The sequence below is a fragment of the Stegodyphus dumicola genome, chromosome 4 (genome assembly GCF_044657685.1).
Source record: "Stegodyphus dumicola isolate Sdum_Otavi_A_Nest chromosome 4, ASM4465768v1".
Taxonomy (NCBI): Eukaryota; Metazoa; Arthropoda; class Arachnida; order Araneae; family Eresidae; genus Stegodyphus; species Stegodyphus dumicola.
Window position 1 is genome coordinate 256,696,641 of NC_140771.1, and position 72,089 is coordinate 256,768,729.

Here is a 72,089-nt window from a genome sequence, read left to right on the forward strand (position 1 = left end):
AGAACAGCTAAATCTTCGCTAATTCATTTAGTAGATTGGGATCTATGCTTATTTGTTCTTGTTCCATCAGTACTTTAAAGGTGCTAGCTTAGTTAATAATAAGCACTTACACAATTTTATTTGCAGACTCGGTAAAGGCCATTGAAAAGTCTAATGAAGTATTGTTTAATCAGGGGTTATCTGACAGTTATGGATTCACTGATAGAACTAATCTAATGAGAGAGTAGAAGTATCACTTGCGTCCCTCTTTAGAACCATCATCGTGCAAATTTCTTGCAATGATCACATGATAAATTCACTCACTTGATTGGGCTGTAGATTCAGAAAAGTGTATAGATGAGTTTTGCTTTTGGAAGTGGATTAGCTAATAGAAATAAATGAAACCTTTTCCAATTAATCCTTTGACTCTTTCGGTTTAACCATTTAAACTAACATGATCTGCTTTGTATGACGCATAAAAGTTTCTATCCCTTTAATATTATAGCTTAGTCATAATATTGAATGTGACTTTCAAGTTTAATATAAAGTTTTTACCATATTATTTTGAGTTTATATTGATTAGGAACACCTTTAACCCATTAGCTCACCTTCGAAAGTTTTGGTCTCATTCTTTTACCTTCTGTCTTGAAATCGGGTATCCGAGTCCATTACGGGATTTGCCCCAATAAAATGGAAAGCCTAAGAAATTAAATAATGACCTCCCATCTTTATTATGATTAAAGTTTAGAATTTTTGTCTTCTCTGCATTCAACTGCAATTTGAATCTAGACAGACGTTTGGCCAAAGCTGACCTAATCCATCTGGAATCATTTTCATATTGGCAACATATGTCATCTCCATAACGTAATAATATTACCTCGCTTTTGCAATAAATTTTAACAACTACATAATGTGCAAAAATATTCGCAATGATAGTGCTGCAGCAACTACCTTGTTCTACTCCTGTTTCATGAACACCGATTTCCCCATTTGATAATGTACCTGATTTCAACATTCTGATAATATATCGTATAAGAAGACTGTCTTTGATTTTTATCTGTAATACTTTAAGCAGTGTTTCTTGATTTATGTTTCCGAAAAAGTTTTCCAAGTCGACATCAATGACAGCTTGTACAGGTCTGGAATATAAATGATTGCATAGTTCCTTAATTGCTAAATGACAGCTCCTTGGAGGTCTGAATCCAAATGAACAAAACTGTCGACCATTCCTAATTTGATTTTAACGAAGCTCTATCCCTTCAACCTTGTGGCTTACAGCCTATTTTATACACTTAACTATATTTGTTACCAATTATAGCCCAAGATTCTATAACAGTATAGTGGGTCAAAGACTCAACAGATTTACTACCATAGTCATTTAAGATACTCTAGATTTATGCCTTCTTTTAGATTTTCTATGTAGTATGTTGGGTTACCTTTTTTATCAAATCAAAGGTTATATAAGAAAGAAAGCATGTAAATCTGTATATAAGAAAGAAAGTAGTAAATCTGCCGAGTCTTTTTAGTAAATCTGCCGAGTCTTCAAAAGACTCGGCAGATTTACTACTTTTTATTACTCGTAGATTTACTACATAAAAAGACTCGACAGATTTACTAGCAGAACCACACAAGATACTGGACATGCGGGTATTAACCTTCATTTCAAATGCCTTATCGAGCATAGTTTGCCCCTTCATTAGCTAAAAATTTTTCAAAAATAAGACTTTTTTTTTTTTTTCTCTCCTTCCCTTTTGTTTGTTATTTCCACTTATTGAACTAAAATTTAGGTCAGTTTTTATCAAATTCACTAGATATGCTAGAAACTACTACTAGAAAATGCTTTTTCTACAAAATATTTTCTAATTTGATTGTTTTTTTTTTTTTTTTTTTTTTTTTTTTTATGGGGCCTTTCTGTAATAAACAGTTATCTAGCTTTTATATTCTTAAGAGCAACCGATCCTGAAACATATTCCTCTTCTTTTTGATAAGGATTTATATTATAAATATAAATCCCTTTACCAATACTTTGTTTTAAATTGCTTTGGACTTGACTATCTATTGTATTATCTTCATTATCAAAAGAATCGATAGAGTAAGCATAATATTTTTGACTACAAAATCTAACGGCTAACACTACCCAATGTCCATTATTTACCTCACTATGAAGATTAATAATGGACTTCATCATCGGTCAGCATTTTCTCCTCAATTTCCATGTTTGTAATACCTCTCTGAATTTTTCCAGTTTAATAAATAACATTAAAACAATCTCCTTCTTCTCACCTCTATATCACCCATATTTAGAGCTTGTAATATCAATAATATCCTGTTGCGTTAATTCCTTTTTAGAGCTCTCAGTTCTTTTAAGTGCCGAATCTTCTATACTTCCTTGCTCTATACGCTCAGTAAAAATTTCAGTGGTATCATTTATAGGAGTGTTATAGGAATTATTATATGTATATGAATTTAACCTGCTTATTTAGATATGTCCGTTGTAGAATTCTCCAGAGCTACATGAGACTCATCTTCTGGATCAATAAAAATACCCGAATCATCTTTGCTTATTTCATCTCAAGCTTTTCTTTGCTTCTTTCACCTTCAAAATCTCTATTACCCATTTCTAACATGGGCATTACTTTAGAATAGAGTTGAGAAAGCTGTTCTGTTGGAGTAGTTTCGTGAAAGGAATACTAATTTTTTGTTGATCAAACTCTACCAGTATACTATTAATATCTCGAGCAATGCTCACAAACCACAGTTATATCCATCAGATTGCTGTTGCTTAAATTCTCTAAAATCAATTTTTTTTTTAATTTTCTAAATCTTATTTAATAGTAGATGGAATTTCCCAATTGTAAGAATCCACATAGAACCCATAGTATTGATCATTGCGACCCACTACTACAAGTGTAGTAGTGGATGAATTAGAAATTACCTGTATTAATAAAAAATGTCCTTGAGGATAATTCAGAAAAGTTAAAAAAAAAAAAAATCAATGAATTGTTCTAATTGACTATTTAATTCATTGCCTAATGAATAGGACTTTTTTCATAATCATCATGAATGGCTTGGATACGCGTATATGGCATATAACTTTGAACAACATCCCTTATATCTTGATCTTCAAGCCAATATTCATAATTACTATCATTAGTTTTATAGACTAGATTATTAGTATGAATACGATAAGGAATATTGGAATTATTATTTAAAGTTGAAGGTATGACCTCTCCACTAGTATTACTCAAATACTGATTGGTATAATCAATAAAGGAATTTGTTTTCTTCTTTTACATCAGATTGATTATAAGTACTTATAAAATCAATATTCTGAAGTTATTTTTGAAATAAATAAGCCAAACTCTTTTACTAAAAAGTATTCAGAAATCGCCCATTCTACCTGGCTCTGGCGTGGCAGAGCGTTTTCTCGTTTATCCCCGGCCGCCACAAATTTGTGCCAGTGTCTTAAAACATTTTAAAAACTATAACTTTTGGCACAAGATGGCATTGTATGTCCATATGGTTTCAGATACATGCAGATTTTACCTTTTACTCAAAATGACAGTAGCATACACGTGGTTTTTTATAATATAAACATAAGGGCAAAGGAATGTTTCCGAATAGCATGCTTTATGACGGCTCTTTAAGCTATCATACATGTTAAAATTAGCATTTAAGTATCTTTTTCCTTTACATGAAAATATATAAAAAAGAAATTTAGAAATAATTTTTGGAAGCGATATTTAAATTATTCCAAAATTTTAACTGATAAAATACATTACTGAACTTTTAAATTTATAAAAAAATACAAGAAAATCAATATTTTTATTTTCTAAATCTTATTTAATAATAGATGGAATTTCCCCATTGTAAGAATCCACATCCCCCATAGCACAAAACATCTTCAGGATGTCCTATTTAAGTCGCAATATCCCGGGACATACTTAGGATGTCCTAAGGATGTTGATTCTCAGATGTCCTGAGGAGATCGTAATTTAACATCCTGAGGATGTCTTATTTAAGTCGCTATGTCCCGGGATATGACAGGATGTCCTGAAGATGTTGATTCTCAGATGTCCTGAGGATTTCACCAATTTCACATCCTGAGGACATTCATTCTGCATTGTCCGGAGGACTTTCGTTGTCAAACATTTTGAGGATATTTGTTCTCAAATTTACCAGTTTTAATTTTTTGACATTGCACATCTGAAACTTGCATATTATTTTATTTTTATATGTATTTTACTAAGTTGTTTCTAAATGCTGTACATTAAAAATATTGATATGATTGATGATTTATTCTTGTTATTTTGTTATTAATTTTAACTGCTATTTTTTCTGACGTTTTTAAAAATTTATTTAGTCATGGAAAAGATTTTTTTTCAATGGATTAGCATTTTCTAGAATATTTGCAAAATTCTAAATAACATATATTTTTTTTATAAAAATATAATTACTTACAGATTACAAACCCTACTAATATAGGTAAAATTAGATATAGATATATTTAATTACGGAAACGAATTTTTTTTTAAATTTGGGTATAGAGACATTAGGTATTTTTTTGGAAGCAGGAAACATGAAAAATTAGCAACTGCCTTCGCCGGGAATCGAAGGACGGACCTCTGGAATACCGGCCCAGTGTGCAGAACCACTACACCACGAAGACACGCTAGGTGTGGTGGTGGTGTATTTAATTATGGCAAAGCACACTAGGGCTATCTGCCTAAGGGAAGGGATGTCTTCGTGGAGGACTTTCTAAGGGAAACTGGCTCGTATACACGTTACACGTGGGGAAAACCACGAAAACACCCATGCAGCCAGCCCGTTCGCGGGATTCGAACCTCGGATCGCACTACCAGGGTTCAGCGACTTTACCGCTCGGCCGCTGGTGGGCCGAAGACACGCTAGGAAAGCGGGAGAAATACCTTATATTACTTCTCTTTTTAAAGGCCGACTTTCTTTCAAGGGGATCCAATCACTAAATCCTGGGTGTGGATATACCTCATCCAACACCTTTTTAGTTCGGGCGCCACTGTAGAGACATTAGGATTTTTTTGGGAAGCCGTAGAGATGAAAAATTAGCAACCGCCTTCGCCGTGAATCGAACCACGGACCTCTGAAATACCGGCCCAGCGTGCAGAACTATTACGCCACGAAGGCACGCTAGGAAAGCGGGAGAAATACCTCATAAAGAAAATTTTTTTCTCTAATTACAGGACAGAAAATGTTTTTCAATCGCGCGATCTGTTATTGATATTGAATTACAGTCGTGCGATAATTTCGCAGTAAAGATACATCTCTGATGACTATCCAAGATTCTAGAAACTTTGGTCTTATATAGAGATGGTCGTCTTATAGAAATAATGTTTAATATCAATATTTATTTATAATCTTAGAACTATTGGTCACTTTCAGAAGTGGTCGTTTGAGAGGCGATATTCTATATATTTATTTACTGATACTCTCAGATTCCAAAATTTGTTTATATTCTCAGAAACATTGGATGGAAGGTGGTCGTCTCATACATACAAAATTTTACATTTCATTAAAAATGAATTCGGCGTTATTTAACTATTTCCCTATTAATTAATTAATTAGATAAAGAAAAAATTAGGAAATAGTACTGTTTAGTACGGAATAATGTAGGAAGTTCTACAGAACTATATTCTTTCGCGTCATTTCACATTGTATCCGGCAAACTACTAGTTCCTCGTATTCTTCCGCAAATCCGTAAACATCTGTCTGATTTGAAACTACAATCTCAAATCCAAACCAGATCCTTTTGATCTTTGCCGCCTGGTAAAGTCCACTTGAAACAGCGGGTGTGGAAGGTTGATCGTGGCGAGGGGGAACCGGTAGAGGGTGTGGTATTCATTCTTGCTCTTGACTGTTGCGGTGTGCGTTTCAAAAGTAAAGCGCTTTTGCTCTGCTTATTTTTGTAGCTCTTATTTAATATTTTACAATATTCTTTTAGCTGTTATTTAAAATTTTACACTTTTCTTTTCAGAGTTTATCAGTTATTTTTTTCAGGTTTGACAAGTAAATTTTTTTTCAGGTTTTCCTTTCAGATTTTGCGGTGTGCGCTTCAAGTAAAGCATTTTTTCTCTTATTTTTGTAGCTCTTATTTAATATTTTACAATATTCTTTTCAGAATTTACGAGTTATTTTTTTTCAGGTTTGACAAGTTAATTTTTTTTTTCAGGTTTTCCTTTCAGATTTTGCGGTGTGCGCTTCAAGTAAAGCATTTTTTCTCTGCTTATTTTTGTAGCTCTTATTTAATATTTTACAATATTTTTTTAGCTGTTATTTAAAATTTTACAATATTCTTTTCAGAGTTTACGAGTTATTTTTTTCAGGTTTGACAAGTAAATTTTTTTTCAGGTTTTCCTTTCAGATTTTAAAAGCTATTATTTTTTTCAAATTTACAAGTTATTTACTATATCTTTTGCTTATCTGTGAGCTAATTTAAGATTTTACAATATTCTTTTCAGGTTTTACAAGTAAATTTTTTCAGGTTTTCCTTTCAGATTTTTCAAGTTAATTTTCTGTTTATTATCGTGCTTAACTTGATTATTATTTCAGAAGTAATAAGGCATATATATTCAGCACTGTTTTTATCCTTAATTAATAACTGGGCGTTATTAAAGTTTGATTTTTTACTTTTTGGGTAACAAACATTTCCATTAATTACCTTTTTTTCTATGTAAAAACTCTGGTTTGGGAATACTTACTTCGAGTACCAATTTTTATTTTTCATTGGTACAGAAGAAACTGTAAAGTATTTTTTTTTTTTTTTTCCCAAAACTGTTTCTTATGCTTGGTTGATTATAAATACAGCGTTATTGATATATATTTCCGTACAATAATTTTGGTTTTTTGTTATGAATATTATGCGCTAAGTTATACAGCTGCTATTTACAGCATATTTATATATATACACACCATGATAATGACTCTGTGTATTGATGCAATTTAAAAATCATCTAAATATTACTGTTTTTTCAAGTGTTCCTATTTAGATTGCCATTTGTATTTTTCTGATAACTACAGAGTTCTTATGTTGTTAAACTAATAACACTAAGAATATTTTATATACTAATATGTCATCGATAAGTTCCAGGTTTTGTTGTGCTTCTTGTGACTGCTCATTTTCTGTTAAAAGTAATTTATATAGACACATAAGAAATTTTCATTCTGAACATAAGTTGGAAACTTATAATGAAAGAGATTGTACTCTGTGTAATGAAAGGTTTACTTCTATGAAAGAGTTGCATGACCACATAGATTCTGTCCATACAGATATAAGGTTAAATTTTCAGGAACTTATTTTTCATTCTAAATCTGAATTCGAAAATTGGAAAGAAGATGTTGAAAAAAGTAGTCAGTCCTTTTTTACCAAACGAATGACTAAACCTTTGGCAGATGGGACAATTCGTAGTTATTTCTTATGTAATAGAAGTGGTTCATGTAAAATAAAAACTGACAGAATACGTCACATGAAATGTGGAGGTTCAATTAAAATAGGGAAAACATGTCCTGCTGAAATAAAAGTGTCAGAGAAAGAGATCGGGGATATTTTTGAAATTAAAGTTAGTTACCAATCGGTGCATGTTGGTCATAGGCATGAAGTTGGGAAATTGCCGCTCTCAAAAACTGAAAAATCTAAATTAGCAGGTATGATGCAGCAAGGTATTCCAAAAGAAAAGATTTTAATGTCCATTCAAAGTAGTTATTCACCAACAAAAAGAATTGGTGTTACTCACTTAAAAGATTTACAAAATATTTCTAGAGGTATTCAGGTAAATAATGAAATTGTTTTTGACACTAATGATGCAGTATCAGTGGACTTAAAAGTCCAGAAAATGAAAGCTGAATCTGGTTGTCCAATTTTGTTGTACAAGAAAGTTGGTGACGAACTGCCAGGTTTTCAAGGTGTATCAAGGGATGATTTCCTTTTAGGGGTTATGAATGGTGCCCAACTTAGGTTGCTGGAATTAAACATCAGCTGTGTTATGATAGACTCTACTCATGGTATGAATCAGTATGGATTTCAATTAACTTCTGTACTTGTCAATGATGATAATCATGAAGGTTTTCCTGTTGCTATTTTGTATTCATCAAAAATAACAGCACAAACTTTTATACCATTTTTTTCAGCTATTAAAGATAGAGTTCCTAATCTTAAACCTAAGGTTTTCATGTCAGACGATGCTCCGGCATTTTATAATGCATGGTGTCAGGTTTTTGGTGAAGTTGATAAGTGTCTTTTGTGTAGCTGGCATGTTCGCAGAGCATGGAATAAAAACTTATCTAAAATAAAAAACAGTGACTTAAGGTTAAAAATTGCAAATGAGTTAGTGCAAATAATGCACGAAATTGACATAGTGTCTTTCAAAAGAATTTCGGATATCTTTGTCACCAGCTGTTTGTCTAATGAAGAAACAAAAGCTTTTGGAGAATATTTCTACAAAAATTATATGTCTCAGCCTGAGAAATGGGCCTATTGCTATCGAATTGGATTAGGGGTAAATACAAACATGAAAGTTGAAAGGTGGCACAAGCAGCTTAAGTATGAACATGGTAATGCAAAGGTGATAAAGAGACTAGATTATTCTTTATCTTTGGTGTTAAATGCTATTGCAAGGAAACTGATGAATCATGTAATATCTTTAGAACGTCATAAATTGACAACTAGGGTCACAGAAATTCGTAAACGACACAGACAGAGTATGAGTATGCCTGAATATCAGGTAATTGAAATCGAGCCTAAGGAACAGTGGTCAGTTTCGAAGGCTGTTAGTTCAAGAGAAATTACATTTTATGATGTTCGGTTTCATGATCCTTGTGCATGTAGCATAAGGTGTGATGACTGTAATATTTGTATTCATGCATTCTCCTGTACTTGTATTGATTATAGTATCCGTTTCAGTATTTGTAAGCATATTCATCACGTATGTCAAAACCAGGTAACTGAAGTTCAGAGATCTGGTGTGTCAGAAAATGATGAGTTTCATTCAGATAATTTGGTAATTGATGTGACTCAGAGGGATTCCAGGCATGCCGAAGAACGTTCGGCGATAATTAATGAAATAACGAGTGAACAAAATGCTGAAAGTTGCGAAAGTATTAGACAGGAAACAATGAAATTGTTTGAGAATTTATCAAAGAATGTTGCAACTATTGAAGGTCTTAGAGCATTAAGGGGTGATGTGTTGTCGTTATATGCTAAATATCAGTCAAATTACTTTATTCCTGTATCCTCTACTAATAATCGAAATATAAACCCACAAGGGAGATTTTAGAAGATATGTGTGTTTTACGTTAAATAACTTCTGTATTTTATGTAATATGTATTACTTTTTCCTAGGTTACGAGTATACAAATTTCTGTGTTTGATGTTGTATGTGTTACTTTCTCCTAGGCTATGAGTATATTATTATGGTATTTTTTTCTTGTTTGTAATATATAGAAATATAGCATATTTTCCAGTATAAAATTTCAGTTAACTTTTACTTAATAGTATGGGAAAGCAGATTTGTTTCATGCGTGATTCTTATAATACTTGAAAATGAATGAATTTTAATCTGTAAACAATTTTTTTTTTTTTTTTTTTGTTAATATTGAAATATACCTTTGTTTTTCTTTTAGATACACTTTTAGGCACATGTGTGATCATATCAGACGACATGCAGTAGAAAAAAGTATGCATAAATTTTCCCATAATATTATTCCATATTGCTTTATTTGAAGTACTGGGTCATTGTGCTGCTTCAGTGAACCTTCATAAATATGCGTTTGAAATCAGCATTACAAACATTTCTTTAACTACAATATTAGAGCAAAGAGTATTATAATAGTATTATGAATTAAATAATTATAAAGCATACCAATTATATTTTTTATAAATTGCATCAATAATAGTCAAGATGTCTGAACTAGACTGGAAAATTGAATATAGTTCACTGCCGTGCAAAAGATTATTCCGAATGAAAGTGTGTTAAAGTGTGCTAGAAATATTTTTGGTTAATTAAAGTAATCATGTAAATGTTTGCAGAAATTAATAGTTAAATTTAAAAAAAGGTTAGCATGAAATCTATTATAACAACATTACTATGCGTTTGGAACACTGACGTATGAATTGTAAAAAAAATTTAAATTATTATGCTAAGAAGTTTTTTCTAAAATTTATCTAGAAGGAAAGAATTAAGATAACAGTACTGCAAACTAATGTAATTAATCAGGCCTCTCAGTAAATAAAAGCTTATTTTTTTAACCAAAAACTCAAAATTGGGATGCAAAAGTTTGTGTAATATACTTGGAAATATCTGAACATATAATTAATTAGAAACGTACAATTAAATTAATAACAAGCTAATTAACAGTAACATTAAGCTTAATTTCATTCTATCTGAAACAAGCAATCGATCAGGAGCACCGCATAACTGAAGTTTTATTGCTATTTTACGTAGATTTGCGTAGAAAATAAATATCTGCACTTGTGAAACAAGTGAATAATATACTGATGGTCAACAGGAATTAAAATACAGTGGTTAAAAATATAACTCCTTGTCAGAAGGTATGCAAAGTTACCATAGCTACAGAAATTGAATGATTATGGAAAACTCATAAAGTTAAGCGCTACAGTGTGGAAAGAATATTCTGGAATAAACATGTTAAGAAAATTAGATGGAGAAATAATCCTTAATTTATTGATATCCATATAAACTCTATGCTTGTAGAGACATTAGGATTTTTTTGGAGCAGGAAAGATGAAAAATAAGCAACGCCTTTGCCGGGAATCGAACCACGGATCTTTGAAATACCGGCTCAGTGTGCTGAGCACTACACCACGAAGGCACGTTAGGAAAGCGGGATAAATACCTTATATCAACCCCTTTTTAAAGGGCGACTGGGGTTTTTAAGGGGACCCAATCGCGAAATCCTGGGTGTGTAGAATCCTTTTAGTTCGGGCGCCACTGTAGAGACATTAGAATTAATTGAAAGCAGGCAAGATGAAGCAAACCCTTCGCCGGGAATTGAACCACGGAGGTCTGAAATAAGGCTCAGTGTGCTGACCACTACACCACGAAGGCACGCTAGGAAAGCGGGAGAAATACCTTATATGCTTTTGGAAAAGGTTACAATAAATTTGGACCGAGGTATCAATCATCGAATATGAGTTACTTTCTTTCGTTATTTTTTCTTATTAAAGGGATTTGTAAAAAGATATGCTAAGGTAAAGGTGAAAAATTTTCCAATATTTTTAAAGAATAAATTAAAAATATATTTTTGCTTCATGAATTGAAACTTTTACGATGCATTTTTACACAGTAAATGAGTGTGAAAAAAGAAAGAGCTGGGGGAATTTCTTGGATTAGAAACTCGGGTCGAACTACCAATGTTTAGTGACTTTTCCGATTGATCAAAAGATAATTTGAAATTAGAGTTTTTTTTTTTTTTTTTTTTTTTTTTTTTTTTTTTGTGTGTGTGTGTATGCAAGTAAAGGAAATTCGCTGAACACTGGTAGTTCGGTCCGAGGTTCAAATCCCGCGAACGGGCTGGCTGCATGGGCGTTTTCGTGGTTTTCCCCATGCGTAACGTGTATACGAGCCAGTTTCCCTTAGAAAGTCCTCCACGAAGGCATCCCTTCCCTTAGGCAGATAGCCCTCGTGTGCTTTGCCATAATTAAATACATCATATTAAATACACCTTTTAATCGTTAAGAAAGCATTGCAAATTATGTTTTAAGTTGGGAAAATACAGCGAGCAGCCCAGCTGTAAAAACCGCTGCAAACTGGTAACTCGTTCCAGATTCGAGCACCTCGAACGTATTGGCTACGGATTATTTTCGTAGTTTTCCCATCTGTAACGTGGATACTAGCCAGTTTCCTTTAGAATGTACCTCACGGGCATTAATCCTTGCCTTGAAGTACCTAACGACGGAGCACGAAATGAGTAATTAAATAAAAAATAAATAATCTGCAAAACAACTTTAAAAATTTGATCTGTCTGTGATGAAAGTTCATGCCCCTGTTCTTTTATTTTATTTTTTTTTTAGTCCAAAGGAGTAATTTGCCCACAAGGACTATTAAATTCGTTTTGGGATTTTGCGTCGAAAATTTTGAAAGGCTATATCACTTTTTAAATCGTTGCCACCACATATTATTTCCCTGTATTATATTTAAAGAAATTAAATAATGAAGAATCTGCATAAAGGTATGTATGTTTTTCGCATTGTGATAAAACAACGGTACCTAGAGCCATAAAAATTTCAATAACGTAATCTTCCGTAAAATATGGGCATGTGGACGCCCTAATTTGAATTTGAAATTTGTTCTTTTATCGATTTCATATTTTGCAACACTTCAACGAATTTTTGATTAAAAAAACTAAACGATTTAAAAGCTAGCAATAGTAACACTCTAAGAAGGATTTAAGGGAAAAAAAAAACTTTTTGTTTCCAGAGCGCGAGACTGTGTATCGAAAGGACCTTATTTCTCAAACACTGTTATTAATAACGTAATAACACAATAATTAATAATGCAATTAAGACCGAAAATTTTCTTCACAATAAATTTTACGAAATAATTATAGATGCTTCTTTATATGTATTTTCACTCATACAAGGCAATCCACATTATCTGGGCTAATCGGGATTTTACACTTTTCGGACTAATCGGGAATGAAAACGTGATTAATCAAAACTTAATTGTTACAAAACGTGTATAAAATATTTATCTGGGCAGACAATAACGCGAGTTAATTAATTCAGATTTAAATAATTTTGTCGCTTATGATAATTTCCCCTTTGCAATACATAATTTAGCATGCTTTTAAGTTATTCACCCAAGGTCAATATTTCTTTCGGATCAAGACTGTTTCGGTCCTGTTCTTATGGCGGAAGTATTTAAATTATTTTCATACGTCTGCTCTAAGAATCAAAATATTTTCAAAATAAGTACAATGCATAATCAAGAAATGATTTTTTTTTTCTATATCTCAATAGAAATATTAAAAAAAATCTAATCTATATTTGCCATTTGCACAACCTATTGGATATTTGTATTAAATATGCACACAAAAAATATTAGATTAAAAATTGGTTGCCATTTTAATTAGCAAAATTTAAGTTATAATACGTTAATTCTAAAATTTAGTGTGAGATTTGGCCCTGTTTGAGACAGATCAATTTCGTTACGTCTGGTCTTAGTTCGATTAGTTTTAACCATAAATTAGGATCCAATTTTAATTTTGTTCTGTATTTATTTTTCAAGTACAACATGGAAGAAATGGTCTAGTGGTTAGCGTCGCTGACTGCCGAATGTCCCGGGTTCTAATCCCGGAGATTGGAAAGCATGGCAGTTTGTAAATGTATAGTGTCGGTGCGGCATGGCGGCAGTCTAATTATGCGGCGAGCCGAAAGTCCTCTCGTGTAGTTTGGTGGAAAGGGAGAGGGTAGGAGACCCTCGGACCCGTTCCCCCGGTGTGCTCTCCATCAAAATTTGGGGCGGACCGTTCCTTGCCACGAGGTATTTCGTGCGCTTGGGTTGATGTTACGGCAACTGAGCATAAGTAACAACAACAGGAGTTAAGCTATAGTAACAACAACAGGAGTTAAGCATAAGTAACAACAACAGGAGCTTTCAAGTGATACCTGGGAACAGACCGCCCTCTTAGCATGCTTTTGTGGTGTAGTGGTCATCACGCAACCGAATCCAGCTCTTATATGCCTTCCAGTAATTACGAGAAGTGGAAGGTACTAGAGATTTCTCAGTGACCGGCGTAAAACTATCGAGAACAGAGAGAGCGTCATTTTCTCAATTTTAGTCTAGAGCTGAATTCGGAGTATTTAGACATTTGACAGAGATTCGCCTTTTTGATACGCTTTGCATGGCGTTAACTTTCTTAGTAGTTTGAAATTTTAACTACTGATTGCGCTGTGTGATACTGAGAAAAGCTGTACGAGTATGTTTGTGGAAAGTTCCAGAACCGTAAGGTCTTTAGCCCTTTTTTGCTTCAGGTTAGTATAACTGACTGCCACATTAGTTGTTTTATTGACACTGAGAAAAAGTTGTTATATTTCATTAAATTTAAATCATGACGTCATGCGTGTTAACTTGTTGAAGTGTCAAAAGTTTTTTTTCCTGGTTTGGCAACAATAAATTAGTTACGAATTGATTGCTGCTTGAAAATAATAAGTGTACAGATGTGAAACATAATTATAAATTTTGTTTCGGCCGCAGCCCGTTAGTATAGCAATAAAATTTGAATATTGTCTATCTCTTCAATTCTTAACAATTTGTCGAATAATTGAATCGCCATGTTGATGTTAAAAAATGCATAATAAAAATATCTATCTTTACAGTTTGGCCGCGGAATTAATAATAGTTCAAGGTCAGTTTCGTAGCAAGAACTCTCGGTCCCCTGTGCAAAAAGATTTCCTGTCCCCCCCCCCCCTCCCCAATAAATTTACTGTGTTTAAAAAAAGGGGGGGGAGAAAGTTTAGATTTGCAGAGATTTTTAAATAAAATCCAGTAGGTTTTACATGCAAGTATATTTCCAATTTCTATATAAAACCTGCGCCAATCCAACATACAATTTTTTTAGAAAATATGTATGGTAAAGTTTTGTCCCCCTTCTTTGAAGAAAGAGCGGTAAAGTCGCTGAACACTGGTAGTTCAGTCCGAGGTTCAAATCCCGGGAACGGGCTGGCTGCATGGGCGTTTTCGTGGTTTTCCCCATATGTAACGTGTATACGAGCCACTTTCCCTTAGAAAGCCCTCCACGAAGGCATCCCTCCCTTTAGGCAGATAGCCCTCGAGAATTTCCTATAATCACATACACACACACACTTTTAAGAAAACTTTTTGGTATACTAAACTACTCGAATACATCATTTTTATACGTGTTTCAAGTTTAAATATGTAAATGTAGTTCAGCAGGGCATTCATGGGCCCCCTATGCGACTGCATTCCTTGCATACCCTTATTTACGCCACTGTTCAAGGTCAAAGGGCTTCTAATATAATAAAAGACTATAGTGCATTGTTTGTTATCGTTTTAAAATAAGTTTCAGCTGTATGTGCATTTCGTTTAGAAAATAAAAACATATCACTATTTTAGAAAAATAAAGCGTTCAGAAAGAACGAGGAATGTTTTGTATACGGAGATGTTTAACCGATTTACGAAAACATTATTTATAATGTATTTTGTCAGGTAAGGATGAAAGAAAGGAATAATTAATTACAATAGAAATATTAAATTAATTTTTAATATATTTCCTAGAAATCGAGCAAAATAAAGACTGAAATTTTCCAGAAAATCGTGTTTGTCTTGGAGACCATTTGGCATATCTTCTGCCAGAGATGCACGGGTCATGATAGAACCCTCGCCCTCCTTGCTGTGCCACTGCCCATGTGGAGAACTTTCTAAGGGTAACATGCTTGTATTCATGTTACATATGCGGAAAGCCAACCCATTAGCATGGGAACAAACTTCCATTATTCAGCAATCATATTCACCCAACCACTGCTGTGTTTCCTGCTTGCAAGAAACTGCATATTGACATCTTGGAATGATTTATGAGACATTTGATTGAACAAAATAAAAAAATAAATGTCAGAATAAAAATTGAAGCGTTTCTTGAAAGTGTGCAGGATGATTTTAGATGTAAAGCCTATTTTTGATTTCTCTGGTGGGATCATTAGCAACTTTCTTCAGTTTTTTTTTCTTTTTTCTTTTTGTGAGATATTTATACGTGTACTGCCAAGTACACGTATAAATTTATACGTGTACTTGGCAGTACACGTATAAATATAGATAGGCAAAGGTGAGTAAGTAATAAAGTATTTGACTGATGTGAATTCATCAATCAAATCTTTAAAAGTGTTCAAATAATAAAAAAAAATGATACTGCATGCTTTTACCATTCTGACATTTTGTATGCTCATATGAGGCAATTCTTCTTGCTATGGAATAATTTAAACCGAACTGCTGTATTATTTTAAAATTCTTTCCATTTTAATTCAACGTGAATATTTTTACTCCGACTAATCTCATCTCTCTCTTTTTCTTTTATATTACTTATAATTGTCTACTGTAGACATATGATTCGTTTTGAGTTGATTTATGTGTTAAAATAACTAAATAGCAATGCAAATTTAATTTTAGGATGTGGACACAGTTGATGTTATTTCATTTAAAAGGTGGAATAACATTATGGTTTTCTAACTTTTAAAATTATTTTCGATCTTCTAATTTTAAAATCTTTTAATAGTAGCGTTTTCATTGAGGTATTATGCTATAAGTTTTCAGACAACAATTTTTTTTTTTACATTATTTTTGAGACTTAAAAAATTAATATTGATTCAGATAATGTGAAGAACATTACATATAGGTGTGATGTGTTTAAATTAGTCCTCAGTGTTTTCTACTATATACTATTAACACTTTATCTACATGTATCCCATGTTTCATCATGAAAGCATTCTCTTTTCACACTTGTATTCAATTCCTATATCGCTTTCCTTTAAATAACCATGATCCTGAATTTTACTAGAGCTATTCGGTCTGCCAAAGTCTCGCAGCATTCATTATAATTCAAAACATATTTTAGCTTTCCAATATCAGCAAATTTTTTCTTCAATAAAATCGACTAATTAGATTAATGCTTTAAAAGTTACAACAATTTATTGTTATAGGAAATTATTCTGAAAATGGTCATTACATTCGGTTTTAGGCAACACATGCATTCTATCAGAAAATGCTACAGTTTGAGCAGCATTGTGACAAGAAAGTACTTGTTACAATGTTAGTAGCGTATATGTATGTAAGAAAAATCAAGAATATGTAAAAGATTAAATTAGCAGCAAAAATTAATTCCCTTCTGTATTATAAAAATAGTAACCTGTATTTGCACTGCGTCATTTCGAGAAAAATATATGTCATTTGACTCTTACATAATTCTGGTGATATAAATGGAATTAAAACTCTGCAGCTGATAATAATTTTACAGAAGTATTAACTATTCAATCAAAATGCATTGAGAACCAAAACTAATTCAGTCATACACAGTTTGAATTAAGATGTCAACCTGAACATAACGCACTTGCTTTAACCTTCCAACACGCGCGCTATGCACAAAGTTTACGACAAATTCGGTTTTTAATGCACACTTCTCGCATATCACAGCTGAGGCGTCTGAATGCCATTTCTATTCCTCCTCTCAACCCTTCCCCACATCATGTAATCTGCCAACAGGAAGTTATATGAGTTTTTTTTTAACTGGGCTTTAGCGCTACGTGGCAGCTTCTTCGTAAAAGTTACGACACGCGCATGGTCGTAGGTGAAAATTCGGAAAGTATTTTTTTTCAAATATTTTGTAATTTTGTTCTATTAATTGATGTGTATTATTTAAATTTGTATAAATTTGACTCTATAATTTTTATATCAGTTTTTCACGGCAAAAAAATATGTGCAACCAGCTGATTTTGCTCGCATTCTTCAAGAATTATTTGATGAAGAAAAAGAAGACAAGGAAACCTTTGGATGCCAGAATAATAGCGATCTGTGTGAGGAAAATATCGAGATAAATAATATCAGCAGTAAATCTGAACATTATATTTCAGATGATGATAGTAATAATGATATAGAAAAATGGAAGGATGATGATATATTCTATGTTAGTAAAGATAAATCTTCTAAGTGGCAAAATCAGAAGTATACAAACTGCTCAAAGACGAATATTGTGAGCATTAACCTGGCCTACAACACCATGCTAAGGATATAAAGGATGAAATAGGAACATTTTTGAAAATAGTTGATATAAATATGCTTGATGAAATTTTGGAATGTCAAATAAATATACAAGTTTACTAAAAGGTAAAATACTGAAGAGATAGAGACTGCACTGAGTGGAAATGATGGCCTACTTTAGATTGTTATATACCATAGGAATAAAAAAAAGGACACCATGCAAATGCGAAAGAATTGTTCTCAAGTGATGGCACTGGAATTGAAATAACGAGAGCTGTGATGAGCTACAAGAGATTTTAATTTCTGACAAGTTATCTTCGATTCGATGATAAATCAACAGGACAGATGAACATTGAAACTAACTTGGATTTTAAAATATAGTTATTAAATAATAAAGTTTTAAATTTCTATAATAAAATACATCATTTCTTTTCCACCTAACTAATATAAGCATTTAAAAATAATTTACTATCATTTAAATGTGACATCATTTGTAGTTTACAATAATAAGGTTAATATATTATGTTTTAACAAATTTATTACCAACATTCACTCATTTCTGTCATTTTTCGTGCCAAAAATGGTATAGTAACAGTTGTCGTGAAAAATACGACGTGCGCATGCTCGTGTAAAATTGTCAAGCGCGCGAGCTGGGAGGTTAAACGCTTTGGCCTAGCTAGACTGCCGCTTCCTTCTTGGTGCAAAGTTATCGAAAATATAAGCTTTTTGGAGTAGGCACAATTAATGTGCCAACTTGTTTGTGGCCTCAACATGTTTGCTGAAGTAACTGTACAAAATATGTAAATGTAGCATTTCTCTTTTAGTATTTGTGCATAGTTTCCTTCAAATGAACCTTAATAAGTATTTTTTTCACAAAAATTTAAAAGTATTAAAATGGCCTCTAATTAAGGTGTAACTGGAATTATAATTAATTCATAATTGTGATTAGATTATATCATTGCAATTAGATTATGCACTTATAGCATAATCACATAAAGTAATGAAATTAAGAGTTCACAAATACAATATAATTACAATGCAATTACAATAACCTATTACAATAACCATAATACAATTACAATGTAATTTAAATTGGGTACTAGAATTGCATACCCTCCACTCAAAAGGAGGTACTGATAAGCCTGGAAGTCATTATCAACAAAAAGCCTGTTCAGGACAGTTTGCTGACAATTTCCACCGGGCGGAAAGTACGTTCTTCAGCCCGGGCAAATCATGACAATAAAAATCATTTAGTCTCATGATTCACTACATTTTAACATACTTTTATTAGAAGAATAATTAGAACCGACATGACAAATATCTTCGAAAAATAACTGTCAAATATCTGTATCCATTAATTGATCGAGTTAAACACTTTTAAGTATATCAGAATAACAGTTCTGTATACCTTAAATACACAAATTATGGCAAAAGTTAAAGTAATATTCTTAGAAGAAGCATATGATATTACTCACCAGATGCAAAATTATAGTACATTTTTTGCCATAAATACAGGTTAATTACACAGTAGTAAAATGTGTAAAAATTAATGATAAGTTTATCAGAAGTGAATTAATTTTGCAAAAAAACTTTCAACACTTGAAACTTTTCTACACCTGGAGGGGGGAGAGGTCTAGTAAAATTAGATTTGTTATAACTTGATCTAACACCTTCTATATATGGATCACTAAAGAAATAATTACCATGCTTAAAAAACAGATGCACATACCAGTTTTTCCCCCTTGTTACGTTTTACATTGAGAAATAACAAACAGTACAATGGTGAAAAATACTATTTTTTAAGTTTTGTTAAAATGAAGGAATGCACATACCATCTTTCATTCAAGCATTACACTGAGATATAACATGCAGTATAACAATGAAAAATTTAGATAAATTGAAGTAACACATACCATCTTTTATTCATGCACTACTAAAATGAATAAAACTATTATGCTTAAAAAACAGATACAAATAATAACTTATTTTGTTCGTTACCCTTTACACTGAGATATAACATGTAGTATGACAATGAAAATTACTATCCTGAAGTTTTTTTGAAATGAAGGAACATGATTTTTTAAAGTATAACTCCAATTCCCGCACTGAATAGTCAAATTTCAAACGCATATTTATGAAGGTTCACTGAAGCAGCACAATGACCCAGTACTTCAAATAAAGCAATATGGAATAATATTATGGGAAAATTTATGCATACTTTTTTCTACTGCATGTCGTCTGATATGATCACACATGTGCCTAAAAGTGTATCTAAAAGAAAAACAAAGGTATATTTCAATATTAACAAAAAAAAAAAAAATTGTTTACAGATTAAAATTCATTCATTTTCAAGTATTATAAGAATCACGCATGAAACAAATCTGCTTTCCCATACTATTAAGTAAAAGTTAACTGAAATTTTATACTGGAAAATATGCTATATTTCTATATATTACAAACAAGAAAAAAATACCATAATAATATACTCATAGCCTAGGAGAAAGTAACACATACAACATCAAACACAGAAATTTGTATACTCGTAACCTAGGAAAAAGTAATACATATTACATAAAATACAGAAGTTATTTAACGTAAAACACACATATCTTCTAAAATCTCCCTTGTGGGTTTATATTTCGATTATTAGTAGAGGATACAGGAATAAAGTAATTTGACTGATATTTAGCATATAACGACAACACATCACCCCTTAATGCTCTAAGACCTTCAATAGTTGCAACATTCTTTGATAAATTCTCAAACAATTTCATTGTTTCCTGTCTAATACTTTCGCAACTTTCAGCATTTTGTTCACTCGTTATTTCATTAATTATCGCCGAACGTTCTTCGGCATGCCTGGAATCCCTCTGAGTCACATCAATTACCAAATTATCTGAATGAAACTCATCATTTTCTGACACACCAGATCTCTGAACTTCAGTTACCTGGTTTTGACATACGTGATGAATATGCTTACAAATACTGAAACGGATACTATAATCAATACAAGTACAGGAGAATGCATGAATACAAATATTACAGTCATCACACCTTATGCTACATGCACAAGGATCATGAAACCGAACATCATAAAATGTAATTTCTCTTGAACTAACAGCCTTCGAAACTGACCACTGTTCCTTAGGCTCGATTTCAATTACCTGATATTCAGGCATACTCATACTCTGTCTGTGTCGTTTACGAATTTCTGTGACCCTAGTTGTCAATTTATGACGTTCTAAAGATATTACATGATTCATCAGTTTCCTTGCAATAGCATTTAACACCAAAGATAAAGAATAATCTAGTCTCTTTATCACCTTTGCATTACCATGTTCATACTTAAGCTGCTTGTGCCACCTTTCAACTTTCATGTTTGTATTTACCCCTAATCCAATTCGATAGCAATAGGCCCATTTCTCAGGCTGAGACATATAATTTTTGTAGAAATATTCTCCAAAAGCTTTTGTTTCTTCATTAGACAAACAGCTGGTGACAAAGATATCCGAAATTCTTTTGAAAGACACTATGTCAATTTCGTGCATTATTTGCACTAACTCATTTGCAATTTTTAACCTTAAGTCACTGTTTTTTATTTTAGATAAGTTTTTATTCCATGCTCTGCGAACATGCCAGCTACACAAAAGACACTTATCAACTTCACCAAAAACCTGACACCATGCATTATAAAATGCCGGAGCATCGTCTGACATGAAAACCTTAGGTTTAAGATTAGGAACTCTATCTTTAATAGCTGAAAAAAATGGTATAAAAGTTTGTGCTGTTATTTTTGATGAATACAAAATAGCAACAGGAAAACCTTCATGATTATCATCATTGACAAGTACAGAAGTTAATTGAAATCCATACTGATTCATACCATGAGTAGAGTCTATCATAACACAGCTGCTGTTTAATTCCAGCAACCTAAGTTGGGCACCATTCATAACCCCTAAAAGGAAATCATCCCTTGATACACCTTGAAAACCTGGCAGTTCGTCACCAACTTTCTTGTACAACAAAATTGGACAACCAGATTCAGCTTTCATTTTCTGGACTTTTAAGTCCACTGATACTGCATCATTAGTGTCAAAAACAATTTCATTATTTACCTGAATACCTCTAGAAATATTTTGTAAATCTTTTAAGTGAGTAACACCAATTCTTTTTGTTGGTGAATAACTACTTTGAATGGACATTAAAATCTTTTCTTTTGGAATACCTTGCTGCATCATACCTGCTAATTTAGATTTTTCAGTTTTTGAGAGCGGCAATTTCCCAACTTCATGCCTATGACCAACATGCACCGATTGGTAACTAACTTTAATTTCAAAAATATCCCCGATCTCTTTCTCTGACACTTTTATTTCAGCAGGACATGTTTTCCCTATTTTAATTGAACCTCCACATTTCATGTGACGTATTCTGTCAGTTTTTATTTTACATGAACCACTTCTATTACATAAGAAATAACTACGAATTGTCCCATCTGCCAAAGGTTTAGTCATTCGTTTGGTAAAAAAGGACTGACTACTTTTTTCAACATCTTCTTTCCAATTTTCGAATTCAGATTTAGAATGAAAAATAAGTTCCTGAAAATTTAACCTTATATCTGTATGGACAGAATCTATGTGGTCATGCAACTCTTTCATAGAAGTAAACCTTTCATTACACAGAGTACAATCTCTTTCATTATAAGTTTCCAACTTATGTTCAGAATGAAAATTTCTTATGTGTCTATATAAATTACTTTTAACAGAAAATGAGCAGTCACAAGAAGCACAACAAAACCTGGAACTTATCGATGACATATTAGTATATAAAATATTCTTAGTGTTATTAGTTTAACAACATAAGAACTCTGTAGTTATCAGAAAAATACAAATGGCAATCTAAATAGGAACACTTGAAAAAACAGTAATATTTAGATGATTTTTAAATTGCATCAATACACAGAGTCATTATCATGGTGTGTGTATATATAAATATGCTGTAAATAGCAGCTGTATAACTTAGCGCATAATATTCATAACAAAAAACCAAAATTATTGTACGGAAATATATATCAATAACGCTGTATTTATAATCAACCAAGCATAAGAAACAGTTTTGGGAAAAAAAAAAAAAAAATACTTTTCAGTTTCTTCTGTACCAATGAAAAATAAAAATTGGTACTCGAAGTAAGTATTCCCAAACCAGAGTTTTTACATAGAAAAAAAGGTAATTAATGGAAATGTTTGTTACCCAAAAAGTAAAAAATCAAACTTTAATAACGCCCAGTTATTAATTAAGGATAAAAACAGTGCTGAATATATATGCCTTATTACTTCTGAAATAATAATCAAGTTAAGCACGATAATAAACAGAAAATTAACTTGAAAAATCTGAAAGGAAAACCTGAAAAAATTTACTTGTAAAACCTGAAAAGAATATTGTAAAATCTTAAATTAGCTCACAGATAAGCAAAAGATATAGTAAATAACTTGTAAATTTGAAAAAAATAATAGCTTTTAAAATCTGAAAGGAAAACCTGAAAAAAAATTTACTTGTCAAACCTGAAAAAAATAACTCGTAAACTCTGAAAAGAATATTGTAAAATTTTAAATAACAGCTAAAAAAATATTGTAAAATATTAAATAAGAGCTACAAAAATAAGCAGAGAAAAAATGCTTTACTTGAAGCGCACACCGCAAAATCTGAAAGGAAAACCTGAAAAAAAAAATTAACTTGTCAAACCTGAAAAAAAATAACTCGTAAATTCTGAAAAGAATATTGTAAAATATTAAATAAGAGCTACAAAAATAAGAGAAAAAATGCTTTACTTGAAGCGCACACCGCAAAATCTGAAAGGAAAACCTGAAAAAAAATTTACTTGTCAAACCTGAAAAAAATAACTGATAAACTCTGAAAAGAAAAGTGTAAAATTTTAAATAACAGCTAAAAGAATATTGTAAAATATTAAATAAGAGCTACAAAAATAAGCAGAGCAAAAGCGCTTTACTTTTGAAACGCACACCGCAACAGTCAAGAGCAAGAATGAATACCACACTCTCTGCGGGTTCCCCCTCGCCACGATCAACCTTCCACACCCGCGCTGTTTCAAGTGGACTTTACCAGGCGGCAAAGATCAAAAGGATCTGGTTGGGATTTGAGATTGTAGTTTCAAATCAGACAGATGTTTACGGATTTGCGGAAGAATACGAAGAACTAGTAAGTTTGCCGGATACAATGTGAAATGACGCGAAAGAATATAGTTCTGTAGAACTTCCTACATTATTCCGTACTAAACAGTACTATTTCCTAATTTTTTCGTTATCTAATTAATTAATTAATAGGGAAATAGTTAAATAACGCCGAATTCATTTTTAATGAAATGTAAAATTTTGTATGTATGAGACCATCCAATGTTTCTGAGAATATAAACAAATTTTGGAATCTGAGAGTATCAGTAAATAAATATATAGAATATCGCCTCTCAAACGACAACTTCTGAAAGTGACCAATAGTTCTGAGATTATAAATAAATATTGATATTAAGCATTATTTCTATAAGACGACCATCTCTATATAAGACCAAAGTTTCTAGAATCTTGGATAGTCATCACAGATGTATCTTTACTGCGAAATTATCGCACGACTGTAATTCAATATCAATAACAGATCGCGCGATTGAAAAACATTTTCTGTCCTGTAATTAGAGGAAAAAAATTTTCCTTATGAGGTATTTCTCCCGCTTTCCTAGCGTGCCTTCGTGGTGTAATAGTTCTGCACGCTAGGCCGGTATTTCAGAGGTCCATGGTTCGATTCACGGCGAAGGCGGTTGCTAATTTTTCATCTCTACGGCTTCCCAAAAAAATCCTAATGTCTCTACAGTGGCACCCGAACTAAAAAGGTGTTGGATGAGGTATATCCACACCCAGGATTTAGTGATTGGATCCCCTTAAAAAAAAGTCGGCCTTTAAAAAGAGAAGTAATATAAGGTATTTCTCCCGCTTTCCTAGCGTGTCTTCGGCCCACCAGCGGCCGAGCGGTAAAGTCGCTGAACCCTGGTAGTGCGATCCGAGGTTCGAATCCCGCGAATGGGCTGGCTGCATGGGTGTTTTCGTGGTTTTCCCCACGTGTAACGTGTATACGAGCCACTTTGCCTTAGAAAGTCTTCCACGAAGACATCCCTCCCCTTAGGCAGATAGCCCTAGTGTGCTTTGCCATAATTAAATACACCACCACCACATCTAGTTGTCTTCGTGGTGTAGTGGTTCTGCACACTGGGCCGGTATTCCAGAGGTCCGTCCTTCGATTCCCGGCGAAGGCAGTTGCTAATTTTTCACGTTTCCTGCTTCCAAAAAAATACCTAATGTCTCTATACCCAAATTTAAAAAAAAAAAAATCGTTTCCGTAATTATATATATATATATATCTAATTTTACCTATATTTGTAGTAGGGTTTGTAATCTGTAAGTAATTATACATGTAATTTATACATTTTTTATAAAAAAAATATGTTATTTAGAATTTTGCAAATATTCTAGAAAATGCTAATCCATTGAAAAAAATCTTTTCCATAACTAAATAAATTTTTAAAAACGTCAGAAAAAATAGCAGTTAAAATTAATAACAAAATAACAAGAATAAATCATCAATCATATCAATATTTTTAATGTACAGCATTTAAAAACAACTTAGTAAAATACATATGAAAAATAAAATAATGTGCAAGCTTCAGATGTGTAATGTCAAAAAATTAAAACTGGTAAATTTGAGAACAAATATCCTCAAAATGTTTGACAACGAAAGTCCTCCGGACAATGCAAAATGAATGTCCTCAGGATGTGAAATTGGTGAACTCCTCAGGACATCTGAGAATCAACATCTTCAGGACATCCTGTCATATCCCGGGACATAGCGACTTAAATAAGACATCCTCAGGATGTTAAATTACGATCTCCTCAGGACATCTGAGAATCAACCTCCTTAGGACATCCTAAGTATGTCCCGGGATATTGCGACTTAAATAGGACATCCTGAGGATGTTTTGTGCTATGGGGGTAATAATGCATGTAGATATCAGCCAGGATGGGACTTAGGGGTCTTTCCATGGTTAATCCCTCGGTTTGCTCGTGATATTTATTTTGGAAAACAAAAATGTGTTTGTTTCAAACAGAGTTGAGTGAGAGAAATTAGCTCATCAATTTCGATGCAAGAGAAAAGAAATTCGCGAAGTCTGGTTTCTAGACATCTTAATGCACCCTCCACTGGAACATTGGTGAATAATGATTTTACATCAAAAGAAACCATGAGTAAATTTCTAGGATAAATGTTTTTAACCTTTTTTACAAACTCTATTGAATTTTTTTAACTTATATTTAACCCTTTATGGCAGAGTGTGTTTGGTTTGGACACACCTAAACATTTCCTTCTGTACGCACAGAAAAATTGAATGAAAAAGGATTTAGAAGTTACTATAGGTTACTCTGAACCTTCTTTATTTGTAGTAGATGGCAGCTCAACACAAACCAGTCGATATATCTTAGCCATGTTTAGTTGTTACAACCCTCATTTTTTAAAGAAATCTTCCTGATTTTTTAAAGGTATAAAAAGAATTGTTTGAAAAGAAATTTCTATGTTATTATACGCTAATCTCCTTATTCTATATTATTATTATTATCTCCTTATTCTTATTCTTCTCCTATTCTATATTTGTTTAAAATTTTTACCTTGAAATCTTGCATAAAATCAAACGGCGAACCCTAGGTGTGCCCAGACCGGGCTTAATATAATACTAATTATTATGAAAAGGATTTGTGACAATATTAGGATTTTAACGGTTTTGAATCCAATGTTAGGTTATTTTGATTGTCATTAAAACCGAACGTGAGTAACGCCTCTGGAAATTGGCAAACTGTGATATTAAACTAATTGAGACATTTGAAGTTATGAATTTGATTACTTATATGACTTGGCATTAATATCGTTGTGGAATATTTTATTTCCGTAATTACGTTCTCCTTTTACTACTGCTTGTATACTGATCGCCTGAAGAATCAGCAAACTTCCAGAATTAAATCAATGCACACATTAACTACGGACACGCTGATTAAAACAAATTTTATTTAAGGAAAAAATATCCAGTAGGAAAATGCTGATCAATTTTTTCACGCTCAGTTTTCCGTACCCAGTTGAGACACGTAAAATATAACAGACTTTTTTATACACGTTAATTATATCAGACTTGTATAGAAAAATAATAAAAATGATTAAAATTGAAACTTGATCACGCAATAAATTTCAATGTTGCGTTTCTGTTCTAAACAAGAGCATGGTATTCTTTTTCATTACTGTCGATAAATATTAGGATTTATCTCCTGATCGCGTTTTAACAAAATCTGTGAAAACACGTTACTATTAAATAAATGTATGCAGGTTATAGAGATTGAACTATTAAATACTTAGGAGAATTCGTTCCTCAAATTTCATTTCTTCATGAAATACATGTGACATGGAAACAGGTTTCGATTCGATTTTGCCAAGGATTATTAAAATTATATTTCCAGTTGCAGATTATAATTATAATGAAAAAAAAATATAAAGAATTTGTTACTTACTAGTTTTCTTGTATGCTCTTATGGGATATATATTTTAAAATTGCTAACTCGTGTTCAGCATTATCACTGCTTGTACAATTATTTTAAAACTAAATTGCATTGCCTATTTTAGGCGGCCTTTGGAATAAGTTGTGATTTTTTTTTTTACTGATTGATTAGCTTTGTGCTTAGATTGTTTCTTCAGTTTGCTGTTCTCTGCAAAAGCTATTAAAAACGTAATTCGGATGTTTGATTTATAGCGCGGGTAAGATTTTAATAGTATTTTTGAAAATAGATGTTTTAGAAGCCGAATTATGACCGCTTTCGAAAAGCTCCACCGAAATGTTATATCAGTTAATGTATTTAGTAGATAAATATCGGGACAGGAAGTTTTTTTTATGTGTGTGGCCGCCAAGAGAGAAAATCCGCTTTCTTTCGAGATTTCTTTCACGTGCGCGATCGACGATTCTTGTCGCATTTCGCTGTATGTCCGCAGAGTTAGATACTTCGCGTAACCATGTCAAGCAAAGGCCTCTCTGGGTATTCTACATGAGTTGCGATTCTTGTTTTTGCATTTTTGTGAGTGATGTTTTCGTTGTGTATAAGTGCTGCGATATTTTTGGATTACCATGAACATTATTCTATCGTATGATTGCCAAAGTGTAATTATCTCCTTCTGGGGTTTATTCGACAACATTCTCGGTAATGAGACATAGGTTTGGACATACACCTCGAACGCTTGAGTAGTAAAGTCCCTGGTTGCTGAGGTAAACATCCTTTAAAATTTTACGAATCATGAAAAAACAATAAAGTCTAGTGAATGATCTCTTTTTATCTGATCTATGGAATCTGTTGAGAAGAAGTATACTACAAGCATCGAAATAAAGTTCCGGTTACAGTGAATATTCTCAACATGATTACTTCGATAGCAACTTATTGTAGCACAAATTTAAGCAATTATTCCAATCACTGTTTCATCCACTTCATTTCATTTCAGCTGAAAAATGCTTTAAAAGAAAGTTTTAAAAAAACAAAGTCAAATAGAAATATTTTAGTAAATCGCAGTTTTCAAAGCATTTGCATTAGTTGAGGAAATCGATTGCGAAATTAAGAATAATTTGATATATGATTTATTAAGCAGATTATCAATCTCGTTTTTATTGATGAAACAGCGTTATTCTAATTGCGATTTGTTAGTTAAAGTTCTAGCTTCGTCTCACAATAAAAAAAACAATCTTTAAACTATTTTGACCCAGAGGGTAATGTAGAAGATGAGAGAGCAGTTTTATTGAGAAATATTTTTGAAAGTTCTCACCGAAGCAATTTTAAGGAGAAATTCTCTCTTAGTATATCACAGTTTCAAGAGAATTCTTTTCTTAATTTCCACCATACATATTACTTTATAAGTTATATTTAGACATAATTTCTTACATTTAGGGGCATAATATATTTCAAAGTTTTTCTAGTTCAAATTTCTTCTAAACATATCGTGATTAGTTTAAATATTTGAGGTTTTTTAAACATCGAAAGGCCCACCACCGGCTGAGTGGTAAAATCGCTGAACACTGGTAGTTGGTCGGAGGTTCGAATCCCTCGAACGGGCTGGCTGCATGGCCGTTTTCGTTGTTTTCCCCACGAAGTCCTCCACGAAGGCATCCCTACCCTTAGGCAGATATCCCTAGTGTGCTTTGCCGTAATTAAATACACCACACCACTTTAAACATCGAAAAACTTTCAGTCATTTGAAACTGCAATCTTGGTTTCAAAAATGAGTGCAAATGATCTCTGAGTGTAAGAAATACATAAGAGTGGTTTAGTGAAGTATTTAATTATGGCACAGCATACTACGGCTATCTGCCTAAGGAGAGGGATGCCTTCGGATAAGACTTTCTAAGGGAAACTGGCTCGCATATACGTTACACATGGGGAAAACCACGAAAACACCCATGCAGCCAGCCCGTTCGCAGGATTCGAACCTCGGACCGAACTACCAGTGTTCAGCGACTTTACCGCTCGGCCGCTGGTGGGCGAAGTGCATAAGAGAATTTTCCATTTAGAACATTTGTGATAATTATTCATAAATTTAAGGAAAACTTATATTTTGAGGTAATTTATCTTTCTTTACTCATGTCACAATTTTCGCTCACATCAGAAAGTTACACAAATTTAATGTCTGTGCGACTGAGCTTAAAGGCACGTATTTAACTCGGTTAATTTAATGTACGTCATTACCTCAAAAAAAGGTTGTTCTTGCTAAATCGATAAGAACTAAATTTAGATAGTAATTGTGATACCGATAAGCGACTTAAGAAGTTAACTGGAATGTAGACCTTGATTTAACGGCCAAAATGAAAGGGTGATTGTAACATTGGTAAGATGCGTTAGAGTTTAACTGTAGTGTAGACTTATCAGATGTTTAACTGAAATAACCTATGCGTTTATATTTCTTTTAATTTAACTACATGAGAAGACGCTCATCTTAGTCATCCTATTTCTAAGTCACCCAAACGGAACAGTGGTATGAGACGCTGGCTGCCTTATCACTGGTATCGAGCCCACGGATACGAATTCCAGTGAAAATATAGAATATTTGTAAATGAGTAGTGTCTTTGCGGCAAGAGGAACTTTATCTATGCGACTAGCAGAAAGTCCTCTCGAGAGATTGGAGTAGGGAAATAGGAATGGGAGGCTGTCGGACATATCTACTTGGGGTGTTCTCCTTCAAAAGTGGCGGCGGAACTGAGGATAGTCGAACTGTTACGTATATGCTCTCCAAGGTACCTGCATGCTAACTCCCACGTTAGCTCATCTATATGCGGAAATGACCTATAATGCACCTGTATGCTAACCACAGGCGCAAATTTGACTCGTCGACATAATGAATTTCATTGGCTTGATTTGACTCATACAAAAAAATTAGTATGTGTGTGTGATTATGGCAAAGCCTCAAGGGCTATCTGCCTAAGAGGAGGGATGCCTTCGTGGAGGGCTTTCTAAGGGAAACTGGCTCGTATACACGTTACACATGGGGAAAACCACGAAAACGCCCATGCAGCCAGCCCGTTCGGGGGATTCGAACCTCGGACCGAACTACCAGTGTTCAGCCACTTTACCGCTCGGCCGCTAGTGGGCCCAAAAAAATTAGTAACGAAGAAAACTATTTTAATTGCAGCAAATTATTGTTTCAGATTTGTATTGTATATCCTGTTATAAACCCAAAGAACGGCTTAATGAACATTTATTTTAATAAATGATAATAATAAAATCAATTATTAACAAATGCTTGTTTTCTAATTAGTGTTACATTACTATTAAGAGCAGAAATTCTTCAACAAGTTAAGGTAGTTTTGAATGTTAGCCGTTAGATTAAGTTTTCACAGATAGTTCAGGTTTGTAAGAAGGTTTAACCATCTCCTGCAGATTAGGTTCCCGTGAGGTTTGCGCTGTGTCAGATTAACAAAATGAATGTGTTTTCTGAGCTGATAATACAAGCATATCAGAGTCCATGATCTATTAAACTAAACCTCTGTTAAAAATTAATATTTCATATTTCGCCAAAAACCTAATATTATAAATTAGTGGTCTGAACCTAGAGGCCGTCTAAGCAATCTTACGCAGCCAGGAACACATTTTTCGTTCAGTCAATTAAGCATTATTATGATACTAATTATTACAAAAAAGATTTGTAACAGTTTTAAGATTTTAACGGTTTTGCGTGCGATTTTCGGTTATTTTGATCATCATTAAAATAGAACATGAGTAACGCCTCTGAAAATCTACAAACTGTGATATTAAAGTGACTCACAGATTTAAACTTACGATTTTATTATTTATTGGCATTAAAATCGTTGTAGAATATTTTATTTCCATAATTACGTGTTCCTTTTACTACTGCTTGTATACCGATGGCTTGAAGAATCAGCCAATTTCCAGAAATAAATCAAGGAACACATTAACTACGGACATGCTGATTAAAAAAAATTTAATTGAAGAAAAATATATATAGTAGAAAATGCAGATCAATCTTTTCACGCTCAGTTTTCCGTACCTTAAATTATATCAGACTTGTTGATACACATTAATTATATCAGACTTGTTGATCACGTAAATTATATCAGACTTCTTCAATACTGCGTTTCCGTTTCTAAACAAATGCATGGTATTCTTGTTCATTACTGTCGATAAATATTAGGATTTATCTCAGATCGCTTTTTAACAAAATATGTGATAACAATTTACTAACCTTTAAAGAAATGTATGTAGCTGATACAGATTGAACTATTAAATACTTAGGACAACTCGTTCCTCAAATTTAATTTCTTCATGAAATACATGTGATATGGAAACAGGTTTCGATTCGATTTTGCCATAGATTTTTAAAATTACATATACAGTTTGAGATTATAATTATTATGAAAAAAAAATTGAAAAGAATTTGTTACTAACTAGTTTTTTCGTACAATCTTACAGGAAATATGTTTTAAAATTGCACAATGCCTAAGACCTAAGACATTTTCACATCATTTTTGCTTCACTTCTCATAATTTTAAATGAAACTGCGTTGCCTATTTTAGGCAAAGCGGTGGTTAATGGAATAAATTGTTTTTTTTTTTTTTCCTTTTTTTCTGGTGTGATTGGTTCCTTTCTTAAATTGTTTCTTCAGTGTGCTGTTTACTGCAAAAATGCATTGAAACCGTAATTCTGAAGTTTGATTTCTAGCGCGGGGAAGATTTTAATATTTTTGAAAAAAGATGTGTTTGGAAGCTGAATCATGACCGCTTTCGGAAAGCCAGAACGTTCTATCACTTAAAGTGTTTTAGAGGGCAAATAGCGGGACGGGAGGATTTTTTTTTTTTTTTTTTTTGTGTGTGTGTGTGTGTGTCTGTGGCTCGCCAAGATAGAAAATCCGCTTTGCTTCGAGATTTCTTTGACGTGCGCGATCGACAATTCATGTTGCATTTCGCTATATATTTCCCCAGAGTTAGCTACTCCGCGTAACCATGGCGAAGAAAGGGGCTCTCTGAGTTAGTTTAGGTAGTTTACGAGTATGCTGTAACCCTCCTGGCCGATAATAATCGGCCTCCTGGCCTTATGGTTAAAGCAGTATACCTGACTCAGACAAACAAAAATACAGGGCTCTCTGGGTATTTTATATGAGTTGTAATTCCTGGCTTTTGCATTTTTGTGAGTGATCTTCTCGTTGTGTTTAAGCTCTCCGATATTTTTGGATTATCATGAATATTAATTTATCGAAAGGTGGCCAAAGTGTAATTATCCCCTTCTGGGGTTTATTCTACAATGTTCTCGTTAATGAGACATACGTTTCGCCATACCCCTTGAACGCAAAGTTTGATTTACAGTGTGGTGAAGATTTTTAATATTTTTGAAAAAAGAATTGATTCATGCCTTTAAAAGCTGAATTATGTTTAATTAAGGTGCGCTTTCTAAGAACTCCAGCGGAAAGTTTTATGAGTTAAAGTATTTTGTGTAAAAAAAGCGGCCCGGGAAGATTCTTTTGTGGCCCGCTAAGACAATCAGAAAATCCCCATTGATTCGAGATTTCCTTCAAGTGCACGATCGAAGATTCATGTTGCATTTCACTATATATTTCCTCGAAGTTAGTTACTCCGTATAACCATGTAGAGGAAAGTGATCTCTGGACATTTTACGTGTGCATATCCTGTGCAAAGTTTGCCTTAATGTGATTGTTCGTTTAATATATTTAAGTGCTGCGATGTTTTTGGATTACCATGAATACATACCAAAGATAGTGAATTCCCCCCCTTTTTGAGAATAGTTCCAATATAGTATGTCGAAATGGCGCTAAGCATACTTCGTAGACTGATGCCTAGTGCTCTTCGCATGAAGATAACATCTGCCTTGATGTGGAATCTTCTGCGAATATTTATGTGTTTGATACTCCATATATTTTTATATATCTGAATAATAAGATGTGCGATGACATTTATTTGGATAAATTACTATCTCTGGATTTTTCAAAGTGCGATACTTCGGACTGTGCACGTGTTGACTCGGTCATCGAAAATTTAATCATTTCTTCTATCTCTACCTCTATCTATACGATTTTACTGTCAAGGACATTTTGGGTTTATCTTTTGCATTACTATAATTTATTAATGAACTTCAAACCTGTGAACACCAATTTCGCAGGAAAATTTCGAGAAAATAAAGACGCTTGTGCTACTTCGATAATGGGTAGTGCGTTTTTTGTTGTCAAGTAAAAAACTCTGAATTATTCTAAATGCCAGGAGCAAACGAAAAAATGTTGTAAATGGTAATGAGTGTGTTTCTAATGATGATAATAAATTAGATACTAAGAAGCCGGATAAAACAGTCAGTGGTATGAACTTAATTAAACCTAAGTATCAATTAACGTTACAAAATACATTTGCTAATCTTGACTCTTATTACTATTGATAACATTTGTAATGTTGGTACTGATAATAATGTTGTTTTGAATAATATCCATGACAAGCTTAATCCGAGTAAAAATGTCGTTGATAATTGTAAATGTAAATATTGGCAATATACCCTAGCAGACAGAGCCGTGCAGCAGTAGCCGGTTCGGAATGATGTTGTTGCAACATGTAAAATTAAGAAGTACTCAGAAAAACGTCCAAGCTGAGACACCGGACATTACAAGTACACCGCTTCGCCTAACAGAGGCAATACAGTTTCATTAAAAAAATATTCCATGATGTCCGAAAAATTGGCGATGTATTGGCGATGCAAAAAAGCAAGCAAATTTCTATAACGTATAAATGCAGGAAAAAGCAGATAATAAACAGATGATAAACAGAGCACATTAAAATGCGCACATTATACACTAAGAATCTTCATATAGTTATTTCAAAGAACGTATCAGTTTTAATGGTAATCCTTTTACTTATACAAAGTACTTTTGTATTTGCGCGCGTTTTTTACATCGTTACCGTTAATCAGGAGTTTATAGTGAAGCCACTGAGAGGAGTTAAGCTAGGGAAGAAAATAGGCGTGTAAATACAGTTACGTATTTTTTTGTATAGACAGATGACTTTAGCGCTTTTATATGTGAAACCGTTCTATTTTTCTGTAAAATGTAACGTGAAAATTTAAATAAGCGAATTTTGACGAAAAAGTAAATATACAGGTGCAAGTCTATTTAACATTGAAAGAATGGGTATCTCGCTAACCTGGAGAGATATAACTAAGTTGGACACGGTTTGGGCGACATTTTGGCTCGGTTCACCTATAACTGTCATTGGTATTGTCGTTGAATAAATGCAATTAATCTAGATATGTAACTGTGACTGTATCCGGCCCTCATATGCTCCCCAGCAATTTGTCGGTGGCCGTAGGAAAATTATATAAGACATCAGTTTCGAGTTGGCATAGTTCAGCGCGAGTTCGGAGTAATGAGATATTTCCGGGTTAGCTTCACTTTCTGGATGCGCTTTGCTTTGCGTTGTTTTAACGTTCTTCATAGTTTAAATGTGTAACTTCTGATTGTACTCTGTGGTCCTAGAGTATTCTTCTATCAGAGATTTACAATCGAAATACAAGGATGAATACTTCTGAAATACTTGAGCGAAAGAAACATGTCTTTTCTTAGCATTATCGAAATTATTTTCTACATTCCAGCAATCATATATCCGAGGAAGTTTTCAAAAGTAAGGATTTTCTAATAAAATATAAGCTAAATCCTATGCTAGCCGGAAATTTACAGAGGAATAAATAGCGCGAAGTTTGCTAAATCGTATACGAGGTAAACAAGCAGTATTGGCAAGAATTTACAACGCTGAAGACAGACTGCTAACGTAGAATTTCAACTAGTCATGTGTCTTTCAGCAAGTCGGCAGCCGGCAATCGAAAACCTTCCTTTAAACGGAGTAACTAACTTCGAGGAAATATATAGTGAAATGCAACATGAATCTTCGATCGTGCACTTGAAGGAAATCTCGAATCAATGGGGATTTTCCTACCTCATTTAAATGCGAAAGAGCTACAGTTTACATTCTGGCAGGGAAAAGGTAAATGAGAAATAACAGTAACGATGGCGTAACAATAAAATAACGGCTTTATTAAAATAAATAATTAATTTGCAATTTGCATCTATTTTACCGAATCTTATGTCGACAAAGTTCCTAAATATAAACAGTTTTATATCGGTAATATTTTAAGGCATAGCTATATTTAATGGTCAAAAGTATCCTTGATTTCATAGAAAAAATTTTCTCTTGATTTAATGATTGACTTCAGTTCACTTTTTCTTCTTTCGTATTATCTGATCGTTTCCATACGAAAATGGCCATTTGGATTCGGAATTACATTGGACTGCCCATGCCATCTCACCTGTGGATACTTAAAAAATTCCAGGAAAATTAATTATCTTGCCAATTGATATATATTAAGCTTCATTTATTTCACAATCTGATATAAGTTCCGAGAGATGTCAATCTGAAAGCGAATGTTTGTCAGCAAATACAGTTATGGTATATGTTCAGCTGGCTTTATTTCATGCTCAAAAACAACTATTCCAAACTGTGAAATTGATTGAAAATTTTTATTAATAAGTGTAATTAAACCAGTTATTAACCATTCATTTCTTCCTTAATTTGAAAGAAGTTATCTTTCGTTTCTAGTCATTAATTTAATTGTTACCATAATTGTTAATCATTGGCACTGGCGTAAGCAGAATGCCATAAATGTAGGTGTTATCGAATTCGTCATTCGAAAAGTCTTTTTTCTTTCTTAAAAATTTTCTTACTGTTGCCATTTATCATTCTTAACCACACGCTTTAAAGCAGTTGCAAATTTCTTAATTAAAAAACTTTAATTAATTTGTTTTCTATGTAATCGTTAACGTCAAATTGTTTAATACCTAGATGAAAATGCTTTATTAGTTTCACACGGTTTCCGTAACCTAATTTATAGTTAAAATGTTAATTTAGATTTATACGATGGCATCATTTTTACATTAAAGGTTAATTTTTTTAATAAATAAATATATCTATATATATAAAGAAAGTAACACATGTATGCAAACTGATGCACATGAATTTTTACAGTTTGAAATATTTTGAAACGCGAAGTTATGCAGATGCCTAAAAACTAATTATGCTGTCCAAATTTGGTTACGAGTTTTTATTTCAGATTAACTGTCTGACCCAGTCCTCGGAAGCTTCAGCTGAATTTACATTCGTTCACAGGACTATTATTCCTGTATTTCCCTGAATAATCTCCTTTCTAAATACTTTATTACTCTACATCTGTTAAATTTTCACACAATTGGTAAACAGTAAAGCAATCTTCAAGAAATTTAATAAAACTTTCATCTGTAAATTCACTGCTAAAGATGATGTGAAACATACGGACAGAGGCTGTAGTGGCCCAGTTAGTGCATGAGAAATAATTATTTTTTATTTCATATATTTGTTCATATATTTAATTATTTTATAAAATTAACTTTAATATTTTGTAAATATTCATATTTATATTTCTTTTATGCTGAATGGAAATAAGTAGTTCATATTTATATTTAAATTTCTTTATGCTGAATAGCAACTAGTTCTAGTTCTGATTCATGATTGCTAGGTTTTGGTTTCAAAACGTTGCTCGTAGCGTCGCATTTCGATAGCTGGAAAATAAAATGCAATAACTTAGCTATTTGTTTATAATTCATGCTGTTACTAGTCATAAATTAATTTTAAACATTAGTAGCCAAGGCTACATCGTGGTGACCCTGATTAATTTTCGAAATGTCAGCAAATGACTCTTCTGAAACTGCTATGAAAGATACGACGCAGTCACCGGAGCTTCATATGGTGAGGGTAAAAATACCTCCTTTTTGGATTGATAAACCGAAAATATGGTTTTTTCAAGTTGAAGCTCAGTTCAAAATTAGTACTATCGTTTCAGAAGAAACGAAATTTAATTATTTAGTTTCACAGTTTGAACCTAAGTTCGTCGAAAATATTTGGGACATTGTAACGAACGATAGTGCCACAAAATATTCGGATGCTAAAATTAGGTTATTACATTTATTCAAAGAAAGTGAAAATGTACGGATTAAACGTTTGATTACTGGTATCGAACTTGCAGACATGAAACCAAGCCAACTTTTGCAGAAGTTGAGATCAGTTGCTACTACAGATGTGTCTGAAAATCTAATCAAAACTTTATGGCTGGAGAAGCTACCTGACTCCATAAAAAATATATTATTAGTCAGTGATGAAGATGTAACCAAGTTAGCGTCTATGGCAGATAAAATTAGTGATATGAATCGGAAACCAGAAGTATTTATTACTAATGCTCCTTCTGTTCCCGCAAATGATTTGTTGCAAAGAATTACCTTTCTTGAACAAAAAATTGATCAAATAACCATTCGCTCAAGACGCAGGGACTCGGATTTACGTAATTCACGTTCACGATCTCGAAGCCGATCTCGTAAACGATATGACCCTACCGGCAAATTTTGTTTTGATCACTTTCGTTTTGGAGCAAAATGCATTCCAGAGAAATGCAAGCCTCCATGTGCTTGGGTAAAAAACGATTCCCAAAACCAGGAAAACTCGAATCTGCAGTAGGTTCAGCGGCAAACGCTGCTGCAGAAAATATGAAGGATTGTCGCAAATTTCGTTTATTCGTTCGTGACCGAAGATCAAATTTGCACTTTCTTATTGATAGCGGAGCTGACGTAAGCATAATTCCTGCTACTTCACAGAATAAATGTAAAACTGAATACAAACTGTATGCAGCTAATGGCACAGATATTTCCACTTATGGCATAAAAACGCTAACTCTTGATTTGGGATTACGTCGTGATTTTTAGTTTCCATTCACAATTGCTGATGTCACAAAAGGTATTTTAGGAGCTGACTTTCTTCACAAATATAAATTGCTTATCGATATAAATAAGAAAAAATTAATTGATGGCGTAACACAGCTTTGTGTCCAGTGTGATGTCGCTGCTATTTCCAGTGATTACTCAGTAACCACATTAAATAAGTCCATAAAAATTTTCGATTTACTGTCGAAATATCCCGAAATTTCTAAACCTAACCTTTTTCCTACACAAATTAAACATGGTGTTACACATTTTATTACGACTGATGGTCAACCCGTTTATTCAAAGGCATGACAGCTAGATCCAAAACGCTTAGCTATAGCTAAAGAGAAATTTAAATTTATGCTTGACAATGGAATAATTCGTCCATCAAACTCCCAGTGGTCAAGCCCCTTGCACCTTGTTACGAAAAAGGATGGTTCATATCGTCCTTGCGGAGACTACCGACGACTGAATGCGCAGACGATACCCAATTCCTCGCACTGAAGATTTTCATCATATTTTAAGAGGTACAAATATTTTTTCTAAAATTGATTTATTCAAAGCTTATTTTCAAATTCCCATTGCAGAAGAAGACAAATGTAAAACGGCTATCATCACTCCTTTCGGTTTATACGAATTTAATGTAATGAGTTTCGGTTTAAAAAATGCTCCTGCAACGTTCCAAAGATTTATTCACGAAGTCTTTGGATGATTAGAATTCGTTTTTCCCTATTTAGACGATATACTCATTGCATCCAGTACCCATGAAGAACACGAAAATCACCTGAAATTAGTTTTCGAAAGATTACATACATTTGGGTTAAGAATTAATGTTTCAAAATCTGTCTTTGCTGTTCCCCAAATCGAGTTTCTAGGCTACCTAATTACACCTAAGGGCTCCCGTCCTTTGCCAGAAAGAGTTCAAGCTATTACTAACTACAAACGACCAGAAACAATTTATGAACTTAGAACCTTTCTTGGAATAATTAACTTTTATCGTCGTTATATAAAGGATGCAGCGAAGAATCAAGCATTGTTACATGCATATCTCAAGGGAGCTAAAAAGAGGGACAAACGTAAAATCGAATGGACTGAAGAAGCTGAAAAACAGTTTGAAACGTGCAAGAATGACCTGGTGAACACGGCACTGTTGTCTTTTCCCAATTCTGAACTATCGCTGGCGTTATTTACAGATGCTTCAGATACGGCGATTGGCTCAGTGTTGCAACAATATGAAAACTCCTCGTGGAAGCCAATAGCATTTTTTCTAAAAAATTAAGTGATACTCAGCAAAAATATAGCACCTATGATAGAGAACTATTAAGCATATATCTTTCAGTTAGACACTTTAAGCATTATCTAGAAGGAAGAGTATTTACAATTTATACAGATCACAAGCCCTTTATATTCGCCTTTCGTCAAAAACTTGACAAAGCAACACCTAGACAGGCTCGCCAACTTCAATACATCTCCCAGTTTTCGACTGATATCAAATATGTAAAAGGTGAGAATAATATTGTGGCGGATACATTATCTAGAGTTAATGAAATTTCATCGATAGATTTTGATAAAATAGCTGATGAACAAACTCAAGATGAAGAACTGAAGAGTTTGCAAACCACTACTTCCTTGAATTTCAAGCAATGTTCTCTACCTTCGGGGAAATATTTGTGTTGTGATACATCAACTAAACGTGTTCGGCCGTATATTCCTCAGGCTTTCAGAAAACACATCTTTCAACGAATTCATGGTTTATCACATCCAGGAATAAAATCGACTATGAAATAAATGACATCAAAATTCATTTGGCCTAACATAAAAAAAGATGTAAAGTTGTGGACAAGAACCTGCATTCCTTGCCAAAAAGCTAAAATCAGTCGGCACACCAAAACAAAATTAGGTGAGTTTGAAGTACCACCAGGAAGATTTTTCTGTCATCCATATCGATCTCATAGGACCCCTTCCACCATCTAAAGGGAATATTTATTGTCTTACTTGCATAGATAGATTTTCGAATTGGATGGAAGCAATTCCTTCAGAAAATATTTCCGCTGAGAACGTCGCAAGAGCCTTTTATAGCAACTGGATTGCGCGTTTCGGAACGCCAAGTAAACTCATTAGTGATCGTGGATCCCAATTTAAAAAAGATACATTACGAGCTTTGTCCAAAATCTGTGGCATCAATTTACAACACACTACTGCCTACCACCCCTCGTGTAATGGCAAAGTTGAGCGCCTTCATCGAACATTAAAAACAGCATTAAAAGCCCACAACAACATATCTTGGACGGACACGTTGCCAACAGTACTTTTGGGTTTGCGTACTGCTATTCAAGAAGATACCAATCATTCTATTGCGCAAGTAGTTTATGGCCAGAGTCTCAGACTTCCTGGAGAGTTTTTCAGCGAACCAAGTATCCAGACAGCATCGGAGACTTTTGCTAATAAACTCCAGAAACAGATGGAAGTTGTTGGACCGAGACTAATTCGTAAAATTTCATCTGAACAGATATTTGTACTTGTTCTCATGTGTTTCAGCGAATAGATCGGGTACAAAAACTTTTGGAACCTCCTTATGAAGGACCATTTTCTGTTATTGATCGCAAGGACAAATATTTTACTATTAGCATAAAAGGAAAACATGTTAATGTATCCCTGGATCGCTTGAAACCAGCATATATTTCAGCTGAGGAAAATTCTCAGTTGATACAACCTGACTACACTAATTTGCAGAGACCGGACTCAAATTCGGATGTGAATCAAAAACATTCTCGCACAGGCAGAACTATACGTTTACCTGTTAGATTCAAGGACTGACTAAATTATTTTGATAGTCGTTAACACTGCAATACTAGTTACTACCTATTTCTCCATCTTCGTAACGTAACTTAGTTACTGGTGGGGGAGTAGTGTAGTGGCCCAGTTAGTGCATGAGAAATAATTATTTTTTATTTCATAGATTTGTTCATGTGTTTAATTATTTTATAAAATTAAATTTAATATTTTGTTAATATTCATATTTAAATTTCTTTATGTTGAATGGCAACTAGTTCTAGTTCTGATTCATGATTGCTAGGTTTTGGTTTCAAAACGTTGCTCGTAGCGTCGCATTTCGATAGCTGGAAAATAAAATGCAATAACTTAGCTATTTGTTTATAATTCATCCTGTTACTAGTCATAAATTAATTTTAAACATTAGTAGCCAAGGCTACAATACTTACACTTTAAATCTTATAGTGGTAGAGTAAAAACACTGAAAAATTTCTGCAGCTTCGTAGAAATCGATTTTTCAGTGATGATAGAATACTCAAAAACAAGATGGTTAGCATTACTTCCCGCCATTGACAGTGTACTCTTTTACACTGTCAATGTTTTTTTACCACTGAATTTTGAATACCAATGTCAATTTTTACCACTGAAGGCCTAATTTCAATCTCAAGAAAAGGGTCCCCTGATTATTTTAAAATTCTTTGAAAATCCATAGGCAGAAACATGGCTAGACTACATTTTATTAACACTCAGAGTTTAATATTTCATGAAGCTACTACAACAAATGAAAATCAAACTGCGTCTGTATTTGATTTAATTGCTCTAACGGATGCTCTGAAAGCTTCACTGTTGAGCAAGATAAAGGATATTAGTCCAATAAATGTTAAAAAATTCCAGAAAAACTTGAAGAGAATTGAGACGTGTCAAAATACAAAATTATTGTTTCATTTTATCAGATTGCACTTACTTACATGGAGAAATTGATAAAAAAGTATTTCAGGAGATAAAAATATACAGATGGATCATATTAAGTGAGATCCCTTCTTGCTGTCAAGTTGAAACAGCCTTCTTGTTTATTAAACTCAAATATATATATATATATATATATATATATATTATATATGTATATATCTATATATATATTATATATATTATATATGTATGTATATATATATAAATATGTATGCATGTATAATAATTCTACTTTAATTAAACTTAGGAGATAATATAATCAATTAATCAATACTATTTAGGTAATAAATTATTATTAACTAACTTTGCAGCAATTGCGCAAGTAATAATAACTTGTATTCGCACTAAATGGATTTAAGTTCATACAACATATAGTATATATATACGAGGGCCATCCAGGAAGTAGATTACGTTTCCGTCTGTGTCCGCTAGGGGCGGGGCTAGTGCGGCCATCTTGGGGTCAGAGCGTTGCGCAGCTCAGTCTGCATCTAGCCGTGCTAGTGAGAGGTTCGTGCTGTGCTCCGTTCAGATACTGTGACGGTTTGAAATGTCTGCGTTAATTGAAAATCCCGCGAGCTGCGAGGTGCGCTCAGTAATAAGGTTTCTGACTGCAAAAAACTGTAAACAGATAGAAATCTATCGGCAGCTTCGTGAAGTGTATGGGGACAACATTATCACTGAAGGTGGAGTGCGTCAGTGGGTCATAAGATTTCAAAATGGCCGAACCAATGTTCACGACGAAGATCGAAGTGGGAGACCCAGCATAGTGACCGCCGAACTTCTCGAAAAAGTCGATGCTAAAGTCCGTGAAAATCGAAATTTCACAATAACGGAACTTTCTTTGAGTTTTCCACAAATTTCGCGAAGTTTGTTGCACGAAATCATCAGCGAAAAGCTTGGTTACCACAAGTTTTGTGCAAGATGGATTCCAAAAATCTTGACAGAGGACCACAAAAATCAGCGAATGGCTGCAGCGTTGAACTTTTTGGACGCTTACCATAAGGATGGTGACTCTTTACTCGATCGCATCGTTACTGGTGACGAAACATGGGTGAAACATGTGAACTGTGAAACGAAATTGCAATCAATGCAGTGGGGGCACACAAGTTCTCCCCAAAAACCCAAGAAATGCATGCAAACAATGTCGGCAAGGAAGATGATGGCGACTGTTTTTTGGGACAGAAAAGGTGTAATTTTGGTGGACTTCCTGGAAAGAGGCACTACAATAAACTCTCAAAGGTATTGCCAAACTCTCCAAAAACTCAGAAGAGCAATTCAAAACAAGCGCAGAGGAATGTTGAGCTCTAAGATCTTGTTGATTCACGACAACGCCCGGCCCCACACGGCAAATGTCACTCGTAAAGTTCTTGAATCTTTTAAGTGGGAGTTGTTTCCTCATCCGCCGTACAGTCCCGACCTGGCACCGAGCGACTTCCACCTATTCCCAGCAATGAAGAAGTGGCTGGCTATGCAGCGTTTTGATGACGACGCACAGCTGCAAGAAGAGGTAACGAAGTGGTTGAAGGCGCAGGCGGCCGAATTTTTCGACGAAGGAATTTCCAAGCTCGTACATCGCTACGATAAATGCCTTAATTTGTATGGTGACTATGTAGAAAAGTAGTATTTGAGTGTGGCTTTCATCTGTATATAATAAAATTTGTTTCCTATACTTTGTTTATTTTTTTATTCCAAAACGTAATCTACTTTCTGGATAGCCCTCGTATATATAATCTCCTAAGTTTTATTAAAGTAGAATTATTTTAAAAGTGTGCATCCATACTGGTAAGTTATATTTTGAAAGATGAAGTAATTTGAAAGCAAAATGTTAATAATGTTTTAACGGGGACTGGAGTTAAATCATCACGAAGAATAATATTTCAATTGTAAAAGGATAAATTAAAGCATGTAATTATTGTCATTGATCGGAAAGTTGGTTTGTTCCCCTTGAAAAATCAACTAATTTCCGATCAATGACAATAATTACATGTTTTAATTTATCCGTTTACGATTGAAATATTATTCTTCGTGATGATTTAACTCCAGTCCCCGTTAAAACATTATTAACATTTTGCTTTCAAATTACTTCAAAACATCTTTCAAAATATAACTTACCAGTATGGATGCACACTTTAAAAATAATTCTACTTTAATTAAACTTAGGAGATAATATAATCAATTAATCAATACTGTTTAGGAAATAAATTATTATATATATAGTATATTATATATGTATATATATATTATATATATATTATATATGTATGTATATATATATATGTATGTATGTATATTATAAATATATATATATATAGTATATTATAATAATTTATTTCCTAAACCGTATTGATTAATTGATTATATTATCTCCTAAGTTTAATAGTATAATTGATTATATTATCTCCTAAGTTAATAGTATATTATATATATATATAGTATGTATATATATATATAGTTATACCAAATCTGTTATCCGGCTCGGTGAGCTCAGTTTTTTATTCTTATGTTCTGGTAAATTTTGCATCTTTTTAAGTGATTGAATTATGTTGTTTTCATGCTCCGGTTAAGACTTTGATGCCTTTAGCTAAGCTGCATGCAATAATTTTAAAAACGTAATTTCAGCAATTTTCCCAAGTGAAAATTTTCACCTACTTAAAAATGTAATTATGTCGTCTACCAATTCATTAAACAGGAATGGAAATCCTTTGAATTATCATCAGTTTGTTTCATTTTTCCCGCTAAATTGCACTACAATTTCGGTGATGCCATGCGTTTGGATTTGCAATGAAATGAATGGTCATACAACTGCTGAAAAAATTATGTTAACAAAGGAAGCACTTTGCAGATCTGGCGCTTCCAGCAAAACGTAGTGCCGAAAACGATTGCATTTACTTGTAAGGATCAATTACATTAATTCAATTACAGTTATGCAGAGAAGGAACCAGAATGTTTTGGCGACTTTTTGCGATATCTCGCAAATTTGTGGCAATCATTAGCCGCCAGAACTAGGTGTCAGTGCTGTTAGAAGCTCTGAATTACAAGCAAAAAAGAAATTATATTATCAACTAAAATCGTTCCAGAAAATAAAATAGGCAATATGTAGCAGGCTCAAGCCTATGAAATTGTAGCAATCGCAGTCGATTATTCAGAAAGATTTAGAGATAAAAGGTTTAAAATTTTTTAAGGTTAGAATTCAGACTATTGGAATGCCTAAGAAAGCATGAAGATAGTTTCGAATGTGGCAACTTATTCAGCTTTCGAGAACCGAACTGTCATACAGAACATCAAATACAAAATTATACCGTCGTTTAAACATACGTTTGCATCATTTTGCTAAAGAAATATCAAATATTCTTATGCTATGTGCATACAAATACGTATTTGTGACCGGAAAATGTGACTAAATCTCAGAAACATGTTTAAACACTGAGACCTTTTAATGTATAAAAAACACAAACCATACAAAAGTTCATTCAAATGTGATTTTTTTTTTAAATGAAGGAAACTAACATCTACTGTAAACAATTCACAAAACTAACGCTTTAATTTAAAATAAAATTCGGATACATTCGGATACAAAGAATTTCAGGTCTGAAACTGAAAATTTCTTCTATATTCCGGTTTTAAATACGACATAATCAGAAAAATATCAAATTATGAAGAGAGTTTTTTTCATATTTTGAAAAATATTTTTAATACATTCATGGAATACAGGTATACGTAAAGCAAAAACTGCCTTGAATAACATAAATTGGAAAGCCCACAAGCGAGCTGAAAATATATCGTAATCAGGTTTTTATAATTTGGTTATTTAATGCGTGGGGCTATAATAGAATTCTTTCGTAATCCCATCTTGGACGAATTATCGCAGTTTTTAAAATTTTTTTAATGCAATAACTGATCATCTAAGATACGAACATATAGTCTGAGATAGGAATTTATAATCTGGAATCCGGGTGTTAAAAAAATGATAATACGAGATTACATGAATCAAACAAGGATGAAATATTAACGAATTTTAACAATATGAATTTTTAAAAATGAAAACATTTAACTGGCAAAAAAATGGGTTAAAAGATTTATCTTTGGGTGTTATATAAAGAAATCACTAGAACTCTCAAATGATAGAACCCATTCTTTGCTACTGCAAAAAATCAAATATCTAAATCTTTAAATTTGCTTTGCTTTTGAATTTATTTTTATTTTACATAAATTTATATAAATAGATAAATAAAAAAATATTAAAGGTGTAGTTTACCATTTGAATAAAATTAGAAAGAGAAATACGTATAACAAGTCTTATAAGCAGCTGTTGATCGAAAATGTACTGCAATTTAGTTTTTTAAATTCATTAGTTTGACGTAACTTGCAATCGTATTCACGAGCAAAACTGCCTATTCTTCCTTATTACGATATGTTAGTATACAAAAAGCCGTCTGAAGCTTACTGGTAAGCCGATGCAACAGGAGATTTTCTTCGAAGAAGTTTTCTAACCAGTAAAAGCAAAAAGAGAGTTGTAGACATGAAAGTTATTGTGACGAACTTTCAACATTTAAGAAATTTAACGCTACCACACATAGTAGCGTTTCACCAGAATAACTGGGGAATATAATGTTCTTTAACAGTATACGGGATAAAGCGTTTTTAACTCAAGCGCACGAGACTGTGTATCAGATAAAATGTCTAAATATATCCCGTTTTGAAATATTTTGTGACTGAGCTGTTAAATCGAATTTTATATTATGTAAGCTTCAGAATGTGATATTCAATAAATAAAGCAAACACACAAAATGTTAATAATAAAATAACCAAAAAAAAATTGTAAAGCCATCTTTGTAAGAAAACTGAATATCGATGTGATGAAGTGAGAAAAGACTGAAAAAAGTAGAAAAATGCATGCCAGCATTTAACGCTGCATCAGAATTTGTAAACGTATACTACAATTCTGCTTTTATTATTTTTTTTTTTTATGTTGCAGTTAAATTGCATATGGCGTAAGCGCAAAGAAAATAATGCTTAATAATATAGCTAAAAGGCTCCCGAAAATATGGGTTAGTAAGAAGTGACAGTAACAATAGACTGGTAGAGTGCGAGGTCAGCGAGAGCGTAAAAAAGCCTTAAGAAACCCTTTTGAGCGTTAAAACATAAAAACCTTTCACGTATATTTTAATTAAATAATTAATTTTTTACGAGATAGGTCGTCATAACGAGCGTCATGTGTCATAAATTGTTATAAAAATGATTTTATGTTGTTGGTCTGACTTTGCAAAGTATCGGAGTGTTCTGTCAACTAATCCTACACTCTACGCCCAAAGTAAAAAGACTCACAACCTGAAATTCATATTAACTTTCTAACTTTTAATCTGAGGTAATAGCTCATAGCATGAGGTAACATTACAACCTGATTTTGAAAACTGATTTAATTTTACACGAGTATTTTTTAATGGTCGGGAGCTTTATTGAATATTATTTATCTTGACCCACTACAAGTGACGGAACCGTTGTCTCCTTTGAAGGGACGGCCCACCAGCGGCCGAGCGGTAAAGTCGCTGAACACTGGTAGTTCGGTCCGAGGTTCGAATCCCGCGAACGGGCTGGCTGCATGGGCGTTTTCGTGGTTTTCCCCATGTGTAACGTGTATACGAGTCAGTTCCCCTTAGAAAGTCCTCCACGAAGGCATCCCTCCCATTAGGCAGATAGCCCTCGAGGCTTTGCCATAATCACACACACACACACCTTTGAAGGGACGGGCTGTTACAATCATGCCTTCTCCGGGATTCGAACTCGGGTGCTTCGTTACGGCAGTCAGAATGCCTAAGCACTATACCGGCGGAATATGTTTGTCTTTAAATTAAATTAAGATCTTGAATTAAATTAAGATCTTTTTAAGTTAAGATAATGTAGCACAAAAGCATCTGATTACACAATCTGTTTCGAATGTTTTATGTATTAAGTAATTGAATATTTTTTAATCTATTATATATTTGGATATTTGATACATTGATACATTTTCCATCGTACTGCTTCGGAGAAATTCCAAAAAACGTTTTCAAGGAAGCTGCTATGGATATTATGGAGCATGTGGGAAATTATGGAAGTTCTTATACACGCTTGCAGGCATGGAAACGAGTTATATATATATATATATCAATACTGTTTAGGAAATAAATTATATATATATATATATATAGTATGCTAGATGTATATTCAGTTCTTTTCTAAAGTGCAGTAACAAAACAAGGGCTCCTGTTATTGCCTTATCAACTAAAAAATAAAATGTCCATTTATTAAACTTGTTGCTGACAGTGTGAAAAAATTTTCAACTATTGTTAAGTACTATTTATATAATTTCATTCAAATAATATATTTAATTCATTCGGTAAGGTTTTGTTTTACAGCTGGGTGTTCAGCAAGCCACGACTGGGGCAGCTGTAGAACGTATACTAAGGTTTTGTTCTACAGCTGCCCCAGTCATGGCTTGCTGAACACCGAAGCTGTTTCAACTGGGAAAGCTTCATTTTTGGTCTTCCACATTTGCCAGTATCCGAAGGAGATTCATTTAGCAATCTGGAAAGAGCAAGAGTACTACGTCTCCCGCTGCGCGACGAAATAACCAATCAAAGTACAAGGCTTTAAAAATTCGTAATAAACGTCAACCCATCCCGATAGTCAAAGTGATTATAAATGTTATCTTTGTGAATTTAGCGGCACATAACTAACACGACACTGTCTACTCGAATGCTGTTTGCGAAGCCTCTGCTACAAAAACGCTGCCTTCGAGCGCTTTGAAGTAACGAAATGTGTGATTTAAAAACAATTAAATAGGTTTTTTTTTTAAATTCTCGACTTGTAGCTATGAACAAATTTTTAGGTTTACGCCAAAAATCTAAAGTCTTATACGCATTTATTAAATTGTTGCTATATGTACCTGCCTTCGATACTCATACGGATATATTTATTTTAATCTCCAAATACAAAATTATCATTTTCTTTGTAATTGAATGATTCTTGATTTTGATTGATGTATTTTGTGCAAAACGAACACTTCTAAAACCTTTATTCTTTTGAAATATTTATTTAAACAATAAAGATCTTGAAAATTCAAAAATAATTAAGTAATTAAAAAAGCTTCAAAATTTGCTTTTAAGTAGTAATCCTAAATAGGTACTAATTTATTTTCTTTAGTAATTTTATAGTAGTACTTTAACGTTTAGTGATTTATGTTTAAGTAGTAATTGTCTTGCTTAGCACCTCTGTGATATGATCACAGTCTACATCTCTTTGTGAACTGAAATTTTAATTCCGCTGAATATTTCTCTTTAAATGTGTGGAATGGCATCGTTCATTATAATCGGATGACGCGACAAGCTGTGAGAATAAACCTTTTGCTTTTCCGATGATAGAAGCCAGACGATTCCGCCATTAGAACTATCATGCGACTGAAAGATGTTTGCATATAAAAGACGGTCCATTCTCTTCATCTGTAAATATCATCTATTTCCTTCTACACATGTAATCACTTTGTAGTTTGTAGCAACTATTCATGTTTCATTAAATTATCGAGTTTTCCATAAATTGGACTAGTTTATTAGCCCCTAGACAGATACCTAAGAAGTAAGTCTACAGACATCATTTTCCTAGACAGTAAGTACCAATCCTACAGATTTAGGGGCTCGGCCGGGGTGAGCCTAGGAAGAATCATGATGATCATTACAAAAGAAAAGACGTAAGTTTTTTTCGATTATTTCCACATTGTTTCTTCTAAGAATAGTGTTCTACAATGCTGTGAATTAAAATGACTACCTTAAATTCGAATCCTAGGATTTCAAATTCTTTAAAGACTGGGCCTACTAAGTCAATTAAACTCTTACAACAAATCGTGCTTGGAACTTTAAGTGATCGAAAAAAATAGAGCGAGACTGCATAACTTTTGTGGTTTTCCATCTGATTTTAATATTGAAGACACAAAACAAAAATTACTTAAAACTCTTACTGAAAATGATTTTATTTCTCTGTGTAATTTGTGACATCTTAATTATGATTCAAATCCTGATAAAAACTGTTATTTAATATTAAATAGTCTTTGTGATTTTAAGCTTCTAAAATCTGAAAGCGATGACGATGATGAGTTATGTGAAAACGGAAGTGTGTATGATTTTCATCAAGATCAAAAAGCCGTAGATTTCTCCAAAGCATCTTCTAAAAATAGCCAAGATTCCAAAATGGTAATACCAATAACTCAGACTTGTCAGAAAGAAAGGCATAAAACTGTCAATTTGGGTAATTTGCAAATTGATGCTTCAGAAAAAGGTGGTAGTCAAGTAACGATAATCCGAGAAGATATACATAAGAAGATAGGTTCTCTTGAACTTAAGTCGGCAGATCTACAGTTAACGGGGTTTGGTAATGGGAAACCTAAGCCTATAGGAAGGTTTGAAGGTGAATTCGAGACTGATGATTCGTCATTTCGATCAAATATTTGTGTTATCGCAGAAAACAAGAAATCTGAGAATGATTCTGAAGAGCAGAAAAATGCTCATTGCAATAGAAATGGTTCTGAAGAAGGATTTGAAAAAGTTGTTAATTATGGTTTTTTTTTACTTTCAAAACCAGAAACAGCTGCTATTAGTATAGTTTCTGTTACAGAACAGAATGTGACCAAACTGGACACTTCATCTACAATCAAAGCAAGTGGCACTGATTTCCTGATTGTGAATTCTGATAATGTCCCGAGTGATGCAGACTCTGCTGTAAATGAAAATGATGCTATTAAAGATGAATTAGATGAATAAGTGGGAAAAAAAAAAAAAAAAAAAAAAAAAAACAGTACAATAAGCTCTGAAACCAACGAGGAGAAACGCCACTGCAGAAGGAGATACTGAAGAGAAGCATTTTCCCGAAGAAGAGTCAGTTGCTAAAGATGATGAATCAAATGCGAATTCCACTAGAACAATTTCAGTAAAATACCTCGCAACAGAGAAGCAAAAGAAGCCACTGGAGTCGAAGAAATTACAGAGACCACTGAACAAGAAGAGAAGATTGAAAGTCAGAAGTCGGTCAGAAAACCTGATCACAACGAAGCTGATACAGAAAGCAAAAACAAGAGAAATTAAAGAAGGTGAGAAAAAAAATAAGCAGAAATGCAGATTCAGAAGATCCAGGAAGAAACCCGAAAGGTTTTGACAATGAAATACCAATTTTGAGGATTCCTGATTATGGACTTTTCCTTACTTGACTAATTTCTCCCGATTTGTCTAATGAACTATTCTAAAAATGAAAAGTATGAAGGAAGACGGCTTCAAAAAATGGTATCTAAGACGACGCATTGAGAAGATGTATCCAGATGATGTTTAAGAAGACGTAAATACGAAGACGAATCCAGACGAACTTTTCCAGACAACATAAAAGGAAGACGTGTTTGGGAAATACATGCATTCAGATAGACTGTTAAAGATAACGATCGTTGAAGAAGAGCTAAAACCGTTATTTTTGAAGATGTTAAGATGATGTGGGAAGATGGCTGAAATAAACCCTTTAAGACGACTTTTTCCTCAATACTAACTAAAAATCTTTTTTTTTTTTTTTAATTTTAATTTTTTTATTTTATTTTTCAGATACCTAGATGTTGATGGTCTTGCCACGAGAATGCGATGCCGCATTCTGTCAGAATAGGCCGAGCATTTGCGGGATGGCATCGTTCATTATAATCGGATGACGCGACAAGCTGTGAGAATAAGCCTTTTGTTTTCCGATGATAGAAGTCAGACGATTCCGCCATTTAGACGACGATGCGACTGAAAGATATTTGCATGTAAAAGACAGTCGATTCTCTTCATCTGTAAATATCATCTATTTCCTTCTACACATGTAATCGTTTTGTAGTTTGTAGCAACTATTCATGTTTCATTAAATTATCGAGTTTTCCATAAATCGGACTAGTTTATTAGCCCCTAGACAACCACCTAAGAAGTAAGTTTACAGACATCATATTCCTGGACACTAAGTACCGATCCTACAAATGCATTAGGAATTTTGAAATATTTAATCATAAATATCAAAATCTTTTCAGAGGAAACCGCGATAAAAATTAAATTTTCTATAACCAGACATTAGCTTACCATTTTTGCGTTAATGATAGCTTCACAAAATTAGGCAGTATTTCTTCCGAACCGAGTAAGATTATTAATCCGAGAAATGGTAATTATATTTAATCGCAATTCAGCCTTTTATTCTAAATACGAAAATATGTGAGCTCGCTGAAATTCTCTGAAATGATCACTATTGTTTTGTATTAGCTGAGAAATACTTGGCGACAGAGGAAAATTTTGTCTAATAGCGCATGCGCCACCAGAATCGGCGCTGAATTATAGTCTGTGAGAAACTTGATTTTTGTTGCACATTCGGAGTTGCAATTCGCAATATGTTACGCTGTAAGAAAGAAACCTAGCGCCAGAGTGCCGTTATGGGAAATAAATGTATTGAAAGTTAAATTGCGTTGTTTCTATAATATCTGTGGTATTATTTTATCTTGGTTTTTAGCTATCGACAAGAAATAAAATAATTCAATTCAACTATAATGGAAATTATTTCATTTCAAATATAAAAAGAAAAACGTCTATATTATAATTTTAATGTTTGTTTCTGAATTTGAAGCAGAACCCGTTCTTGAATTTAGTAAACGGATATTAGGTAAAATACCCGTTTGGGAATAGATATGTGAGAAAATATCCGTTTCGAAATAATTTGGGAATAGCTGAAATGCTTTGGTGATGGTTCTGTCCATTGAACTGTGAAGGCTTTATTGCGTAGATGGACTAATGGACTTCCAAACAGACGCGGCTGAGCTCAACATAATTTTATTGTTGAATAAAGAAATTCTGAAGACGCAATATTTGATTCACACATTTTTACGAGTGCAATATTCATCCCACAGTTTATAAAAGATTGACTACATTTAAGACAATAGGCGATGTACAGCAACAAGCTACCTAAAATAATAGCCACTTTTAATAAGGTCCTAAATTTATTTCAGTGCTAAAAACATAGCTGAAAGACCTTCAGCTTTAAAATAGAAAAATTCACAACAGTCACTAATTAGAAAACCTTTACTACTACTATTCGCGCGGTGCTGTATTGTAACTCCGATTCCATGTTTGTCAACGTCATTTGAAAATGCCCACTGTAGTTGCTTTATCTTCGACAAACCGATCAAACTGAGTAAAAGTTTCAACATTAACTGAACTGCCTTCAGTCGCATTACAAATCTAAATTCCAAAACACATCGAAAACGCAATGGCAAACAGTGATCTTATAATTCTTAATAAGCACCGCTTTGCCTCAAAGAGACAGCGCAGTTTTATTCAAGATATGCTTCAACATATAACAAGAACATTGTTTGTATTCTCCAACTCCAACTTGCTTTATTTGCCGCGATTAACCTGCGAAATCGCAGGTTGTGTTCCGGCTATCGAACTTTAATGCTTTTAGGAGCGCTGCAGGTAAGGAAATGCCAAACGTAGTTCTCGTGGAGACAGGATAGCAGATGCAGGGGGTGTGACCAATGTCACGTGATGAGGATAAGACATTTGGTTGGCGATGAAGTATCCAGGCATCGTAGCGCTGTAAATCTGAAGTTTTACAATAGTTATACATTGTTTATATTCTAATAATTTTCAACAATTTATACCGCAGGAAGGGATGAAAAAACTGGTGGTGAGCCACTTCCCAATAATTCATACTTGGTACTGGGGCCCACCAGCGGCCGAGCGGTAAAGTGGCTGAACACTGGTAGTTCGGTCCGAGGTTCGAATCCCGAGAACGGGCTGGCTGCATGGGTGTTTTGGTGGTTTTCCTCATGTGTAACGTGCATACGAGCCAGTTTCCCTTAGAAAGTCCTCCACGAAGGCATCCCTCCCCTTAGGCAGATAGCCCTCGAGGCTTTGCCATAATCACACACACACACATATACTTGGTACTAGATTGTATTATATTTGAATTAAAATTCATTACTTCTCTGAAGCAAAGCTTATTTAAAAAAATTCGATTTAAAATTTTTCAGCTTACCTGAAAATGCATATCTCTACTTAAAACTCAAAGAATAATTTTTTCAGTTTTGCATTCACCAAACTCTTTCACTAAATATTAATAGTTCCTACGTCTTATAAGCTACAATTTAAAGTCAGAAGATAAATGAATACGGTATCCCAGAAAACGTGTTTAAAAGGAATTTTAAAATTAAACAGTAGGACTAATAAATTGTAGAAAAAACTAAAATGTAAGTTTAGAAAATAATGAAATTTTTTAAACATTTGAAATTAAAACTATGAAGAGGCAAATTAATTATTCATACTTTAATGCTTCAAATCGACTCGTCAAGAGATAATAATTTAAAACATTAAAGTTCTTTGGAGTCCTAACATTTCGTTCCGCTTGACATTTTGAGCACCAACAATTTATAATAAAAGTAAAAAAAAAGTTTACAAAATCTGAAAGTTTTCAGATTTTATACTACGCTAAATGCACGTTTTTTTTCATTTACGCCCACATACAACTTTCGAGAGTATTTCGGCTAATGTCCCTTTGAACAAAAAATATTTACAAACAGCATATCTTTAGAAATTCCAACAGACAGTCTCGCGAGCTGAAGATAGAGGAATCACACGATGTTAAATTTGTAATTTGACGTACAACCGGATTAAGCAGCTCGTGTTCCGCTTCGATCCTGGAATAATACCGGCAGTTTTCTGGGCAGGGCTTTCTAGACATGTGATGATCCATTCCGGTGACGGATATTTATGCCATACTCTTGGACTCTCCGCATGCACACGGCTACTTGCCACCTGGCGGATTCGAGATTCTTAAAATTTAAGAACCAGGTCAACGATACATGATTTGTTTCGGAGCAGGAATTTTCAGCAGCAGAGACAATGAGGGAAATATTCTACGACTTTAATTATGGCGAGCAAATCGTTCCCGTTGACGCGGCAATTCCTTTACGGCTTATACCAGCATTTATTCCAGTATTGTATGACATTTTCTTGACCGTTTATTTCTTGGGAAAAATAGCTCCGATTCTTTCGTTCCTCGCATCTGTGTGAAGATTAAATGATTTGTTGTGATGATGATGCGTCAGGATTGGCACAGATAATGCTTTCTTTAGTTTGTCAAATGCATCCTCACTTTCATTTTCCAGAAAACATTTTGCTTGCTTTCTGTTAGATTCTGAAAGCTCCTTGCGATAAAGGGAAACTTCTATAGAAATCTCCTATATTACATGCATAGCCCCAAGAAACTTCTTTGTTAATGGACATTTTCCAGCCATCTCCAATCTTTAACTGTTGACACTTTTTCTGAATTCATAGTCCTATCTTTGGCAGAGAGGGCACGTCAAAGGTAAGTCATTGCCTGTCTGAGGAGTGTATATTTAGCGGAACGTAACTCTAGATCATTTGTGGGTCATTTGGATGTATTATTACTTGCCAATACCCACTCTTTAAGCCAAATAAATGTGACCAAAGCAATTAAAACGGAACGATAATTTGCACTTAATGGAAAAAAAATCGCCATCACTGTCTTATCTTCAGCTTCGGACCTACGGCATACATGTCATTCGAAATTATAATCTTCTGCTTGATAATGTTTTTACCATTATTTTCGCCTCCCCAATTTCAAAGATCGAAGTGATCGTAAAACGCAGCCTGCGGTGAAATTTTCCGACTTTGATATTCCCCTGGCAACACCATACTAATTCTTGTTAAAACGGAATAAGGCCATCGAGGAAGAATTGCCCTCGAAGTATTTAAAATGTGTTAAATTATCTCGACAATTATACGGGGAATTTGGTTATTTCAGCTTTAAGCATTTGTCTTGTCACTATCAAACAATTAAAAAGGCAACCTTTCTATAATACAAATGGCCACATTTTTTAGTTGTTTACATTGTTTCAGATTTCTAGAAAAATGATTTCCCTTAATCTTGCGGTCTTAGTCCACATTATTATATAGAACTTTGAAAGGAGTAATAAATCAGTTATAAATTAAATGTGTGGTACAGTACAAATCTCAAGACTCAACACTTGGCTCTAACGTACTAAAACAGTAATAAATTGCTTTGAATTCAATGTTGAAGTATGGAATATTCTCTTCTTATAGATATGATGCTCCAGCATGGTAAAAAGTGAAAATCTTCCAGTTCCTCGCATAGTGGGGGAAGAGAGAAGTTCGGTCTGACCCATTTTAAATATTTCATTGCCTAAATGCTGATGATATTCAGCATGCACAAACATTTTACCATGAGGAATGGGTAGAAAGATATAAAAAGTAATTCCTCGCAACTCGTTTCGCTTTGAATACCTGGTTTTAAAGAGTAACTAAAGATTTATCTCTTGTACCGTGATCAGTGCACAACTGCAGATTAAAAGTACTTAATAAGGATTTTATTACATGACAGTGTGAATAACAATTATTTTTCTCAGTTTAACATTTATAGGAATGCGCCGTTATATTATTTCAGGTTAACCGATGTTCCGTCTTAAGCGTTTTCGAGTTGAACGTACTTCCCTGTACCCATCTGTTAAATGTTAAACGCGCGCATTCCTGCATTTTTACTTTTCCGGCGTAGTTTTGTCTCGTGTTCCACTGCACGGGGATATAAAATAATTTAAATTTTAATTCTACTAAAATTAGCTAACTAAACACAAAATCCATAACAAAGGTATCTAAACAGTGATCTAAAGCAGAGCTCTCAATTTTAGGCATGGATAGTTAGTCACAATGGAACAAAAGGATCCCTTGAAAGATGACAGTTATAAAAAAATGCGGCTTTCTCTACTTGTAAAATATAGAATGCGAATAAATTAATGCGACTATTGTGTAGACGGGGAAAATTGTTCATACAATATCAGCGATAGAGAGTTTCATCATAAAGAGTATCCATGAAAGAGAAGAGGTAAGAACGAAAATCTTCGGAGTTTATCAATTTTGAAATCATTTCTAAGCACTATATTTTATTTGTGCAATGTGTGATGTTGCAGAAACATGTACAAAAGCATTCCATGATAGCAGTTTTGCGAAACGGTTAAGGCGACTATAGAGTCTCATTTTATGTACCATGAGCATAGTCGGTCAATAAACATTTCTAACATATGAAGAAACAAAACCTTTCGAGTACAATAGAGGAAAGTAAACATACTCCCTCTGTCCCAAATTAGTTCCTACATTTGGATACTTTTGTCCTGATTATTGATACCGAAGATTTTATGACTTCGTTTGAACATTTTTTCAGAAATTTCAGAGTGCTACGTTATCAATCAACAATATTTACTTCCCAAGCAGTCCCTCTTTAAATCAGTACCAAATTAGTTTACAAAATCCAGGGTTCTCACACCCTTAAGGCACGCCTCATTTTGTAAAGACTCTTTCATCAGTAATCGCGTAAAACTATCTTCTAGCTAATGAATTGAGAATTCAATGATCTGTCTCGTGTATACGAGCCACTTCCCTTAGAACGTTCTTCAAAAAAGCATGCCTTCCCTTAGGCAGATAGCCTTCGAGGCTTTATCCTAATCACATAAATAGGATCTTTCGGATATCCTGGCGGTAAAGTCCTTACAAAATGGGGCGTAGCTTTAAAGAACGCACGAATCCTGTTAATTTGCTTCGAAAAAAATGTCACAAAATAAGTGCTACATTTGTGGAAAGTAAAAACTGAGAATGAAATTCTAGTTACAGTATTATATTCATTGTAGTACACTGTATAATTTTACTGCTGTCGATCTACGAATTGAATCGAAAGCTATTTATGACTCCACCTACTTGAAATGTACCAAATTTGACACAAAATTTCACTTTAAATGTCGCAACTAATGGGACGGAGGAAGAATAGCATATACCAGAATCATAAGTTCTTAATATTGATGGCAGATATTTCAAAACGCAAAAACTTGATGTTGCAGTCATGGACATTATAAGAAATAGACTAACCTAAACGGGTTTTCTCCCTCGTCTGAGGCGTTGCCGGCTGTCACCTTGATCACATCCGGAGGAGTAGGGACGACTTGCAGAAATTTAACATAGGTTGCCTATTGCAGCGTGTGTAATTGTCAAGAAAAAGCTGGTTGTAGCTCCTCAGTTCACAAATTAGAGTTTCTACATATTTTATTTTTGAAATGGAGATTGATTTTTAAAAATTTAGCATATTTTTCAAACATAATTAACGTTCCACATAATTATAAAGCTGTTGCATGCTTTCAGGACTGGATATTTTTTTACCTTTTCCTATGCTGTAAGGAAATTTCTAACTACTTCTTTTAGAAAATAATATTTTAAATCTGAACTAATAGAAAATTTCAAACAATCAATTTTCTCTTGCAATTTTTATGCTTTTTATTAGTGGAAATAAGTAAAAAATACTAAAATATTTAAAAACGAATTTTTGAAAGTTTTGTTTATAATTCTAAATTGTGCTGCTTTTTAAAAATTATATATGAGTATTACAGCACAATTTCTATAAAGGAATTTTATTTCAATGATATTTCATAATACATCATAGTGATAAACACTTTTGACTTCTTAAAAATTTTTATACATTTAATTCTAATATTAAAATTGTATTTAACCGTAATAATTAATTTTGCTTGTGTTTTATAGTGAGTATTTTTCTAAATTTATTTTTAGTTCTGCATAAGATTTTTTTTATTTTATGTTAATTTAATTTACTAGCCCAAAGGGGCGGTAGCCTAGAAAGGCTGTTAGTTTCGAACCGGCATTTTGCGCTGTTTTACTATAAATGTCCGTGTCTCCTTGCAAATTGTTGTTACCAAATATTATTGCCCTGTATAACATGTAAAGATATTAAATAATGAAGAATCTGCATGAATACATGCATGTTCCTCGCACTGTGACAAAAACGACAGTATCTAGAGCCATCAAATTTTGAGTAATGAAATCGTCCACCCGAACATGGGCATCCGGACGGCCGAATTTCGAATTTGTTTTAATCTATTTCCTATTTTGTAAAACTTTAACAAAATGTTTGATTAACAAACTCAACGAGTTCAGAGCGAGCATTGTACGGAAAATAACAGTTTCATCTTCAGTGCGGAAATTCTAAAGATTTGTTTTTTTCAAATATATGTGGTTTACTGGCGAAGAACATGATATTCAATAAATATAGGTAACACACAAAAGCCTTAAAAAAATGTTTCTTTTCGGCGTAATATAAAATGAGAGCTTCTAGATTTTATTTTATCTTTTTTTACCCTTCATTACGCTCAGAAAATTTTATACTCCGAATTTTATGAATTATTAAAATAACTAATCCACTTTAATGTTAATAATTTAATGATCATGTAGTCAAATAAATATGATCGTTTTGTAATGTTATTATAGTTTGGAAAATCACTACCTGAAAATATTCATTAAATTAAAACAAAATTACCAGATCTTGTTTAATTTTACCTTATTTATTTGAAAGAATCCCGTACTATCAATTTTATTTAATTTTACTTTATTTTTACGCCAAATTAAATTCATGAATTTTAGACTTAGAGTTTTTACCAAAGTAAAGCTGTTTGTACAAGAATTATGCGTGAAAAAAATGCGTGAAATGCAGTAAAAACTTCTTTAATGAGATATATTAAATCCTATTTGGAAAAATCTGTGGCTTTCATAATCTCATCACTATACAACGTACCACATTTAATAATTAAAAAGAGTTATGTGATACAAACGCCATAGGTTTCAGTGTTAGAGTAAACCAGATCGTCCCTACTCTTTCTTGCCGACATGTCGATGACGCTCGCCCCGCCTACTGGGTTAGTCTATCTCTTATAAGGTCCATGGTTGCAGTACTAAAAGCAGTGAAAAGTGAACTACAATGTATTTCAAGTACACCACTTTTGCCTGAAAGCGGCAACGTAGTTTTTTTTTAAATTACCGATTTTGATGAAGACGATTAACTCATCAAATATATATTGAAATTCTTTACATCACATTCTTGCATGAAGAAACTGGTAGACAAAGATTCGACAATTTGTTTTTCATAATATACATTAATATTGGATAGTTTCAAGATGCAGTGGTCTTTGATTTGATTCATGCCTATTACCCAAAACAGTGAACCCAAGCGGAAGTGCAAAATTGGATTTCGGATAAAACTATAAATTTCCCAGTTGTTGCAGTGTGTAAGCTAAATTCTCATCCTTTAGAAGTTTGTTATAAATTATCACAAACGTATTTTAAAGTTATCAGAGCTAAATACTTTATTTCGTAAATGGTACATATAATAATAGTTTAGAATTCTATGTTCCTAATTTATATTTTAACAATTCTTGCCATAATACGATATTTTTCATCCTCTTTTTCTCTCATTCTCTTTTTCATCGTCATCTCCACATTTTGGAGCTTACATCCTATAGTTTTATTCATATTAGTAACTAACATGTTATATGCGGAAGCCTATTGCGCAGACAGAAAGCAGCATTTACCGCACAGTCTTCAGCAGTCTTTCGTAGAATCATTGCATTAATTGGTGTGATTTTTGAAAATATCCCATACTACTTTGAGTGACATTATAAATTTAAGCCATTTACTATTTCTATGTTAAAGGTTTAGGATGGCTTAGCATGTTCAGAGTATGGGGCGGGAGCACCAGATACTGTTGATAAGGTTATATCGTCTATCTATTACAGCACCTTTATGTGTATAAATAATAATTACGTGACGAATATATTAGGCTTAGCCAAATAATATTTCATCATATGTTTGAATATTAATAACAATAAAATGATGTTATATAATTATCTATATATCATATATAATTAATATATTTATGATCATTACCTTACAAACATATTAAATGCATATATCGCTTTTTGTGTTTCTCAACTCAGCCGTTTTAAACGCTATTGAAACAATTTCGAGAGGCATAATACAGGGAATAACATTATAAAATAAAATAATATTAGTGAATGTACTTCTTGTATTTTAATTTCATTTCTGACTTACACATTCACATGCATATAGAGGAATATTAAAATAATTTTGAAATTCTTCATATTTGTTTTTATAATAATTCAACAACAAAATCCACATTTTGCTTTCATCTAATTATGTAAGAAAAATACTAAATTGATCATAAAAGGCTGTGTACGAACTATTTATGTTAATCAAAAAATAAAAATGAAAACAAAAATGAAAGAAGACTTCAATCAGAATTCTGTTCTTTCATTTTTTGTTAGGCAATTAAAATACACCCAACTCTTTTTTACATGGTAGATACGTTCCTAAGAAAACCGTGCAAAACAAACCGTGTAAAAAATATATGCGTCACATAGTAAATTTGGGAGTATATTCCACAACTTTAAGGGGGCTCATACACCTTAAACTCTTATGATCTTCGAATATGTGACTGTTGCCAGAATTGGGATAATTAATTTATTTTAAAAGCAATTACTTCCAACTTTTTACAGCTGACTAATGGCTAATGGTACATACTTAAAATTTAATGGAATTCTTTATATGGGCACTATTTTCTAACTGAACCAAAAATTTGATGAATATTGTAGTATTAAAAAAATTTATGCACGAAAACATTACACTAATTTTTAATAAAATACATTTTATAAACTCAACTCCAAATAAAATAAAAAATTAACATGAAATTCTTAGAATTTTAGGTTCACAGTAGTTTCCAAATGTTATAAAAGCTGTATATTAAATATGAAATTAAATTTTGCAACAGAATGTTTTAAACTGTGAGCGCAAGGTGGAAACTTGACGAAAAATGTTGTTACAGAGCGGATTCAATTCTAAAAATATTTGTGGCAACACAAACTTTCGGATTACTATTTCAGAAAGCAGCTATATTATGTAGTCAGCTGTAAAAATTCGGAAGTAATTGCTTTTAAAATAAATAAGTTATCCCAATTCTTGCAACAGTCACTTATTCGAAGAACTTATGGGTTTTGAGGTGTATGAGTCCCCTTAAAAAATCGGGCAAGATGAAAAACATATTTTCCCCCTAAAACCGTGCAAAAAAGTACTAATGAAAGCCATATTACAAATTTATAAAATGAAAACAAATCATTTTATAACCCCCAAAAAAAATAATAATAATAAATAAATAAATAAATAAATAAATTAGTATACAGTGAAAATTCGGTCCATAAATACTTATAAAATTTTAAATTGAAATTAGGAATAAAAATTAACCGAACTGCTTGCACTTGCTGTTGATTGATCCATATCGCAGTTTGATCAGTAATTTACGTTGATTGAATGGCAAAAACAATAGTGTCCATAGTTCGAATTGGATAAATGTTACCTTCGACTTTCGTCACGAACATTTCACAGTCACAGTCACAAACAGCCACAGTCGTTCACAGTTACAATTCACAGTCACGAACAGCTTCGTCACGTTCAGCTATATTTACCGCTAGATTATAGAATATAGATTATAGATTTATGGAAGCTAGATTATATACAAGAGGTAAATTTCCTTTATGGTATAATGTGTGGTTAAAATTATTAATGAACATTCTTTGAACTTTAGTTTTTGGTACTTCAGGAGCTTTACTGCATGATTGTCAAGCGTGACCAATGGTCACGCCCCTTTTATCTCCTAGTTAATCCTCCGGACCCACCCTGATCATTCAACTCACTGCATCGCTCGTAGTAGGAAAATATTTTACGGCAGCCGCAACAAAGGGGGAAATTTGCAAGCTACTCATGGCGTAACATCATAACTGGAACTGGAACTGGATGGTTTATGTACTACATATTTCTACATAACTTTCAAGTGAAACGCGATCAGGAAGTTCCGGTTACGTTATGATCTTACGTATTTGCCGGCGTATAAGATGCACTTTTTTTCTTTAAAAATAGGTCTGAAAAACGGGCTGCGTCTTATACTCAAGGTTTTGATTACATTCATTTCTGAAAATTTCGTCTATTCGGAGTTATGCGATCCTTTTTCTTGTTTCATTGCGAAGTTGGGAATAATACAGTACGTAGAGTTCAGTGAACGCGCATGCGCTGTCCTCGACGATCACTCAATTTTCTTAAAATTTGTTGGCAAGTCAAAACCAAAGTCGGCATTGCTATAACATAACATACAAGCTACGTGCCATTACGTATGCTAAAGAACATGGGACTGCAGAGAGGCATTTCGGGCCACTCCCAATTGAGAAAATAAAAGAACCTGACGGAATTATAAATCAGTAGTAACTTTTATTTTTCAAAAACATGTATGAAAACGAGGGTGCGTCTTATACGGCGGCAAATACGGTAAATCAAAAAAGTGCAGAATTTCTTCGTAGCATTCCCGTTTGACGAGTGTCAAGCACAGTTTCCTGAGTGCAAGGATTAGTCAATCGTACATTGCGCGTACACGAAAATCACCTTTCGCGGGTTTAAGTTTATATGAAAAAATTTGTTAAGTATAATTCAGCTTAATATATAACGTGTAATTTAAACAAACTTAAATATCGTTGTAATTAAAAAGGAAAAACGTAACAAATGTTATTGAAAGAATTTTTATTACTGCTTAATAAGAATGTGATACAATTACTTTCTTAAACTGGTGATTTTTGTCTGGGACAACGACTGACGTAGCTCCTAAAATGTCTAGCGGTAAGAAGCGCAGAGTTTTTCAGTGCGTCTTTAAAGTGGTTGTTGTTTTCTTTATTTGGGTTAATCTCCATTGCAAAATCAAATAGTTCCTGTGCCTTTTCGAACAATTCGTTCAACTTTCTCAAAATTTAAAGGCGCTTTACTTTCTGCATTAGCATTGCGTTGTTAGTCGTCTGATGTTTATCATGTTGTCATTTCTCGATTCATTCTTTGATTTCTTGTTCTTGCATATCTGAAAATCATTCGCCGCCAGTTGTTTTCTGCGCTAATCATTTGGAGTCATTTATAATCGATTGAAATCCTTTAGAATTGTTGACAACGTCTGGCGATAGCTAATGTCAGCAAGCATTCTGTATTGATGTATCAAAGTTCACTCGCCAATGAATGAAATTCTAGAGATGGACAAATTAAATGGATACAATTCAAATAACAATTGCACGCGATATCGCTTTCTTTAAATTCGTTGGAAGAGTTTACTCTATCGAAAATAAATAATTTAGTTTATACCCATATTTTAAAGTATTCAAATGTAAAGTGCCCACCTAGAGGCATCACTTCAGGAAAGAATTTCTGTAGGTAGTTTAGGTTATTTAGATATGAGAAAGCATAAACGTATTATCTGCGTAAGAGAAGGGATGACTTCCTGAAGAATGTTTGAAGAAAAACGATTTCGTATTTAGTACATTACAAATGAGGAAAACCTTAATAAACAAACATGCAATCAGTCTGTTATCGTCTATTATCGAACTTAAGTCGAACTCCTAGTATTATGTGATCTTAAATGTCTCTGAGATAAGTGCACTACAGCGCGGTGGCCCATCTCTTTGAGCTTTGTGTGAGGTTGCAGCTATTAGCCATCAATTCCTTTTCAGATTTACAGTACTCTCGTGTTTTGAACTTTTTAACATCAAATGAGGCGATTTGCCAACATATTATGTTCTGGAAGTCTTAGCACAAAATCCATTCAATATTTTTATATTAAGTATAATAATATGTTACAAAATAGAAAAGCAAACGCATTCTGTTCGAGTAAAAAATTCAATGGCGTTAGAAAATATTTCATTTTTTACTGAAATCCATTTATTGGACTTATCAGTTGTGCAGCAAATCTCTAAAACCATGCGAATACACAGCAGTATCCTTAAGGAATAAGATTTGTGAATATGTTTGGGGCTCGATTATTTTGTAATGCAAAAATACTGACTTTTATCAATAAAGTTTATGCTTCATTTCAAATAAGTGATTAATAAATGAAAAATTAATTTAAACACTATGGTATAGTGCATAATTATGGGAATTTTAAATACAAAATAAGAAAATTTAAAAAAGTAGACAAAAAAAATCTGAAAGGTTTCAGATTTATACGCTTACATACAAGTTTCGAGAGGATTTGGGCTAAAAATATTTAAAAACAGCCTATCTTTGCAAATGCGGGTAAACTCTGTCGCGCGCTGGAGATAAAAATATTTTATTCCGCGAGTGTGTTTCTACGGCTCGCTTTGAAATCGTTCAGTTTCTTAATCAAATATTTGTCTAGGAGTTTAGAAAATAGGAAATAGATAATAAAATAAATTTGGAATTCAGGATTGGGCCTTTCAGGCGCCCATATTCGAGAGGGGGACTACGTTATACGAAATTTGATAGCTCTAGGTATCTTTGTTTTTTATATTGCGAGAAACATACATTCATTTATGCAGATTATTCATTATTTAATTTCTTAAAATGTAATACAAGGTGATGTCATTTGATGGGAACAGTTTGAAATCTGATACACCTCTTTACATTGATTCGGCGCAAAATCCCATTTCGACACTAATAGCCCGTCTGGGCTAAAAATAAATATGGCGAGTCAGGAATGAAGAAAGGGTGCGTTTCGCCGGTTTGGCAACATCAAAATTATATTCTGAAGATTTGACGTAGAAATTCGTAGCAGTAAATTGAAGACAGAATAGCTTAAGTTTTTTACATTTAAGAAATCTAAATAAAATATTTCATATAGTCGAAATGGATTTGTTCTGATGAGAATAGTTTTTCTTTTTATTTTAAGAATCTTTATTTAATATAATGCAAACAAACAAATTTATTTTGTTCTGGAATACGGAATAGAAGAATGTACTTTATCAATTAATTTAGTACCTGTTTTTGTCGCAGATTATTAACTTCCAGACAAGGAATATTGAATGATTACATAAAATCTTTCAGTGCTATACCCTATCTTTCTATGCGGCGAAACTCATTTCATCCCTACTAGAGGAACCTGTGACGTACTGCTTGAAAATATTGAAAAATTTATTCATGATACGTTATCAAAAAATAGTTTGAAGCAGAGAATTCTTTTTTGCATTTTGAGTAGCTCAAAGTATAAAGTTGGATTATTCATTGAATTCTTTTAATCGTTTGGTAAATTTTAATAATGTAAATTTATAGGAACAACATCTCGCGCAGTAACATCATAAAGCTAATATTTCAACACAGTTAAAACATAATTTAAATATTCTTCGAGTATAAAACTATGGTGGTCTTTAACTGGTTTCTAGAAATAGACGAAGCCAATATTGCGTTATAAAAAGGCGTGTTCTAGTATATGACATGTAAAGAACGTCTTGATTTGTGCAACGTGTTTCAGGATTCAGCCTCAAAATTTTGTAATTTAATTTCTATCTTAACGGAATGTTAGTCAAGAAAACCTTTTGTAGGTTTAACAAAGTTATATTAACAAAACGGTACTTATTTACCATCGCTTTTATGAGCATACTGTTACACAGCTGGTATTATTGGTATTGGTGAATATTAGTATTTTTTTCCATTTTAAAACCAGTTTTCTTAGAATTAGATGGCACGGTTTGTACAAACTCTTCCGCAATAAAATACAAAATTATAAACTTGCATTTTTATTTTTCTTACACATATTTCACTTTGAGATGTGCTCCTTTAATCTCCTGATTTCACTCAATCGACATCTTTATTGAAAAATTTGTTATTAGAAATTATAACGATACGAGAAAATCAGATTAAAAAGAGACAGACGAGAATCAGTCATGACTGCACCTTGGATCTTCTAGGCACGTTTCATTTATAAGTACATCACAACAAACGGAAATGAATACAGCAATTCCAATAATTAATTTCATTGTTACAACAATGTAACGGGTCCCGTAAAAGTGTCACACTTCTATGCAGACAATTCACTAATAATTTTCTTATAATAAAAATTTTTTCTCATATTTGTTCTTGCCGATATTGGAAACAATTTCCCTTAAATTTGTTCTCAGATGTGTTATAGTTCCGTCGATTTGATCTTAAATACCCCTTTTTTATTGAAACACAGTACAACATTCACTTAAAAAATCAACAGTTGCTGAGCATAGAGGTTCTTTTAAATAGGTGTGCATGTTGAATGGGTTACAAAACACAATCGTGTCATAATGTTTTACCGGTTTCGTAACTCTTCTAATGAAAATTGAGATTTGAGTTTCGAGACTGCAAGTTAATTTGATGATTCTATATGCTTTTGCAAATATATTTTCAAAACATGTTTTGAAAATATCAAAAATATATTTGCTTTTATCAAATATCTGTAGAATGACTAACCTTTATTCTAAATTCCCTGCAAAAGAATTATCAATAAATTGCATTTGTACTTATGCAACTTCGTTGAAGATGTTTAGCAATAATTTAAAGTATTGTATCGTGTAAATAAAAAGTGGACTGAGCTAAAAACAATCATTCGCAATGTAGCCGTGAAATAGCGCAGCTCAGTCTAAATTAAAATTTCATTCTGAACATTCGCTTTCGGCATTTCCGCGTAGCTGGTTTGCTGTCTGCTGCTCTCTTCTTATTGCAAATCTATCAAAAATCCAAACATATTTAAATAGGCACAAATGTGTCAGGTTGTCTGTGGCAGCAAAATGTTTGTTGAAAATAAAATGAAGATTTAATTTGCCTCGGCTGGCAGTTTCCTACACATTACAGATAAGCATTTCACACAATTAAAGGTCTTGCTCTTCTTTACGGATTCAACTTTCTATATTGAATACCAACAGTATGGCAAATTTCGTTTTTGTTACATATATATGTTGTCATTATATATTTACATATTATATATACATATGTAGAGAGAGAGAGGGAATGATTAGAATGTACACAAATATTCCCTGTTCGAGCAGCAGCACGTATCCGTAAATCCTGAAAAATTAATTTCGAGGTATCATAATAGTAAAATAACAATGGCGCGACACTGATGTAATAGAGATGAACGCGTGTAAAGTTAAATAAATTGTTTGCAATCATTTTGAACATTGCAAATGTTAAAATTAAATTTTATTTCGAAGTTGCAATTCTTTCATAAAATATTTTACAAGAAGTATTATTTAATCTCACATTTCAAACATAATTAACACATAACACACACATGATTAATATATTGAACTCACAATTCAAACATAATTAACATATAACACACAGCTGATGAACATATTGATATCACGATCCACGTATAATTTAGTTAAAGCATAATATTGCTCAAAAGCCTTCAGCTATGTTTACATATTGTTTTCTTCTGATAATATGTTGTTGTATGGATACGGGTTCGTAATAGATGGAATACACACATGTCTGATGATAGGTTAATAAAATTTATTTTACCGGAAGAAACACTTCCAAATTCTGGAAGTTTGCAAAAAAAGCAATTGTACAACTCTTCACAGTATCACAGAGTACAATCAGTAGTTTATCTTCAAACTAAGATAAGCGCATTTAAAGAGCGAATCTAACCGGGAGCTATCTCAATATTCTGAGTTCACTCTTACATATCCCCCCTTCAAAGAGGAATAGGCTTCGCTACATAAAAACAATTTAGCAAAAGTATTAGAGCAGTAGCTAGGAAATTTTTATGTGTAAGAATACAAAATCTGCAAATAAAAGTTATGAGATAAAAATTATGTAAATGAAAAATATAATTACTACTAATCCTAAATTCCTCCCTCTCTATTCTAAAAATCGTAATAAATTTTCTAGCCTGTGTAATTTGTTGGTGAATCCGTCTCGTATGGCATGCGTAACACTGACGTCGTAGCTGATTCATAACTTGAACTCAAAATTTCAAGAACTGAAACCTTTTGTTTCTCTTAGTACCGATATTAGAGAGGTTTTTTGTCGTCGAGAACATGACCAGTACAACGTTGCAAAAGTGCTCAAAATAAAAATAAAGATCAATATTTGCAAATATAATGTAACCATATTAAGGGTGTACCAATAGAAAAACTTTCAGACACTGGAGGTGTAAGCCTTTTAATTTTGCTTGCCGATTTCAGAATTGCTCGCTACAAGAGTCACTGCGTTTTTAACTGGTAATTGATGGCTAATCCAATACAAAAAGTTAAATGATTGCGAATGGTGGTTATATGGAAGTTTTAAGTTATTTTATAGTTCAAATCAAGCAGATTTATTTTGAAAGAGAATATCGCATAATGACTCTTCTTGTCTAAGCAACTAAGAGTGAATAAAACCATATTGTAGTGAAATAGCTCTTTTCTTTTTCTATAATTATAACTGAGAAACAATCTCTACTTTCTATTACGTCTTTCAAAATAAGTATACATATAATATATAAGAACATTCACCGCTGTAGGAATAAAATTAGTATAATTATCACTTTTCATCTCAGTTAAATTTAGACGGTCTTCTTTGTTCTTGTAGTATTCCAGAAAAGCAATTTTTTGGCTCGTCTAGAAATGGTGTAGAGAACGCGAAACGTTTTTGGTTGTTCTTCCAGAAAAACTTCGTAGTCTTCTGTATTGTCTACCTGGGCTTACGTTCTGTTAAACTGCTTTAAGTCCTCTTAGAGTCGACTACATTTGACAACCGGAAAAATTCTTGCAAAACGGAAGATAATACCGGTGATCAGCGGAAGATAGAAAGAGAAACCTGTTTTGACTAATTCTTGTACTTTCATCACGAGAAACGCTATCACAAATTAGTGGTTGCGTCGATTTATCAAGTATGTGCTCAGAATGCAGTGCACCGTTATTCCTTGCATTTCAAAGCGTGTGACACCTAAATGCATAAACCTAACATTAGAAATATTTGAAAATGTATGTACCTAACGTTAAAAATAGTTTCCTTTTAATGAATTAGTTGCAAAACATTGTTGTGTTAAGTGGTGTATTTTCTTCCGGACATGTGTTACTACCGTATGAATCATTATGAAAGCTCTATAGTACCTATTTAATGTTATTTGATGTCACCGCAAGAGAGGCGATCCTACTCTTTGAGACTTTTATTCCGTAACTATTGCATCCAATCGAAAAACTTAACAAATCTAATATTTACACCCCCTCCCCACAAAAAGCTATTTTTCTAAGATTTATTTGAATTTCTCAGATCCTCAAAATGGCTGGTATATCTTTTACTGGGCAAATGACGGCCACGGGCTCACATAGAGGAGTTATCCGAAAAATAAGCATGTGAAAACGTGAAATGTGAAAAACCGTGAATTAGATTAATTTTTATTTATTTACAGAATCTTGTATTTCATGTTCCAGAAAAAGTACCTATTTTGGTATATTAGAAAGGATTTATTGTTTAGTTCAGGAACGAAGTTATCATTACAGAAAATGGGGGATGTCACTACTACCTCATTCAAAGTGTGCGACCAGTTTTGCGATGTTTTTACTACGCTTAGTTTTACCTGGGATACAGACTTTTCAAAGGCTTTTGTCGCTTACTTGTTTAGCTTTCCAAAAACAGAAGAGGTTTTAAATTTTAAAATTTTTCGGTTGCTTGAGGCTATTAGCCTTTTAGCTGAGTATATTTGGACTTTTAATCTTAAAATTTAAATATTCTGCATCCATGTGCATGGTAATTGTACTTGCACTTACTTTTACATTTGTTTTAGATTAACGCCTGCATTTTCTTTTGTATATCTATCAGTTTATTTATTCATTTCTCCATCTCAGTTCTCTCTATTTGTGTATATTATTATTATTATTATTATTATATAGTTATTAAAGTATTATATTTTATCTTTATATTTATTTTTGAATTAATGAGTTTTAAATTAATGACTCAGCTTAAAAGAATACAAATAATTATTTGCATTAAAATATAAATAATTATTTCTCATTTTATTTTAAAAAATTTATAAAAAATATCGATGTATTCTAACATTTAAGTTTACATTTTACTTGTCCTAAAATTTAATATTTTGTCATGTTTTACTTTTAAAATTCATTTAATTTTTAGGATACTATATTCTTTTTCTACTTTTCCTCTAACATTAAATTATATATAGGTACATAAATAGCAGGACATGTATTTAAACTACTAATATTTAATAAAAGAGAAGAAAGCTTACACGATTTGATGAATGGAAAACTGGAAAAAATTATTCTTTGAGTTTTAATCAAGATATGCATTTTCACATTGGAAGGAAATTCTAAAATCGTATTTTTCGACACAAGCTTGAATCGCGAAGAGAAAACGGAATTTAAAATGAAATAGAACATAGTCTAATAAATAACATAAAGCATTTTCAAATTGCTGACCACCAGTTTTTTCATTGCTTTCTGTTGTATAAATATTGGAAAACAACTGCTGAACTAAAATTATAAATTTATTACAGTGAATTTTAAATAAAACTGCAAAACTGCGTTGCTTCTTTGGGGCAAAGCGGTGGTTTAGAAAAACACTAGATTTTATTGTATGCTTTGTAGCTAGCTTGTGTTTAGAAAAGTGTTGGCTGCTAAATGCGTTCGCGATATATTTCGGAACTTTGATTTGTAACGTCGGTGAACAGAATTCAGTTAATTTGAAATTGTAATAAAATTCAAAAGTCCTAATCTAGACATTTTTCTTTTCAAAAAATGAAACAAAAACTGAATTACGATTCATTCAGGAATTGATTTAGAGTTAAATGCTAAGTGGAATGATTTAAAAAACAGCCCAATTAAATATCAGTAGATATTATCATTCACTTCTCCAAAATATAAATTAAGATTTCTGATTAATCTTTCCATATTTACTTTGCCGGTATATTTTGGTATTTTACTTACCAACTGTCAATTAGTACTGAAATAATGATTGATAATGCCAAGAATCTTCAATACGATACAAATTAATTTTCTAGACTAGATTGTCTAGAATCGCTGCTCTACACTAAAATTATCATTAAAGCCAGTATCAGGCATAAAATTTACACAAAATTTAGCTCTCGACAGCACTTTCAATGTTATATGTTCTCCAAATCTTTATCCAATGGAGGTGATGTCCCATATGGTAAATAAAAATACTCCCCTTACCGAAAACTTCTCATTTGCTGAAGAAAGACTCAGCTTTATTAAATCAAAATGTCAATTAGAAAATTTAAAGAATTGTACTAAAAACGGGTGTATATAAAAAATGAGTTAACCAATGTAATTCAGTTTACTTTACAGCGGCTAATTGATATAGATAATGCTACATTTTTACAAAATGAGTTAAAAATAAGCATGACTAAAACACACAGAATCATTGGAAAGAAAGCTTCTATATTTTCCGGATGCCAAAATATAAATAAACAAATGTCCGAAGTAACACA

General features: G+C 32.9%; 1 long non-coding RNA gene across 3 annotated transcripts; it reads left to right on the forward strand.

Moving 5' to 3' along the window:
* The first annotated feature begins 5,855 nt into the window (after nt 1-5,855).
* Nucleotides 5,856-51,829, forward strand: LOC146997862 (uncharacterized). 3 transcript variants are annotated; one of them, XR_015040916.1, is made up of 3 exons: nt 5,856-5,892; nt 9,631-9,683; nt 17,434-18,166. It is a non-coding gene; the product is annotated as an uncharacterized LOC146997862 (long non-coding RNA). The 3 variants fall into 3 exon arrangements; XR_015040915.1 differs by lacking the exon at nt 17,434-18,166 and adding an exon at nt 51,500-51,829 and having other exon boundaries at nt 5,867-5,892; XR_015040914.1 differs by lacking the exons at nt 5,856-5,892; nt 9,631-9,683; nt 17,434-18,166 and adding exons at nt 23,775-23,948; nt 51,500-51,829.
* The last annotated feature ends 20,260 nt before the right edge of the window (nt 51,830-72,089 follow it).